Source organism: Capsicum annuum, chromosome 4 (genome assembly GCF_002878395.1).
Source record: "Capsicum annuum cultivar UCD-10X-F1 chromosome 4, UCD10Xv1.1, whole genome shotgun sequence".
Taxonomy (NCBI): domain Eukaryota; kingdom Viridiplantae; phylum Streptophyta; class Magnoliopsida; order Solanales; family Solanaceae; genus Capsicum; species Capsicum annuum.
Window position 1 is genome coordinate 59,899,344 of NC_061114.1, and position 72,089 is coordinate 59,971,432.

The 72,089-nt window shown below is 35.6% G+C and overlaps 1 protein-coding gene across 6 annotated transcripts; it reads left to right on the forward strand.

Annotated features, from left to right (window-relative positions):
- The first annotated feature begins 35,582 nt into the window (after positions 1–35,582).
- On the forward strand, positions 35,583–60,414 carry LOC107868063 (small glutamine-rich tetratricopeptide repeat-containing protein alpha). 6 transcript variants are annotated; one of them, XM_016714627.2, is made up of 10 exons: positions 35,583–35,743; positions 45,314–45,561; positions 46,608–46,641; positions 48,031–48,167; positions 54,569–54,635; positions 56,323–56,422; positions 56,890–57,053; positions 59,037–59,083; positions 59,171–59,221; positions 59,858–60,414. In XM_016714627.2, exons 1-10 carry the CDS (start codon positions 35,671–35,673, stop codon positions 60,233–60,235), a joined length of 1,299 nt encoding a protein of 432 aa, XP_016570113.2. In that variant the 5' UTR covers positions 35,583–35,670; the 3' UTR covers positions 60,236–60,414. The 6 variants fall into 6 exon arrangements, with proteins under 6 accessions (XP_016570113.2, XP_016570114.2, XP_047267784.1 ...); XM_016714628.2 differs by having other exon boundaries at positions 35,588–35,743; positions 45,314–45,531; XM_047411828.1 differs by having other exon boundaries at positions 35,673–35,962; positions 45,314–45,531.
- The last annotated feature ends 11,675 nt before the right edge of the window (positions 60,415–72,089 follow it).

Below are 72,089 nucleotides of genomic sequence, written 5' to 3' on the forward strand. Positions count from 1 at the left end.
ATCACCAATCTCGAACTCAAGATCCTTCCTGCGCACACCTGCGTAAGACTTATGTTGGCTCTGAGTAGCCCAAAGTCTTTCTCTAATCAACTAAACTTTTTCTAAGGCATCGAATATTAAGTCAGGCCCTATAACTGAGGCCTTACTAACTTTGAACCAACCGACTGGAGATCTGCATCTCCTACCATAGAGTGCTTCGAATGGAGCCATCTTAATACTGGAATGATAGTTACTGTTATATGCAAACTCAATCAAAGGCAAGTGGTCATCCCAACTACCCTTGAAATCAATTGAACACACTCGCATCATATCTTCTAAAGTCTAAATGGTCCTTTCTGCTTGACTATCTGTCTGAGGATGAAAAGCAATACTGAGATGAACTTGGGTACCAAGACCCTTTTGGAATGCTTTTCAAAAATGAGAGGTGAACTGGGTACCTCTATCTGAGATAATAGATAATGGAACACCGTGGAATCTGACCAACTCTCTGATGTAGAGTTTGGCGTAATCCTCGACTAAATAAGAGGTATGGACTGGAAGTAAATGAGTTAATTTGGTCATCCTGTCTATAATGACCTTAACTGAAACATGCTAATGACGAGTACGAGGAAAACCCATCATGAAGTCCATGTTCACTTCTTCCCTCTTTCAAGTAGGAATATTGAACTCTTGCATGAACCCACTAGGCTTCTGATGTTCTATCTTAACCTGCTGACATGTAGAGAACTTAACCACAAACTCTGCCACATCTCTCTTCATCCCACTCCACCAATAGATCTCCTACAAGTCGTGGTACATCTTTGTGGCCCCTAGATGAATAGAGTAGGCGCATTATGCGCTTCTGCAAGAATTTGCTGCCTCAAGTCATCTATGCCAGGAACACACAGAAGACCCTGACAACGCAATACACTATCTCCCCCTTGGGAGAAAACCTTAACCTTCTAATCCTTGACTGACTTTTTCAACTTGACTAGACGGGGATCTCTATCTTACTTTTCTTTCACCTCAGAAACTAGAGATGATTCTGAACTACTCTGAACTCATACATCACCCTCCTCTGTATCGACTAAGCGAACACCTAGTCTGGTAAGCTGATGAACTTCCAAAGCCAACTTATTCTTACTGTCCTCAACATGAGCAACATTACCCATAGATAGTCTACTGAGAGCGTTGGCCACTATGTTGGCCTTGACCGGATGATAAAGGACACTCATGTCATAATCTTTCAAGATCTCTAACAACCTTCTCTGACGAAGATTTAGATCTTTCTGAGAAAAGACATACTGAAGGCTCTTATGATCTGTGAACACATCTACATGAACTCCATACAAGTAATGCCTCCAAATATTTAAGGTAAATACTACAGCTGCTAACTCAAAATCATGAGTCGGATAATTCTTCTCATGGGGTTTAAGCTGTCTAGAGGCGTAGGCTATGACCTTACCATGCTGTATGAGGACACAACCCAAACCTACTCTGGATGCATCATAATACACTATGAAACCATTTGAACTATCTAGAAGAGCCAAAACTGGAGCTGAGGTGAGTCGAGTCCAACTCCTGAAAACTCTTCTCTCAAAGATTTGACCAATAAAACTTGACTTTCTTTTGGGTCAATCTAGACATAGGGGATGAAATAGAAGAAAATCCCTCAACAAAATGTCTGTAATAGCCAGTCAAACCTAAGAAACTCCTGACATCTAATGGAGAGGCAGGTTTGGGTCAGTTTTTTACTGCTTCGGTCTTTTGAGGATCTACTTTAACGCCATCACTGGAAATGATATGACCAAGAAATGCTACTGACCTTAGCCAAAATTCACACTTACTAAATTTGGCTAACAACTGATGGGATCTGAGAGTCTGAAGTACAATTCTAAGATGTACTGCATGATCACGCTCACTGTGGGAATAGACAAAAATATCATCTATGAATACTATGATGAACATGTCCAAGTACTGCTTGAACACACGGTTCATCAAGTCCAAGAAAGCTGCAGGGGCATTGGTAAGATTAAAGGACATGACTAGGATTTTGAAGTGACTATACCAAGTTTGAAAAGCTATTTTGGGAATGTCAAATTCTCTAACTTTGAGCTAATAATAGCCTGATCTGAAGTCTATCTTACAGAAATAGCTTGCACCCTAAATTTGGTCAAACAAGTCATCAATTCTGGGAAGTGGATACTTGTTCTTGACCGTGACTTTATTAAGCTGACGGTAATCAATGCACATTCTGAGAGAACCATCTTTCTTGCGCACGAATAAGACTGGTGCACCCCACGGGGACACACTGGGTCTGATGAATCCCTTATCTAAGAGATCCTTCAACTGATCTTTTAGTTCTTTGAGTTTTGTTGATGTCATTCTGTATGGCGGAATAGATATAAGCTGAGTATCTGGAAGAAGATCAATGCTGAAGTCTATTTCCCTTTCAAGAGAAATTTCTGGAAGATCTTCGGGAAAGACATCTTAATATTCACTCATGACTGGTACTGATTCAAGATTGGGAGTCTCAGAACTAAAATTCTTAACATGAATAAGATGATAGACACATCCCTTAGATATCATTTTCCGTGCCCGAAGGTAGAAAACAAGTTGACTTCTGAAAGCTGAAGTACTACCCCTCCACTCTAGGACAGGTTTATTTGGAAACTGGATTTGTACTATTTTGTTTTTGCAGTCGACTGTGGCACTGCAGGAATAAAGCCAATCAATGCCGAGAATGACATCAAAATCAGTTATCTCTAATTTGACTAAGTCTGCTGAGGTGATTTTCTAAAATATCATAATCAAGAAGTTCCTGTATACCCATCGGGCTATGATGGTTTTACCCACTGGGGTAGATACTGAGAAGGGCTCTGCTAGAATTTCGGGACTGACTCTGAAATCAACTGCTATATAAGGAGTAACAAAAGAAAAAATAAGCTCCTAGATATAGCAAAGCGTAAACATGCAAGTGAAAGATCTATAACATACCAGTAACTACATCAGGATAATTTTTCTGATCTTTCCGAGACTGGAGAGCATAAATTCTATTTGGGCGTTGCCTACTAGTAGCACTGGAAGTGGCACCTTGCTATTTGGGCAACCGGACTAGGCTGAGGAATGGTTTTGCTGACCCTGATAACCTAACTGGGGACAATCTCTGACTCTGTAGCCTGGCTTGCCATATCCGTAAGAGATATCACTGCCAGCTCTACAAGTACCCTTGTGGTTCTTACCACAAGTCTGACAGAGGGGATTAGTTCTGGCACTGCTGACACTGCCTTAAGACTTAGATCCTAGTTCCCTATCTCTATTACCATCCCTGAACTTAGAAGATGGGACACTATCTAAAGAAGGAGATGGAATGAATGACTTAGGATAAAACTAAGAACGGTTCCCTCTATCAAACTTAGGCTGAGCAAAGTTGAAACTACCTATCCCTGCTCTCTTATTCTGCCTCTCTTTCATCTTAATCTTTTGCTCATTTATCTATTGAGCATGTGTCATAAGCCTGGATAAGTTCATGTCACTATTCAACATTGCCGACCTGCACTTATTGACCATACTATTATTCACCCTAGAAATAAACTTACTCATCTTGGCCCTGCTATCCGCAGCCACATAAGGAGAATATCTGGATAAGTGAGTAAACTTAAGAGAATACTCTTTCACGTCATGTTGCCCTGCCTGAGGTTGATAAATTCTAACACCTTAACTTCCCTCAGCTCTTGGAGAAAGAATCTATCTAAGAATACAGTGACAAATTCCTCCTACTCAATAGGCCCTGCATCAACTGACCTCTCTGACTTCTATTGTTTGAACCAAGTTTGAGCAACATCCTGCAACTGATATGCAGCTAGCTCAACACTCTCACTAGAAGTAACCCCCATGATATCCGTAACCTTCTGAACTTTGTCTAGGAACTCCTGAGGATCCTCTTCTGACTTAGACCCAAAAAAGGATGGAGGATTCATTTAGGTAAAGTCTCGAATCCTTTTTGCAACTAAATTGGCCACTGGGTTGGCCAGTACAACAGCTGGTCATTTATTCTGAGCAGCAACTGAATTAGCAAAAGTGGTGAATGCAGCCTTGAACTCTGCATGAGAAACGTGTTCGTCTAAGGGATCTGCTTGGACGGGCTGAGGAACTGACTGATTTCCATTTCTTCTTTTGGGAGGCATGTTCTATAGAAGAAAGGGAGAAACATATTAGACTAAGAGTTAAATTTAAGCTCACACTCACTGGCATGACATGAATACTGAAAGAAGGGAAACTATTCCTAAAACATCTCATAGCCTCTTACACATAACTGTGGCGTGCAACATACCCATGTACAAGACTCTAGTAGATGCGTATTTCAGACTTCCTAGGACTCTATTTAACCTTAGGCTCTGATACCAAGTTTGTAACGCCCCGAATCTGGTACTCGAAATGCTACACGGTGCTCATGACCCCGAAGGACCATAAGCTAACCCATGACTGATATTTGTACCTAAAAACTGCATAATATACTGTATAAATTTAGAAATAGTAGGATTAAACATGCCATAAGGTTCAAAACTAATAAACATCTGATAAAACCATATTTGAATAATGTGGTACGATAATACCAAAACTAAAACAATGTCTGAAAATATCTATTCTAAAAACACGTAGTCTAAAAGCCTCTAAACTGTTTGAATAAAGAGTTGATGGGACATGTCCCCAACTAACTCCAATTACTAAAATAAACTAAGTAATGAAGAAATAAAGTAATGATAATGGCCTCGAAGGATGAAGACTTACTGCTAACTCTGGCTGCTGAAACTAGAATGCTACTGATGCTCTGGAGCTCGTGCTTCATAACCTATGTTATAAAACACCATAGCGCAAATGCGTCTGTACATTTAAATGTACTAGTATTCAAGTAAGGTAGGCTGAATACAAAGGGTCCAAATGCATAAACAATACTAACTGGCTGAATAATATGAACGTGAGAATACATGCATGAATAGGTAATTGTGACTGAATTCGTGATAGTACTGACTACTGAGTCTGATTACTGATAGCATGAGTCACTGATAACTGATATAATTGATACTGAGTCTGATTACTGATAGCATGAGTCACTGATAACTAACATAATTGATACTGAGTGACTGTATCTGATAGTCTAGGTTCTAATGGAACTAACTGAGTTCTGTACTATTCTGAGTTGACTGTATCTGAAATTTCTAAAATTTTGAAAAACTATCTGAGTTTTATTACTGAGACTGTGTCTGAAACTATAACTATGGGAAGTAGTCATCTAATTGACATACCCCCTAATAATCTATTATAGTTGAGTTGGGGTCCAATTGTAACCCCAATTGGAAAGGTGTCAATACCGCACCACTAGTAAGGACAAGCTGTGAGTGACCTTCATCTGGCATTGTCCCCAAAAAAGAACGGTGGAACCCTCATCTGAAAGTGTTTATCCACCTCATAAAACCTCATCTGTCAGTGTTGATGTCTCAACCTATGTTGGCTACATAGTTCTAGAATGCAAGGATTTCTTCTAAGGATCACACCCTCAACTGTCAGTGTGTGTGTCCTCATCCTTGTGTTCACTCGATGCTAAATCCTACTCCCATCTGAATAGACACTGAACATGATTAAATGAACTTAACTGGACTGAGTTCATTGATTTCCATTGTCTGACGGAATACTTCTGAGATTACTGAAGTACTGAGCTTTTTGAGATTACAAGGATTACTGAGTTTACTGAGTTTTCCTGAGTCACATGACTGACTGAATTCTACTAACATGGATTGATTGAGGATATCAGGAAAACATGATGTTGGCTCTAGGCATACAGCTAAATTATCGAGTATTAGGTACCTCCAGGACTCGATAGCATAATATGTCAATCATGACACAAGCCTAAAAGCCCAACAATGGCAATATACTCACAATTTATTCATTAAAACATTTCAACAAACACTTGGGGTGTATCACTTGTACATGAATGGGGAAAACATAATTGCATACTATATCATGGCATTAATCCATTCTCATGGACAATTTATCAAATACTTGCACATAAACTAACTATGGCATGGTTTCTTCTCTTATTAGTTCACATAGGCAATTCATCAAGCACATAATGAACATAGTATATATAGACAATATTGCACAACAAGTAAACATCATGATTCAATTCTAATTTCACAATTCAAGGGATTAATCATGGGCTCACATGAATCTACTCATATAATAGCTAATTCCACTCAAAATTCATCACCAAACATGGATTAGAGTTCAATTGGTCATTATCAACATGAACAAAAGCAAACCCAACATGGGATTCATAAAAATCCATATACTTGAACTTTGAAAAAGAGATTCTTGATCTTCATGGCTAAAGGGACCCATGAATCAACACTTGACATACCTTGATTATAAGTTTCTTGAGGTTCTTGGAGAGATTCTCAGTATTGGCTTTGATTTGTTGAAAGCTAGGGTTTTGTTTCTTGAATGTTCTTAATTTGGGAAAAAAGTGAGTAAATAATGATTTGAAATATCTTTAGGGATTAAATCCCGTACTTGGACGAGTTAAAACCTTGGTAAAAGACCAATTTATCCCTGGAAGAAATATTTATTTTTCGTCAAAATCTCCCAATTTTGCAAGCTGGCGAGACGCAGTGCTATCACATCGTGTCTCTGGAATTTGAAAACTAAGAAATTGGGAGATGGCGCGATGCGGATCTATCGCATTGCCACTTTTTTTTCAACCTAGAAGTTTGGCGCAACGCGGAGTCATCACAGGGATTCACTTAAAAAAGGACAATTAGGATTTAGGAGCCCTCCGCGACGCGGTGTAATTGTGGAGTCTTACTGGAAACTAACAAACATTATTTTGTCTTATGGTGCGATGCGCCACTGGCAAAAATGATGGTGTTTTATGACTGAAACTTTAAATCGCCATAACTTCTTACCCGGTTATCGGATTTAAGTGAATTTGGTACAATGGAAAGCTTATTCAATTTCCCACACAACAAAAAGTCAAAATTTTGAAAATTCCACATATATAAAAGTGTATTCATCTTTAAAGCATGTATTTGACATCTTCAGGATGAATTTAAGATTGGTAGAAGTACGGGGTATTACAGACTCACTACTAGTCTGGCTGTTGAACGTCTGATCTACTAAGGATGCTCGGTAGCTCATATTTCTAAACCGATGGTATTTGGTATAAAATACCATAGCGCAAATGCATCAGTACGATTAAATGTACTGGTATGCAAGTGAGGTAGGTTGAATGCAAGGGTTCATATGCATGAACAATAATAACTGACTGATGACATGAACATGAACACTGAGAAATATATGCATGAATACATAAACTGGGACTGGGGTCGTGACAATACTAAATACTGATGTACTGACATCTGAGTTTACTACTACTGGGATGCTGAATAACTAAGTCTATTGATGATATGAATTACAGATTTTATAGGTAACCGATATATGAGGATACTGGTACTATATTACTGATAACTGATAACTGAGTATACTAATAGTAAAAAACTATCTTAGTTCTTTACTGGACAGGGTGATTGTATATGACAGTCTTGAATCTGAAGAACTATTTCAGTTGTAGACTGGGATGGATGACTGTATCTGATAGACCTAATTTTGATGAAACTAACTGAGTTCCATACTGAGCTGAGTGACTGTATCCGATAGTCCTGATATCTATAGAACCAAACTGAGTTCTATTACTGAGACTGAATTTGAAACTGAGATTATGGGAGGTAATCATCTAACCGATATGCCTCGAAATTGAACTGGTAGGGTCCAACCTATAACCCCAGTGGGAAGGGTATTAGTACCATGCCACGAGTAAAGACAAGCTGTGACTAAACCCTCTCTAATTGAAAGTGCTTCTATCAACCCCTCCTATAAGGAAAACTCAAAAGAGATGTATAGTCCTTTGACTCGTAGGGGTATATCTTGACCTACGCTGGCTACGTAGTTTTGGAATAGAAGGATTGCTTCTAAGGATCACACCCTCTACTAAGTGGCAGGTAAGCCCTCATCCTTGGGTTCACTCGGTATTGAATCCTACTCCCAGCTGAAAAGACACTAAACTGATTTAACTGAACTGAACTGTTATTGATCGTATTGTATAACTGATTTGAACTGGGTTCACTAAATTCCGTTAACTGAAGAAATACTACTGAGATATGATAACTTACTGGGATTGCTGAGATTATAAAGATTATAAAGATTACTGATATTACTGAGATCACTGAGGTTACTGAGATTACTAAGGTTACTAAGTAGGACTAGACTGATACTGAATTCACTGAATTTTTCCTGAGTCATGAGACTGACTGAATTCTAATGATCATGGTTTGACTGAGAGTATCATGAAAACTAACACTGGCTAGGCACACAGCTAAATTGTCGGGTACAAGTACCCCCAGGACTCAATAGCATGAAACTGACAAGACTTGACACTTCTTGAACACATGACCAATATCAACAATTCATCATACAATAAGTTGGAGATTTCATGAAGCACATGGTCATCATAATGTTGTATGTAGATATGAATGCATATAATTATGTTATAATTTCATACTCTAACATCATGAGCATTCCAACAAACATCTATAATACACATCAATAGCATGCAAGTCATTTGAATATAAGGGTAAAACATGTATTTATTGTTTGGGTCACAATAAAGCTATAATGCATAATTTCTATTCTCTTAGTCATTTTATAAAATACCTTACATGCACCACTTAGGCCATAGGCATAATCATCAAATTAACACACCATAACCAACTAAGTTCATAGTTTTCGACTTGCATGCTAACATAGTTTCATAAAACAAATAAAGATTCCAACTTGAGAATCGTAAAACAAAAACCACATAAAAATAATCAATCCATAACATGAGTATCAGAATTCATAGTTTAAAACTTAATTCTTGGGATTCATGGATAAAAGGAATCGATGAATGAACACTATGCATACCTTAGTTCTTAATTATACAAAGATTGACGGAGAGATTCTTAAATTTGAGTATTGAATTTGAATCCTTAATTGAAAATCCTAACTCGTTCTTGAGAGAAACATGAGAGAAACACTATATTTTGGTTGAATTGGGGCTAAATACCATTTTTTAGACTTATATAGGGGTGGGAAATTGACCCTATTGCCCTTAAAAAATACGGACATTTGATGACTGAAACTGGGTATCGACGCTACTATCGATTCGGCGCATCGATGACATCGATAAGATAGTCGATGCATCGCGCCATCATCGTGTTGAGTCTTAGTACTTTGACCCTAGCAACCTACGATAATATCAACCAACGCAATTGGCGACGCGGCGCGCCAAGATCGCATTGGTCCACTATTTTGGGCTTCCGAACGTGGTCTAAACGAGTTTTAAAAAATTCAAAACTTGTCTGGGAACACCTATTGACCTTACTGGTCATGAATAAGCAAGAATACGGACCATTAAAGGACATTAAAGTCACAAAATGAGATTGTAAACTTTCGAAGGCTAAAATAAACTAAGTCTGGAAACTTAGCTAGAACCTTCTAAGAATGGGACCCCCTTAACAAGCATAAATGGACTGAATTAAGCTTAGGATTTTATGGGGTCTTACAGTTACACAAGAGATAGGGGAGATAAAACTTTTATTAGAGAGGGAAATAAAGAAAATAAAATTTTTCTTCTGACCTTCCCTAATAAATGAATGTCTTATATATAGAAAAGAAAAAGCAAAAAGAATCTATGCACAGTAATAATGGGTCCCACATTCGGGTCCCTATGCACAGTGGATCTACTATGTAAATATTAAAAATGATCCAACATCCAGGTCCCATACATCATGAAAGTTTTTTTAGGTAGACTTCTTTCCAAACATCTTTTCTTCTTTCTTCTTTAGTTCGCGGAGAAATTCCTTCGTTCTGGATATGGCTTCCTCATTCAGGGTATCTCCTAAATCAATTGGCTGGGAGTCGTGAACATCTTCCATAATATCTTCCGCAATATCATTGCCGTTATAATAGTGATTATCATTTTCAGAGAGAAAATGAGTGTAAAAGTTTATTTTTCACTTAAGTATTCTCTGGACAAAAAATCAGGCAGAGAATTATCAATTCCCTTTTTATACTGAATTTCAAAATTAAAAGGGGCTAATAGAGCTTGCCACCTTGCAAATATTAATTTTGAAGCATCATGTCTAAAACCTTTGCCAAACATATACTTCACCGATTGAGCATCAGTTTTAATCAAAGAAAAATGATTATATAAATAGTCCTGAAACTTAAGAACGCACTTAACAATGGTTAACATTCCATGTGCAACCGTTGCATACTTTTTTGACTATCAGTCCATTTTCCAAAATGAAATCGTAACAATTCTTCAATATTATTATGGGGATTCACTTGTTTAAGTATTCCTCCATAACCAACAATAAAGGCATCAGTTTCAATAATATTTAGCCAAGCAGGGTTAGCTAAAGTTAAGCAAGGCAAAGATTTTACACGTTGCTTAATGCATTTTACAAGATTTATATGGCTATCAGTCCAGGGACCTTGAAATCTCTTTTTTAATCTATCATATACGGGAGCTAAATCTGTTGACAAATTCTTATAAAATGGTGATATATAATTCAAACTCCCTAAGAATCTTTACAATTGGGTTTAATCAATGATAACATGAGGAAATTTATTAGCAAAATCAATAGAACGCTGAATAGGAACTATCTTCCCTTGACAAATATTGTGACCTAAAAATCTAATACTTGTCTGGAACAAACCCAATTTTGGTTTAGATATCACTAAACCATTTTGTATCACAATATTTTTAAACATATCAAGATGTTTAAAGTGTAATTCTAATGTTTTTGAAAACACCAGAATATCATCAATATAAACAATAATGAAATCTATATGTGGATTGAAAATGTCATTCATTATTTTCTGGAATTCAGAAAGAGCATTTTTCAATCCAAAAGGCATCACATTCCGTTCAAATTGACTGAATGGGACATTGAAAGCAGTTGTATAAGTGTGCTCTCTAAATATCTAAAATTTCCAATAACCAGATTTTAGATCAAATTCAGAAAATATATTGGCATCAAATAATCTGGACAATAAATCTTTTTTATTTGGAATAGAGTATATAATCCATTTCAAACATTTATTAAAAGGTTTATAATTAATTACTAACCTCGGCATACCACGTTGTTTTTCAGCCGTATTATTCACATAAAACGCAGTACAAGACCATGGTGATTTAGAATATTTTAATAGACTCTTTTGTAAGAGATTATCAGTCTCTTTTTTTGCAGAATTCGGCTAACTCTAAATTCATTTGGTAGGGTCTTCATTTCATTGGGACTTGTCCTTGCAGAAATCATCTTCATATGGAAGAGTTACAATATGCTTTTTATAATTCCAAAAAGCATTGGGGTGATCAGCACATATATCAGCAATCACTTGTTCAGAGATTATTTGTATTTTCTCTTGTATCTTATCAAATTTGATGGTATCACCAATATTCATGCTAAACATTTCAAGCTGTAAAAAGTTCACATGTTTTTGCTTCATATCAATTAAAGCATTTATATCCCTAGTTATTGGATCTGTAACAAAGGGATAAGATATTTCCTTATTTTTATAAGTAGCAGTAAATCCTTTAGCTTCAATATGAGTATAAAGATAAATTACATTTATAAAAGGGGTGCCAAGTATAATTGGGGGATATAATTGATTTTGTACCAAAAATAAGAAATGCGGAATGCAAACCTTATTTCGGCAAATGTATGCATTAGGAAGTTTATAATTAATATCAAGAGAATGACCAAATACAGACTTAACAATATGTGTAGTCTTTTGAAAATATCTGGTTTGAATCAAACCTTCTTGAATGCAACTAACATCAGCAACACTATCAATTATGGCAACATTAGTTACAGAGAAATCATTTTCAATTAATATAGTGCAATTTATATGCCATTTATGAGCTGTAACAATTTGCATCATGCCCAAAAAATAATTATTTTTTGCATCAAAATTTTTTACAATATCATCGTCTTCTTCTATATTGCACATTTTTTCCTTCCCTTAGAAGAAACATCATTGTGAAAATATCTTTCTCAATTTTTATAATCCTGTGATCATAAATCATTTGATTTTTCTTCAGAGATATAATCTTTTTTTTTTTCAGATTTTCAACCTCAATTTTTAAATCATTGGAAGGTGTATCTTTGCTAGGTAATTGACTTATAGCAAGGCATATATTAACCTCAGTAAAAGAATAAGGCATGTAATAATCATTATCAGTACTCCAAGAAGTATGAGTGCTATTAGCAATTTTAAAAGTACTAGGGGCGCTATCAGCAGATTTTTTAGTAGCAATAGTAATGATTTTTTCATGAAGTTTTTCATCAGAAACTTCTTTTAATAACTCAAGAATGCTATCAGCGGTGAGGGTTTGAACATTCAAATCTAAATCTTCAAACTGTGATTTCAATTTATAAAAGGTTTCTCCACAAACACAATTATAACCATTGCAATTAGCACAAATATTAGCATGATCACTATCGGATATATTAGGCAATTCAACATCATTTTCAGATTCAGAATCACAATCATAATCGGACTCAGAACCAGAAGTGTATAACAAATCAAAAACTTGATCATGAATATCATCAGCAAGACCTAAAGACTTAAGCTTTTGGAGCTTGCAGTTAAGAGCAATATGCCCAAAGTTAGCACATCTGTAACACTTAATTTTGGCGAGATCGCGCTTAGACCTATTTTTTGTAAATCTAGTGGACTTACATTAGGCTTTTAAAATGTCACGATCTTCTTTAGATCTATGCCTAGATCTATTCTTCTTATAAGGTTTATTAGACTTAGAACATCTTTGACCCTTTTCCTGAGAAGTAAAGCCGGTTTATCCATACCAAATTGCTCAAAAAAATTTCCTAACTGGGATCTTTCTTTAATCTTATCAAGCTTAATTAGTCTAGCCAATTTTAACTCATTGCACAAAGCTAAACCTTGATGAGTACAGGTTGTTATCAGCTGACCATAGGTAAAATTTTCATAGGATATTTCACCATAGGAACCCGAGCCCAAAACTCCTTTCTAACCTTTTTAGCAAATAGAGGAGGAAGACCATCTATGAACTTTGACTTCTAATGTGTATACTTACTTCCGGGTAAATCCATGACCCTGCTTAGAAAGGTATCTTTATACCATCTAAATTCTCCTAAGGTCCTACATCTAAGACAATTTAAAAGTGTTCAAGTATTCTCATATTGATTGGTAAATCTACCACCAAAATGCTCAATAATAGTAAGCATAAGAGTATAAACAACATCTTCTCAATTAGTAGGTATTGCTCTTCCTAGGTTATCAACACCTTCGGTTGAATTCCTAGCTTTGAATATAGCATTTCTTTTATCATTATCCAAGAAATTATCCCACCAGCAACGAAGTTGGCCAGTAAAACCAGCAACAATCATTTTATAAATAGTTGCATCTATACGTCTTTGACGATTCTCGGTAGATGCAGTAGCTTTTGCTATAGTAGAATATATTAACATTCGATGAACAAGGATAGATAATTGTCTTTCAAATAAGCTATCCAAGTTCTATTCATAAATTTAATCTCCATTATACGACGTATTAGTCTAATTCCAATCTTTTTCCTCTATCAGAACATCTTGAGGAGTTGGACACAGATAATAGTTAGAAGTCATGCAGGGTATCTCAGCATATTTTTTCCCTGGTTGCTTCCTAACCATACCTCTGAGCTTATTAAGTTCAGAGTAGATTTTATTTCCCGTATCTGGAGTAGATTCTATGCTATCAACAAAGGCATTAGACAAATCAATGTGTTTGATATTTAAACCGAAAATTTTTTTATTAAGTAATTTTTCTACTTCTTCTATAGGAGATAATTTTTCAAATCCCTCAATATCTAGAGGTCTCTGAAATGAGGCCTAGTTGTCAAGTCTTCCTTCTTACTTTCCGAAGTGGAAGCAATATCAGATGACTTTAGACTAACTCTAAGCTTTTTTACCATCTTAATCAATTCATCAAGTTTTTCATCAAGACAAGAAATATGTTCTCCCCAAACTTTCACATAAAGACTCAAATAATTGTTCTAAGCAATTAGATCATTTATTTCTGCAACAGTTACTTTACCAATTTAATTATCAATGAATTTTTGGAATACAGAAAAAGTAACACAGTATTATTAGGCAATACAAAAGGCGATTGAGAGGGTAAATTGTTTGAAGAATATTACCACTTATATCTTGATAAAATCTTTCCAACACCATAACATATAATGGAAAATATGTGGTTATAAACCACGGCACAAAGCACACAATCTGATTATGCAATGCACACTTCTCATAAAATTCTTGAAAAATATTATTTAGTTTGTCTAGATTATAAGTCTCAAAGAACCAAATTCTAAATCGATTTCATTTTTTATTAAAAAATTCTTTTTTAATATAACTCCTTGCCTGGGAACCAGGACTAAAATCAATTTGGTGTGGAACCATATTAAATATTGTTAACATCAAACTCCATTTCAGAAGGAGTAGGGTTATCCCTATCAGAGGTATTATCACTATCTTGAACAATATTTATTTTAGGCTTGATTTTAATCTTTTCTACAAGGCGTGTAGATACAGGTATAGATGCAGAATCAATAGTATGTATAGATGTTGCATGATTCCTAGCTGGACCATAAACTGGTTCAATAGGAGATATATGATGCATAACAGGTAATAATTTTGGCATAGAAAATGAATGTCGGGTACAAACCGTGGATTTGCTGTCAAATTAAAGACAAATCCTTCCATCTGTATATTGAGTTACATAGGATAACTCAAGAGTTTATCACATCATCCATGACTTGATTCATAGATATAACCAAATTTAAGATCCATGTTTCAAGAAATTCAATTTTATCCATCTTATAGGTCTTCTCGAGGTGACCTTGGATCTTGCAAAGTTTGTTTCGACCAATAAGGTCTGATTTGATGCATCATCTATTAGTTTGCATCTTGGGTTCAGAGTAGACAATAATATGTAATAAATTCTATAAGAAATACAAATTAACTCAGAACCAGGGGCTTAATTATATCCATGAGTTTTTATATTTAAAGTCAAGGCATCAAGAATATTCACATCATTCAAAGATAATTGCAAATTTGGATGTGTGTTAAAATATAGTGGACCATAGGCTACAGTGGATTCAATTGAACCCATAAGAGACTGCCTGAAATTTAAATTTCTAGCATCCCGAAGTGCAGCTAGAAATGTCTCTGGTAAACCTTTAAGAGTTAAACATTTAAATGCAATTTGCACCATTTCTATATGCATAAAATTATAATGACATTTTGAATGGTTTGTTATATACTTCTAGTTCTGAGTCCGATTATAATTATGATTTTGAATCTGAAAATAATGTTGAATTGCCTAATTCATCTGATAGTGATCATGCTAATAATTGTGCTGACTACAATGGTGATAATTATGTTTGTGATGAAACTTTTTATAAATTTCAATCACAGCTTGAAGATTTAGATTTGAATGTTCAAACCCTCACTACTGATAGTGTTCTTGAGTTATTAAAAAAAGTTTCCAATGAAAAACTTTATGAAAAAATTATTACTATTGCTACTAAAAAATCTGATGATAGCGCTCCTAGTACTTCTAAAATTGCTGATAACACTCACACTACTCGGATTACTGATAATGATTATTACATACCTTATTCTTTACCTGAGCTTAATAGATGCCTTGCTATAAGTCAATTACCCGACAAAGATATATCTTTCAATAATTTAAAAATCGAGGTTGAAAACCTGAAAAAAGAGATTATATTTCTGAAGCAAAATCAAATGATTTGTGATCACAGGATTACAAAAATTGAGAAAGATATTTCTCACAATGATATTTCTTCTAAAGAAAAGGAAAAAATATCCAATATAGAAGAAGAAGGTGATATTGGCAAAAAATTTGATTTAAAAAATAATTATTTTTTGGGCATGATGCAAATTTTTACAGCTCATAAATGGTATATAAATTGCACTATATTAATTGATAATGATTTCTCTATAACTAATGTTGCCATGATTGATAGTGGTACTAATGTTAGTTGTATTCAAGAAGGTTTGATTCCAACCACATATTTTCAAAAGACTACACATATTGTTAAGTCTGCATCTGGTCATTCTCTTGATATTAATTATAAACTTTCTAATGCATATATTTGCCGAAATAAGGTTTGCATTACGAATTTCTTCTTTTTAGTAAAAAAATCAATGATATACCTCAATTATACTTGGCACCCCTTTTATAATTGCAATTCATCGTTATACTCACTGATGCTAAAGGATTTACTGCTACTTATAAAATTAAAGAAATATCTTACCCTTTTGTTATTGATCCCAGTAACTAGGGATATAAATGCTTTAATTGATATGAAGCAAAAACATATGGACTTTTTACAGCTTGAAATGTTTAGCATGAATATTGGTGATACCATGAAATCTTCTAAGATACAGGAGAAAATAAAAATGATCTCCGAACAAATGATTGATATATAGGTGGATCTTTCCCCAGAAGAGGAGTATCTTCCTTTGCCTCTACCTTTTTCTTTGCCCATTTACCAAGGTGGATCTATAGTCATGTTGCACACAATAGATTAGTCAAATAAATCAATATCAATCCAATCAATTTCATCTCTAATTTCTTCATAATTAAAGACAGCAAATTCAACTTCAATTATTGAATGTATGATTTTTTCAAGAATAAGCATATGCATATCTGCGTTCATAGGGATTACCTTTATAATAGTGATTATCATTTTTCAGAGAGGAAATGAGCGTAAAAATTTATTTTTCACTTAATTATTCTTTGGATAAGAAATCAGGTAGAGAATTATCAATTCTCTTTTTATACTGAATTTCAAAATCAAAAGGGGATAATTTAGCTTGCCACCTTGCAAATATTAATTTTGAAGCATCATGTTTAAAATCTTTGTCAAACATATACTTCACCGATTGAGCATCAGTTTTAATCAAAAAAAATTTATTACATAAGTCGTCCTGAAACTTAAGAACGCATTTAACAATGGTTAACATTTCATATGCAACCATTGCGTACTTCTTTTGACTATCAGTCCATTTCTCGAAATGAAATCGTATCAATTCTTTAATATTATTATAGGGATTCACTTATTTAAGTATTCCTCCATAACCAACATTTAAGTCATCAGTTTTAATAATTTTTATCCAAGAAGGGTTAGCTAAAGTTAAGCAAGGCAAAAATTTTACACGTTGCTTAATAAGGTAAAAGAATATTTCCATACAGTCATTAAGCTATTTGAAATTCTTTTATATCTAGGTTGGTGCCTCGGTTGGCTTTTCGATAAGGCTCTCCGATATTAGTTAATAGGTATGGTTGGCATGGCGGATTACCGCCCGCCTATCTGATCCTGTTAAATGGTATCAGAGCCTAGGAACTTTCATAGTAATTATGTAATAAGATCTGAAGTCTTTGGCATATATATGAACTTTTTCAATATGGATATGGGGGAAGTTAGTACTAAAAGTGTAAAATTTGAAGATGTAGCTATACATCTAAATCTTGATTTATTAAATAAATGGACTATCCCCAAGGTGGATATAAAAACCATTTATGAATATGATTTTTTTATAAGGTGCTTTATAAGCAAATTATTAAAACTACTGAACTGTCTTTAGCATTAAATGTGGATGAGCATACTATTAGATTATTAAATAAATATGATATTGAGATGTATAAACGTCATTATAATTTTATGCATATAGAAATGGTTCAAATTGCATTTAAACGTTTGACTCTTAAAGGGTTACCAGAGACATTTCTAGCTGCACTTCGGGATGCTAGAAATTTAAATTCCAGACAGTCTCTTATGGGTTCAATTGAATCCACTATAGCCTATGGTCCAGTATATTTTAACACACATCCAAATTTACAATTATCTTTGACTGATGTGAATATTCTTGATGCCTTGACTTTAAATATAAAAACTCATGGATATAATTATTCCCTTGGTTTTGAGTTAATTTGTCTTTCTTATAGAATTTATTACAAATTATTGTCTACTCTGAACCCAAGATGCAAACTGATAAATGATGCATCAAATCAGACCTTGTTGGTCAAAACAAACTTCGAGAGATCCAATGTCACCACGAGAAGACCTATAAGATGGAATGAAATTGAATTTCCCAAAACATGGATCTTAAATTTGGTTAATTCTCTAAATCAAGTCACGGATGATGTGACAAACTCTGAGTTACCCCATGTAACTAAGAATCCAGATGGAAGGATTTGTCTTCAATTTGACAACAAATCCACGATTTATTATCGATATTCTTTTTCTAAGCCAAAATTATTGCCTGCTATGCATCATATATCTCCTATTGAACCAGTTTGTGATCCGTCTAGGAATCGTGCAGCATCTTTATATACTATTGATTCTGAATCTATACCTGCATCTACACGCCTTGTAGAAAAGATTAAAATCAATCCTTGAATAAATATTGTTCAAGATAGTGATTAAATCTCTGATAGGGATAACCCTACTCCTCTGAAATTGAGTTTGATGTTAATAGTGTTTAATATAATTCCACACCAAATTGATTTTAGTCTTGGTTCCTAAACAAGTAGTTATATTAAAAAAGAATTTTTTTATAAGAAAATGAAATTGATCTAGAATTATTTGTTCTTTGAGACTTATAGTCCAGACGAACTAAATAATATTTCTCAAGAATTGAGGTTGAGGTTGATAGATGCCTTGATATAAGTCAATTACCCGGCAAAGATACATTTTTCAATGATTTAAAAATTGAGGTTGAAAACCTGAAAAAAAAATTATATCTCTAAAGCAAAACCAAATGATTTGTGATCACAAGATTACAAAAATTGAGAAAGATATTTCTCATAATGATGTTTCTTCCAAAGGGAAGGAAAAAATGTGCAATATAGAAGAAGACAAGGATATTGTAAAAAATTTCGATGTAAAAAATGATTATTTTTTGGGCATGATGCAAATTGTTACAACTCATAAATGGTATATAAATTGCACTATATTAATTGATAATGATTTCTCTGTAACTAATGTTGCCATGATTGATAGTGGTGTTGATGTTAGTTGCATTCAAGAAGGTTTGATTCCAACCAGATATTTTTAAAAGACTACAAATATTGTTAAGTCTGCATCTGGTCATTCTCTTGATATTAATTATAAACTTCCTAATGCATATATTTGCCGAAATGAGGTTTGCATTACGTATTTTTTATTTTTGGTAAAAAAATCTATTATATCCCCCAATTATACTTGGCACCCCTTTTATAAATGCAATTTATCCTTATACTCATATTGAAGCTAAAGGATTTACTGCTACTTATAAAAATAAGGAAATATCTTACCCTTTTATTATAGATCTAGTAACTAGGGATATAAATTCTTTAATTGATATGAAGCAAAAACATGTGAACTTTTTAAAGCTTGAAATGTTTAGCATGAATATTGAAGATACCATGAAATCTGCTAAGATATAGGAGAAAATAAAAATGATCTCCAAACAAATGATTGTTGATATATGTGCTGATCACTTCAATGCTTTTTGGAATCGTAAACAACATATTGCAACTCTTCTATATGAAGACGATTTTTGCGAGGACAAGATCCCAATGAAATCAAGACCTTGCCCAATAAATGTTGAGTTAGTCGAATTCTACAAAAAAAAGATTGATAATCTCTTACAAAAGGGTCTAATAAAATATTCTAAATCACCATGGTCTTGTACTGCGTTTTATGTGAATAATGCAGCTGAAAAAGAACATGGTATGCCGAGGTTAGTAATTAATTATAAACCTCTTAATAAATGTTTGAAATAGATTAGATACCCTATTCCAAATAAAAAAGATTTATTGTCCAGATTATTTGATTCCAATATATTTTCTAAATTTGATTTAAAATCTGGTTATTGGCAAATTTAGATATTTAAAAAGCACACTTATAGAACTGCTTTCAATGTCCCATTCGGTCAATTTGAATGGACTGTGATGCCTTTTGGATTGAAAAATGCTCCTTCTGAATTCCAGAAAATAATGAATGACATTTTCAATCCACATATGGATTTTATTATTGTTTATATTGATGATATTTTGGTGTTTTCAAAAACATTAGAATTACACTTTAAACATCTTGATATGTTTAAAAATATTGTGATACAAAATGGTTTGGTAATATCTAAACCAAAATTGAGTTTGTTCCAGACAAGTATTAGATTTTTAGGTCACAATATTTGTCGAGGAAAGATAGTTCCTATTCAGCGTTCTATTGATTTTGCTGATAAATTTCCTGATGTTATCACTAATAAAACTCAATTTTAAAGATTCTTAAGGAGTTTGAATTATATATCCCCATTTTATAAGAATTTGTCAACAGATTTAGCTCTCTTATATAATAGATTAAAAAAGGGCTTTCAAGGTCCCTGGACTAATAGCCATACAAACCTTGTAAAATGCATTAAACGTGTAAAATCTTAAGCAACGATTGCACATGAAATGTTAACCATTGTTAAATGTGTTCTTAAGTTTCAGGACGATTTATATAATCAAAGTTTTTTTATTAAAACTGATGTTCAATCGGTGAAGTATATGTTTGACAAAGATTTTAAACATGATGCTTCAAAATTAATATTTGCAAAGTGGCAAGCTCAATTAGCCCCCATTTGATTTTGAAATTCAGTATAAAAAGGGAATTGATAATTCTCTGCCTGATTTCTTATCCAGAGAATACTTAAGTAAAAAATGAATTTTTACACTCATTTCCTCTCTAAAAAAATTATAATCATTATTATAAAGGCAATCCCTTTAAACGCAGATATGCATATGCTTATTCTTGAAAAAATCATACATTAAATAATTGAATATGAATTCATTGTCTTTAATTATGAAGAAATTAGAGAAGAAATTGATTGGATTGATATTGATTTATCTGACTAATATATTATGTGCAGCATGACAAAAGATCCATCCTGGCAAATGGCCTGAGGAAAAAGTAGAAGCAGAGGAAGATACTCCTTTTCTGGGAAAAGATTCACCCCTCATCATCACAGCCGCAGGAATCATATACTTCATCATCAAATACCCCAGTGATACAAAGGGAAAATATAAGTTTGATAAATTTCAAGATTCCGCAGATAGGTGAATCTTTTTCACAATCGATCCATCTAGAAGATATTCCGGAGGATCATTCATTATATTGTAATACCCCGTACTATTTCCTAGATAATTTCATCTTAAGAATGTCTAAAATTAGCTTCTAAATTTAATGATGATTATTCCATCAGGAATTTTCAAAATTTTCCGTTTTTGTCATGTGAAAAATTCAATAAGCTTTCCATCTATATAAAATTCGTCCAAACTGATAACCGGGTCACAAGTTACGACTATTTCAAGTTCCCATCATAAAACGGTGCCATATTAATCAGTGGCGCGCCGCTCCACAAGAGGAAATGACATTTCGCAAATTCTAGTTGGGGTTTGCGATTATGGCGCATCGTGCCAGAGCCTAAATTAAAAATTGTCCTTTTCCAGTGTCCTAGCGTGATTTCCTCCGCGTCGCGCTAAAGTTCCAGGTCAAAAAAGAAGGTGCAATGTGATGTCTCTATGTCGCGCCATCCCTCAGTTTCTCAATTGTTAAATTCCAGAGACACGGCACGATAGCGCCGCGTCGCTCCAGGGGTTCAGTTCAGGAAAATTTCAGTAAAATTAAAAGACGCGTCCAAGGTTAAAAGGGTCAACTTCCCACCCCTATTTAAGCCCTTTCACATGTGATTTAACCACTTTTCATCCAAAATATCCTCTCTTCTCTGAAAAACCTCTCAAGAACAAGATAGGTTTTTCATAGAAAATCCAATTCCAAGAAAGTTTCACTGTCAATCTTCACAAAATCACGAACTAAGGTATGCATAGTATTCATTCATGGACACCTTTCGTCCATGAAGTTCAAGAATCGTTTTTCCAACTTTAAGTTATGGGTTTTCTTTATGATTTCATGATTGGGTTGTTTTTGTTTATGTTGATAAATGAGAAATTGAATTCTACTCCATGTTGGGTGATAATTTCTATGTGGGTTTAATTATTATAGATATAGATTCATGCAAACCTATGACTAAACCCTTGAATGATGAAATTAGAATGCGACCATGATGTTTAATTGTTGTACAATGATATTTACATGTACCATGCCTACAATATGTTTGATTTAATGCCTAAATGAAGGAAAAATGCCTAACTAGCATATTGTCATGAAATCCCCATGTATGTACAAACTTATGCCTATCACATGTTTGATGAAATGCTTCAGTAAATGCATTATGGTGATTATTATGTATTCAAGCAAGTCAAGATTTGTCAGTTACCTTCTATCGAGTCCTAGGGATACTTGTAGCCAAAACATTGGTTGTGTGCCTAGAGTCATGTCATGTTTTCACGATACTCTCAGTCCAACTATGATCCTTAGACTTCAGTCAGTCTTATGACTTAGGAAATATCCATGATCTCATAAAGTCAGTCAGTTGCCAGATATCAGTAGTATTCCGTCAGTCAACGGAATTCAGTAACTCAATCCATGTTCAATTCAGTAAATCATGTTCAGTTTCTATTCAGATGGGAGTAGAAATTCGCACCGAGTGAACGCAAGGATGGGAACTCACCTGTTATATGAGGGTGTGATTCTTAGAAGCAATTCTTGCATTCCAATACTAGGAAGACAGCATAGGTTGAGACATCATATCCTACTATATGAGGTGGCTTAGCCTGCTATATAAAGGTTACCACCGTTCTCACCAGAGTTACCTGTTATATTAGGGTCACTCACATGTTGTCCTTACTAGTGGCATAGATTGGACCCCAATTCAGCTAAAATGCATTATTTGGGGTATGTCGGTTAGATGACTACCTCCCACAGTCTCAGTATCAGTCTCTGTAAAAGAACTCAATAGTTCTTTAGATTTCAGGACAGTCAGATATAGTCAACTCAGATAAAGTACGAAACTCAGATAGTTCCATCAGATTCAGGACTGTCAGATACAATCACTCATGTTATTAGTTATATTCAGATTCAGTAATCATGTTATCACAGTATTAGTGTCAGTTGTTATGTCTCATGCATGCATTCTCACGCTCATGATAGTTAGTCAGTTATTATTATTGTTCATGTATATGAACCCCATGCATTCAGCCTACCTCACATGCATACCAGTACATTCAAAGTACTGACGCATTTGTGCTATAGTGTCTTATATCATAGGTTCAGAGATATAAGCTCCAGAGCAACAGTAGATTCCAGATATCTGTAGACAGAGTTAGAAGTAAGTCCTCATCTTTTGAGGACATGATTATTTTCCCTATTATCTCATTAATCAGTTTATTAGTTGGAGTTAGTTGGGAACATGTTCCATCAACTCCTTACTCAAACAGTTCAGTCAATTAGAGGCTTTCTAGACTATCATGTTTCAAACTTCAGTATGTTCAGTTTTATTTTGGACATTCTATTACCCCACACAGATATTATATCATTCAGATCATGTTCAGCATTGAACCTTATGGCTTTTTAGTGCATGTTTCTGCATTATTATGTCATATTATGTAGTATACAGGTACAAATATCAGTCATTTGTTAGCTTGTGGTCCTTCGGGGTCATGAGTACCATGTAGCATTCTAAGTATCAAATTTGGCGTGTTATAAACTTGGTATCAGAACCTAAGGTTCACTAGAGTCCTAGAAAGTCTGAAAGTCGCATCTAGTAGTCTTGTACATGGGTGTGTTGCACGCCACATTTATGTACAGGAGGCTATAAGATATTTTTGGAACAGTTTCCCCTCTTTCAGTATTTATGTCGTGCTAGTGAGCATAATCTTTAGTCAATCTCTCAGTCTAATCCATTTCTCCTTTTCTTCTACAGAAAATATGCCTCCTAAAAGAAGAAATAGAAATCAGTCAGCCCCTAGCCTGAAGATCCTTTGGGCGATCATGTTTCTCATACAGAGTTCAGGGCCACATTCTCTACTCTTGTTCAGTCAGTTGCCGCTCAAAATAAATGGTCAGCAGTCATTTCGGCCAACCCAGTGGCCAACTCAGCCACAGCTAGGATTTGAGACTTCAATCGAATGAATCCTCTATTCTTTTTTGGGTCTAAGACAGATGAGGACCCTTAGGAATTCCTAGATCAGGTGCAGAAGGTGACAGACATCATGGGGGTGACTACTGTTGAAAGTGCTGAGCTAGCTATATATCAGTTGTAGGATGTTGCTCATACTCGGTTTAAGCAGTGGAAGTTATATAAGGTAAATAATGCAGAGCCAGTTGAGTGGGAGGAGTTTGTGTCTGCTTCCCTTGATAGATTCTTTCCCCTAGATCTTAGGGAAGCTAAGGTATTAGAATTCATCAACCTTAGGTAGAACAATATGACAGTGAAAGAGTATTCTCTTATGTTTACTCAATTAGCCAAATATGCCCCTCATGTGGTTGCAGATAGCAGGGCAAGGATGAGTAAGTACGTTTTAGGGGTAAATAAAAGTGTGGTTAATAAGTGTAGATCCGCCATGCTGAATAGTGACATGACTTTACCCAGGCTTATGACTCATGCTCAGCAGATTGATGAGCAAAAGATTAAGATGAGGGAGAACCAGAATAAGAGGGTGAAGACAGGTAATTTCAACTTCACTCAGCCTAAGTCAGAACGAGAAAACCGTTCTCAGTTTCATCCTAAGTCATCAGTTCCAGCTCATTCTACAGCCAATGCTCTAGTTCTTAAGTTCAGAGAGGGTAACAAAGACAGAACGCTAAGCTCTAAGACCCAGGGCAGTATTAGCAGTGCCCGCACCTATCCTCTTTGCCAAACTTGTGGCAAGCACCATCAGGGTATTTGTAGAGCTGGCAGTGGTATTTGTTTCAGATATGGAAAGCTACGCCACGGAGTCAGAGACTATCCTTAGCCAGGTTCTCAGGGTCAACAGAATCGCTCCTCAGCTCAGTCCAATCGCCCAACTCAGCAGGGTGCCACCTCCAGTGCTACTAGTGGGCAACGCCCAAATCATTTCTATGCTCTTCAGTCCTGACAAGATTAGGAAAATGCTCCTGATATGGTTACCGATACGTTACAGATCTTTTATGTGCATGTTTATGCTTTGCTAGATCCAGAAGCTTCTTTGTCTTTTGTCACTCCTTATATAGCAGTCAATTTTGGAGTCACTCTCAAAATTCTAACAGAGCCCTTTTTAGTCTCTTCTCTAGTGGGTAAAACTATCATAGCCCGGCGTGTATACAGGAACTACCTGGTTATGATATTGTAGAAAGTCACTTCAGCAGACTTAGTCAAATTAGAGAAGACTGATTTTGACGTTATTCTTGGCATGGAATGGCTTCATTCCTGCTATGCCACAATCAACTGCAGAAATAAAATAGTCCAGTTTCAGTTCCCAAATGAACCTGTCCTTGAGTGGAAGGGTATTGTATCCGCTTTTAGAGGTCAGCTTGTTTCCTACCTTCGGGCAAGGAAAATAAAATCTAAAGGATGTGTCTATCATCTTGTTGGAGTTAAAGACACTAGTTCCAAAATTCCTAGCCTTGAATCAGTTCCAGTTGTAGGTGAATATTCAGATGTCTTTCCCAAAGATCTTTCAAGAATTTTTCCTGAAAGGGAAATAAACTTCAGTATTGATCTTTTTTTAGATACTCAACCTATCTTTATTTCACCATACAGAATGGCACTAGCAGAACTCAGAGAACTGAAAGAACAATTAAAAGATCTCTTAGATAAGGGATTCATCAGGCCTAACATTTCCTCGTGGGGTACTCCAGCATTATTTGCGCGCAAGAAAGATGGTTCTCTTAGGATGTGTGTAGACTACCGTCAACTTAATAAGGTCACGGTCAAGAACAAGTATCATCTTCCCAGAATCAATGACTTATTTGACCAACTTAAGGGTGCCAATTATTTCTCTAAGATAGACCTCCGATCCGGCTATCATCAGCTCAAAGTTAAAGAATGTAACATTCTAAAAATAGCTTTCCATACCCGGTATGGTCACTTCGAATTCTTAGTTATGTTATTTGGTCTTAATAATGCCCCAGCCGCTTTCATGGACTTGATGAACCATGTGTTCAAGTAGTACTTGGACATGTTCATTATAGTCTTCATAGATGATATTCTGGTCTATTCTCGCAGTGAGCGTATTCATGAAGATCATCTCAGAACAGTACTTCAGACTCTCAAAGATCATCAGCTATTTGCCAAATTTAGTAAGTGCGAATTTTTGCTAAGGTCAGTAGTATTCCTTGGTCATATCATTTCTAGAAATAGTATTAGAGTTGATCCTCAAAAGACCGAAGCAGTAAGAAACTGGTCTAAACCTGTCTCTCCATCAGATATCAGGAATTTTTTGGGTTTGGATGGCTATTACCGATGGTTTTTTGAGGGATTTTCTTCTATTGCATCCCCTATGTCTAGATTGAATTAGAAGAAAGTCAAGTTTCAGTGGTCATATCCTTGTGAGAAGAGTTTTCAGGAGTTGAAGACTCAACTCACCTCAGCTCCAGTCTTAGCTCTCCCAGATGATTTAGATGGGTTCATAGTGTATTGTGATGTATCCAGAGTAGGTTTGGGTTATGTCCTCATGCAGCATGGTAAGGTCATAGCCTACGCCTCCAAACAGCTTAAGCCCCATGAGAGGAATTATCCTACTCATGATCTTGAGTTAGCAGTCATAGTCTTTGCCTTGAAGATTTGGAGGCATTATCTATACGGTGTTCATGTAGATGTGTTCACTGATCATAAAAGTCTTCAATATATCTTTTCTAAAAAAAATCTCAATATTCATCATAAAAGGTGGTTAGAGCTCTTGAAAGATTATGACATGAGTGTCCTTTAACATCTGGGCAAAGCCAACGTAGTGGTTGATGCTCTCAGTAGACTATCTATGGGTAGTGTTGCTCATGTGGATGACAGTAAGAAGAAGTTATCTCAGGAAGTTCATCAGCTTGCCATACTAGGCGTTTACTTAGTCGATATAGATGAGGGTGATTTATGGGTTCAGAGTAGTTCATAATTATCTCTAGTTTCCGAGGTGAAAGAAAAGTAAGATAGAGATCCCAGCCTTGTCAAGTTGAAAAAGTTAGTTCAGGATCAGAAAATAGAGGTTTTCTCCCAAGGAGGAGATAGTGTTCTTCGTTGCCAGGGTCGTCTTTGTGTTCTAGGTGTAGATGACTTAAGCAGCGAATTCTTGTAGAAGCGCATGGTGCGCGCAACTCTATTCATTCAGGGGACACAAAGATGTACCGCAACTTACGAGAAATCTATTGGTGGAGTGGGATAAAGAGAGATATTGTAGAGTTTGTGGCTAAGTGCTCTACATATCAACAGGTTAAGATAGAGCATCAAAAGCCTAGTGGTCCTATGCAGGAGTTCATTATTCCTACTTAAAAGTAGGAAGAAGTGAACATGGACTTTGTGACGAGTTTGCCTCGAACTCGTCATCAGCATGATTCAGTCTGGGTCATTATAGACAGAATGACCAAATCGACCCATTTTTTCTAGTCCATACCTCTTATTCAGCCAAGGATTACGCCAAACTCTACATCAGGGAGTTGATCAGGTTGCACGGTGTTCCGCTATCTATTATCTTAGATAGAGGTACCCAGTTCACCTCTCATTTCTGAAAAGTATTTCAAAAGAGTCTTGGTACCCAAGTTCATCTTAGTACAACCTTTCATCCTCAGACAGATGGTCAAGAAGAAAGGACCATTCAGACATTAGAAGATATGCTAAGGGCGTGTGCAATAGATTTCAAGGGAATTTGGGATAACCACTTACCTTTGTTTGAGTTTGCATACAACAACAGCTAATATTCCAGTATTCAAATGGCTCCATTCGAAGCTCTCTACGGTAGGAGATGTAGATCTCTAATTGGTTGGTTCAAAGTTAGTGAGGCCTCAATTATAGGGCCTGACTTAGTATTCGATGCCTTAGAAAAATTCTAGTTGATTAGAGAAAGACTCCAGGCTGCTCAGAGCTGATAGAAATCTTAGTAGATATTCATAGAAAAGATCTCGAGTTTTAGATTGGTAACTATGTCTATCTAAATATCTCTCCCATGAAGGGAGTGAAGTGGTTCGGCAAGAAAAAGAAACTCAGTCCCCGATATGTCGGTCCCTTCAAGATTCTCTGTCGATTTGGCAAGGTAGCTTATGAGCTCAAATTGCCTTCAGATCTAGCCTCAGTTATCCAGTCTATTATGTCTCTTTGCTCAAGAAGTACATAGGTGACCCATCAGTTGTAATCCATATTCAGAGCATTGATGTTCAGAACACTCTTTCTTATGAAGAGATTTCAGTAGAAATCTTAGACTATCAGACTCATAGATTGAGGAATAGAGAAGTCCCTCTAGTTAAGGTTCTTTGGCTAAATCAGTCCGTCGAGGGAGCTACTTGGGAAGTAGATGCAGACATGCGTACCAAGTATCCTCACCTCTTCTTCGCCAACTCAGATCAAGCTCAAGGTAATAGTTCTCCTTAAGCTTACTCAATTTTATGTTCGGTGTTTATCACAAACTTGGTATGCAGCTTCATGCTCATGTTCCCATTAGAAACTTGGTATCAAGTACCATTGCATATTCAGTCATGCATGCATGTATCAATTCAGTTATGTAATTATGCATCAGACATGTATTCTCATTGTAAGAAACTTAGTTCTTCAGAACACTCAGTCATGCATTCATAAATCACTTACACATACATCAGATATGCATGTTCAATATTATATGGTCAGCTTGTCAGTCATGTCTGTCATAAGATCATGTTTTAGTGTTCATGTTTAGTATGTATGTCGGTTATCTTCTCCCCTCATCGCCAGTCTCATTCGAGGATGAATGCTCTTAAGGGGGAGATATTGTAATACCCCATACTTTTTCCTAGCTAATTTAATCTCAAGAATGTCTAGAATTATCTTCTAAATTGAATGATGGTTATTCCATGAGGATTTTTTAAGATTTTCCTTTATTGTCATGTGGGAAATTCAATAAGCTTTCCATCGATATAAGATTCATCCTCATTTGATAATCGGGTTAGAAGTTACGACTATTTCAAGTTCCCATCGTAAAACAGCTCCATATTAGTCAGTGGCGCGCCGCGCCATAAGAGGAAATCACATTTGGCAAATTCTAGTAGGGGTCCGCGATTATGGCGCGTCACTCCAGGGACTAAATTCAGAATTTTTCTTTTCCAGTGTCTTAGCGCAATTTCCTCCGCATCGCGCCAAAGTTCCAGGTCACAAAAGAAGGGGCAATGCAATGGCTTTGCGCCGCGCCATCCTTCAATTTCCCAGTTGTCAAATTTCAGTGACATGGCACAATAGCGCCGCATCGCGTCGCGTTGCGCCTGGAGTTCAGTTCGGGAAAATTTCACTGAAATTAAATGATGCGTCCAAGGTTAAAAGGGTCAACTTCCCACACCTATTTATGCCCACTAACACGTGATTCAACAACTTTTCACCCAAAATACGCTCTCTTCTCTCAAAAACCTCTCAAGAACAAGCTAGGGTTTTCATAGAAGATCCAATTCCAAGAAAGTTTCACCGTCAATCTTCACGAAATCACGAACTAATGTATGCATAGTGTTCATTTACGGACTCCTTTCGTCCATAAAGTCCAAGAATCTCTTTTCCAACTTTAAGTTATGGATTTTCTTTATGATTTCATGATTGGGTTGTTCTTATTCATGTTGATAAATGAGAAATTGAATTCTACTCCATGTTGGGTGATAATTTCTATGTGGGTTTAATTATTATAGATATAGATTCATGCAAACCTATGACTAAACCCTTGAATGATGAAATTAGAATGTGATCATGATGTTTAATTATTGTACAATGATGTTTACATGTACCATTCCTACAATATGTTTGATTTAATGCCTAAATAAAGGAAAAATGCCTAACTAGCATGTTGTCATGAAATCCCTATGTATGTACAAGCTTATGCCTATCACATGTTTGATGAAATGCTTCAGTAAATGCATTATGGTGATTATTATGTATTCAAGTAAGTCATGCTTTGTCAGTTTCTTTCTATCGAGTCCTGGGGGTACTTGTACCCAAAACATTAATTGTGTGCCTAGAGTCATGTCATGTTTTCATGATACTCTCAGTCTAGCTATGATCCTTAGACTTCAGTTAGTCTTATGACTTAGGAAATATCCATGATCTCATAAAGTCAGTCAGTTGCCAGATATCAGTAGTATTTCGTCAGTCAATGGAATTCAGTAACTCAATCTATGTTTAGTTCAGTAAATCATGTTCAGTTTCTATTCAGATGGAAGTAGAAATTAGGACCTAGCAAACCCAAGGATAGGAACTCACCTATTATATGAGGGCGTGATTCTTAGAAGCAATCCTTGCATTCCAAAACTATATAGCCAGCATAGGTTGAGACATCATAGCCTGCTATACGAGGGTAGATGAGGTGGCTTAGCTTACTATATGAGGGTTCCTACCATTCTCACTAGAGTTACCTGTTATATTAGGGTCACTTACATGTTGTCCTTACCAGTAGCGCGGTATTGACACCCTTCCAATCAGGGCATAGATTGAACCCTAATTCAGCTATAATACATCATTTGGGGCATGTCAGTTAGATGACTACCTTCTACAGTCTTAGTATCAGTCTCAGTATAAGAACTCAGATAATTCTTCAGATTTCAGGACTGTCAGATACAGTCAACTCAGATAAAGTACAGAACTCAGATAGTTCCATTAGATTCAGGACTGTCAGATACAATTACTCATGTTATCAGTAATATTCAGATTCAGTAATCATGTTATCACAATATTAGTGTTAATTGTTATGTCTCATGCATGTATTCTCACGCTCATGATAGTTAGTCAATTATTATTATTGTTCATGCATATAAACCCCATGCATTCAGCCTACCTCACATGCATACCAGTACATTCAAAGTACTGACGCATTTGCGCTATAGTGTCTTATACCATAGGTTCAGAGACACGAGCTCTAAAGCAACAGTAGATTCCAGATATCTGCAGACAGAGTTAGAAGTGAGTCCTCATCTTTCGAGGACATAATTATTTTCCCTATTATCTCATTATTCAGTTTATTAGTTGGAGTTAGTTGGGGACATGTCCCATCAACTCCTTACTCAGACAGTTCAGTCAGTTAGAGGCTTTCTAGACTATCATGTTTCAAACTTCAGAATGTTCAGTTTTGTTTTAGGTATTCTATTACCCCACACACATGTTATATTATTCAGATCATGTTCAGTATTAAACCTTATGGCCTTTCAGTGCATGTTTCTATCTTATTATGTCATATTATGCAGTGTACAAGTACAGATTTCAGTCATGGGTTAGCTTGTGGTCCTTCGGGGTCATGAGCACCGTGTAGCATTCCGAGTATCAGATTTGGGGCGTTACATATATGGATAATTTTAACCGCAAAGCAAGCAGATACGTTTGTTAACATTGCAAAAGAAAATGCTGATAGCAAACCGTATGAACAACTTGATAATAGAGAGTTGATAGTTCTTGTTGAAAACTTTGAAATTCAGAGACAAAATGATCCGTGGAAGATACTCCACAAATATTTAATTACTAACCTCTATTTTGCAGGAGAGTATTATAAGACTCGAACATATTATGAAATAATTCTATTATCCACAGAAAGTGCAGATATTGAATATTTCCAGGCTCATGATGGAGAACCAAATGTGCATGGGTTCTAAAAATGTGTTATAAAAAAGATCATTACCCTTGGAGATTGGGGTACAACCTCTACGGCAAAAATGCAAATATTACTGAAAGGTTCCAAAATCAATTTTACATATTGAGAAATATTCAGGCCTTCTCCGACATATTATATTCAATAATTATAAGCATAAAAATGCATGGTTCATAAAGATTTGTGCGAAGATATTCGATGAACCAATCTCTAACTGGTTCATTAATTGATGGGCATATCATGGCCTAACTGTTCAGATATTACCGGATATATTTCTAAAACTCTACAAAAGATGGACAAATGTGTCCCCATTTCTGACTGAGTTATACCACTCAGATCATGTATGCAATTTAGACAAGATTGACCAGATGTACTTCTATATTGAATTCTCCATTCCATGGATTCACAAATGGAATGTTGAATTTGGATTTACTAAAGAACAAATACCTTGTATATATAGGGTATTTTATAATAACTTCTGTGATAAGCTGATGCGCAAACATCTCACAACTAAGAAATTAAATGGTCAAGAACTCTTGGATACTATAGACAATAAAATTCAAGATTATATTAATGCTCCTCAGAAAAATATTGTTGAGGATAAAATTTTAAAACATATCTCCAGAAGGATCGTTGTTTATGATGGAGATAGAATAAAGATGATAGAACAATATCTGAAAGAATTTTGAAAAAATTTGATGAAAACTGTCGAACAACATTCAGATACTTCTATGAAGAGTATCACCGGTGATGATATTGCGGAAGATGTTCATAACTCCCAGCCAATTGATTCATGAGATACCATGAATAAGGAAGCTATAGCCAGAACAGAGGAATTTCTCCGCAAACTAAAGATGAAAAAAACAAGATGTTTGGAAAGAAGTCTGCCTGAAAAAACTTTCATGATGTATGGGACCTAGATGTGGGACCCTTTTTACTATTTACACAGTAGATCCACTGTGCATAGGGACCCGGATGTGGGACCCATAAGTACTGTGCATAGATTCCTTTTTCTTTTTCTTTTCTATATATAGGACCTTCATTTGTTAGGGAAGGTCAGAAGAAAAATTTTATTTTCTTTATTTCTCTCTCTAAGAAAAGTTTGCTCTCCCCTCTCTCTTGTATAACATAGTTCAAGGTTTGAATAAAAGGACTGACAACCGCTGTTATTTACTATTCCGGCCTTGCATCCGGCCAGTCTTAAGGTATTTACTTCTTTAATTTTAACATACTTTAATACTTTCTTCCCCTCTCCAGTCGTGACTATGTCCGGCTAAAAACTTTTTATATTTATGCCAGAGATCTAACTTCTCTTACTTAGTAACTATGAAAGATCCAGACTCTATCAAAATATGAAGGAATTTTTCTATAGTTTCTTGACTTGGTTCCGAAATAGTTGGTACAGTCAAAATTAGTACTGCTTATGGTGGCTTTGTCTTAGTGACTTCGTCTGGCAAGCTGTGACTTTTAAGTCTGTGATAATGAAGAAAAAGGCGTCTCTCTTCACGGTTAGAGTCGCTAGACACATGGGTTCATCCTAAGTAGATATTAATCTTCTGACAGACCCTTTGTTCGGGTAAGAGAATTTTCCATACAGTCATTAAGCTATTTGAAATTCTTTTATATTTCGGTTGGTGCCTCGGTTGATTTTTCGACTAGGCTTCCCGATATTAGTTAATAGGTCTAGGTGGCATGGTAGATTACCGCCCGCCTGTCCGATCCTATTACACGTATAAATATATATTAGATTTTTGTTTTTTAATAAAATTAATTTTTACTATTTTGCTCATTTATTTCATTATAGTTTGTCATTTAAATTATATACTCAATTAATATTTTTCACTTTTATTTTTTATCCTAAAAATATTTTTTAACTTTTATAATATGTTATATAGATTAACAAAATTATCAAAAAGTTTTTTTTTAAAAAAATAAAATACAAATATTGATATAAATATCAGGGTAAAATATATATTTTAAAAAATTAAATAAAAAAAGGAGGGAGAATGATTATATATATATTACTACTATTAATAAGAGTGAAAAAGCAGGCAGCTCTTCGTCAACATGCCTGCTTCTTCACCTGCTTTAGCTGCTTCATAATTTTACTATATTATCTTTAATTAATTATTTTAAGTTATTTATATATAAGAAAATTAATAATACTTAATTAATAAAAAGTAAAATAAACATTTATGACATGTCTATTTCAGCTGCTTCAATCGTAGTTTTATTATATCATCTCAAATTAATTATTATAAGTCATCTAGATATTAAAAAATTAATAATATTTAATAAATAATAAAATAGATATAAATGATAAATCAATTCTTAATGTTTTAAATTAATAGGACATCTTATATGAGACTTATTTAAAAAAAAATCACAAGTATGTTTGCTCCATGATTTTACTATATTACCCCTAATTGTAAGACATTTTACATATAAGAAAATTAATAATATTTAATAAAAAAGGTAAAATAGACATTTATGATATGTCTACTTTAGCTGCTTCAATCGTAATTTTACTATATCACCCCTAATTAATTATTATAAGTCATTTAGATATTAAAAATTTAATAATATTTAATAAAAATAAAATTGACATAAAATGATAAATTAATTCTTGATGTTTTAAATTAACATGACATCTTATATGAGACTCATTTAATTTTTTTTTACAAATATTTTCTCATAGTAATTTTGCTATATCACTTCTAATTAGGTATTATAAGTCATTTAAGACATATCTGCTTCGTTGCTTCAATCATAAAATTTGCTTGACTCTCGAATTTATTTCAGTGCTACTTAAATTGGAATAGAAGAAAAAGTATTGTAAATCATAATAATTAAAAACTTAAATTATTTTAAGAATATAATTGAATATCAATGCCACAAAAATTTGGATAAAGAGAGTAACATGTATTATTTTAAAATTACATAAACAATATTATAAATTACAATAGCTAACAATTTAAAATATTTAAAAACATATTACGAATCTGATTGATTATCTAAATTGTATTTGTGTAACGTAAATTCGGGATAGTTTTGGCATTTATATTTTTCATGTTTTATTGTTTTAATTTAGTAATTTGTTGATCCAAATAATGTTTTCGAATTTAACATGTTTTAAAAATTTAGTAAAAAATTTATTTTTATAAAATATTATATATTTAAAAATTATACAAAAAATAATTATAAGTCATAACTATTAACATCTTAAAATATTTTAAAAATATATAGTAAAAAATATGATTGACTTTTGAAATTCTAATAGTGTCACATAAGTTGAGATAAAACAAGTAATATAAATTATTTGAAATTACATTAAAAGATACTAAAATCACAAAGATTAACAACTTAAAATATTTAAAAAATATATTAGTAAAAAAATTTGATTGACTTACTAAATTCTAAAATTGGGACAAAGCGAATAACATAAATTACTAAATTACATAAAAGATACTATAAATCACAATGATTAACAACTTAAATTATTTAAAAATTTATATTAATAAAAATTTGAATGACACTCCAAATGCTATTTGTGCTACATAAATTGAGATAACGTAAATAATATATGTTGAGCCCGAGCTGGCACGAACTACGGTATCTAATATATATATATATATATTATATATGTAAAAGAGAAAAAGAAAATATATATACATACACGCTTATATATACGCTACTAAAGAGAAAAAGAAAATATATATACATACCCGCTTATATATATATATATACGCTACTAATAAACGAAAGAGACCAGACCAGATTGATAAAAGCCACGCGGTGGTGTCTCCGTCAATGGCGAAGCTGAAGACAGATTCTCCTCTCTCTCGTCGCATAGTCCTCGCTTTTTTGCGCTTTCTCGATTCCGGTAACTTCTCCCCTTTCCCAACCTACCTATAAAAATATTCGTCTTCACATCTGCTTTTTATAATTGTCTCCCTCGTCGCTTAGATCAGTCTCTAGTAGTATTTATAAATTAGAGCTGGGTACTGATTAAACATAAATTAAGCTTCACAGAGTGTGCTATTCAGCAGTCCAGACAGATGTTGCTAAGCTAAATCAGCTATGAACAGTTCATTTTGTAAAAGTAAGTCAAGTTATCGGCTTACTGTCGATAAAGTGGATCTACTAGCTAATTCTGGACAGAGTTGATGAATTATTCTAGTGCACTGCATAAATATAGCCTCCGCCCTGATTAATTTTCCTTTTTATGGCATCAGGATTAGAACCTTGGATTGTACGAAGGGAAGCTAAAGCTTCATAGGTAATTGTGACCTTAAAGGGGGGAGAGAGGAGGTTAGGATCAGAATTTTATATTAATTCTGGTGCAAGTTGATCTTCTCAGCATATTCTGTTTAGACCTGAAACTCATCAGCGAAGCATTATTTTCTTGTGTATGTAATTGACTGGTTCTGGGCCTGCTTACCATCTTTTATTTTCCAGTAGATCTGAAGGGAGTGGAGCATGAGAATTTAAAGTGACTGAAGGGAAACTATTGTTCTAAAAGTACGTTAGGAGTGTTTACCACGGACACACATGGGCAACATTAGGGTCTTGCCGCTTGCATATGACAGTTGATGTGGTTCTAGCACGAGTGCTTAGGATGCATTGTTTTATTGATATTCAAGAGTTACAATTTCTTTAGAGAATGAGTAACCCGCCAAGGATTGAAGAGAACTACAAATGGGAACTTCCGGCTGTCTATCTTTTGCATTTAGAGCGCTGCATAAATTCCTAGGAGAGTTGTTAGGCAAGTAAAACACATTCCAATTCTCAGTGCTTGAGCAAAATTACAATTTTGACTTTATCCTTATGTTGTGGAGTTGGTGTTGTAGGTGATTCTTACAGACAACAGTAACTGAATTCTGATATCTGGTTGCATGTTCTAACAAGGACTAAAAAGTGGGGAAAAGAAGATTGTAGGCTAAGCGGATAAGCCAAAATGAAGATGCTAATTACTAACTGATTTGAAAGAACAAACCAAACTAAGAAGGAATCATTGAAAAAGCAAGGATAAGAAAAAACATGAAGTGGAAAAAGAAGACGCCCTAACTAGTCATGTTCCACAACCATCAAGTTGCTGCCTCTCATCCCTCACTCTAAATCTGATCAGCCATACCACCATGTTTTCCATTCAGCTTTTCCACTGGGCCACCCACTTCCTCCGACCACCATCATTTACCATTTACAACCACCATACCTATCTCCAACCTTACCGCTACACCTCCCTGCGTTGTTAATATATTCGATTCCAAGTTTGAAATCCTATCACTGAACCTCCTTTACTAATTATATTGATCCATCATTCAAATTTGAGACTTTAGCTAAATAAGTAAACTTTAAATTCAGTGAATTCGGAATGCGGCCCAAAAAAAAGAGATCCATCATATTCAACCTGCCATCTTTCTCTCTAGTTCAAATCCTCGTATTCCTTTCTCTTCTATAGCTCCTTCACAAACCAGCAAACCATCTCCTCACTTCCCAGTTGTTAAAAATATAACTAAGGATATAAAAGTGTGGTCTCTCTTAACAATTTATTCTTTTAGCTGAGATAGTCACACACATCAACCTGCTATCGGAGTTGGGCCCACCCAGTTCTTGTTTCACCCAATATTTTGATGAAGTAAAGGATCCCATTTCTGGCATCAAAAGGATGCAAAGTAGTTACAAAAGAGTAGAAGCAAAAGTAACTAAGTAGCTCCATTACAATCTTCAAGCTAAAGTCAGGGAGCTAACAAAGTTTAAAGGTATCTGGGAGTCTATTGGAGACAAATAAATTCAACTATACAGGTACATAAGACATCTATCTTTTAAAGTCGGGAAGGTAGTTGATATCCCATCGAAGCATCTTCTGTTCCTCTCCTTCCAAACACTCCAAAATATAGCTGCTGGTATCACCTTCAATCTTATCTTGGTGGAGCTATCAACTCTCCAATTACTCCAATTTTCAAAAGCATCCTTGATGTTCTATGGCATGACCCATCTGAACCCAAAAAGTGGTATAAACATGCTCCATAGATCCAATGCACTGCACTGGGCATTGTAAAAAAAGATGACTATGTGATTCAGAATCCTTCAAGCACATGTAGCACCTTTGCAATATGAGATTTTTTTGGTGTCAAGTTGTCTTGTGTCAGACGTGCTTCGTGAGGCAGTCCAATTGAAGCATCTAATCGTGAGGGTAATTTGATTTTACAAATGAGCTTCCAGGGCAAGTTCTTTATGATTGTATTTTGGGGTCCTAGCATTTTGTATGCTACTTTCACTGAGAATTCCTTGATATTTGTGTCCCCCATCGAAATTGGTTAGGAGCTAGGTTGTTGATGCTAGTGTTCAAAAGTTTTGCTAGTAGTCTGACCATCTCTTGTATGCCCCAATCTTGTAAGTTTCTTCCAAGGATTATGTTTCATGCATTCCCTTCCTTGCTCTACTGGACCCATCTTATACTGTCCACGCTTCAAATGTCTAATCTTGGGTGTGCAGGGGTGTTCAGTCCCATATCGGGTGGGTGGGAGGCAAATTTATCTCCTTATATGGTCTTGAGCAATTCTGTACTCTTGAACTAGCTTTTGGGGTTGAGTTAACTCCAACGTCTATTACTTTAAAATGGTATTAGTGTGGGCAGAGGTCCTTTAGTATTTGTTGCTAATGCTTCTCTTCCAATGAAATCGTTGTGATTTTGCAAGTATCTATCTCAAAGAGATCGATCAAAAGGGAAAAGAGAGGTAGCTCAAGTGGAAAACACCTTATGCCTCCAACTTTGAGGTTGGGGGTTCGAGTCACCAAGCTGCTTTTGTTCGGCTTGTGCGTGTCCCTGTTTTTGAACATTTAGACAGTTTTTTTGAACATTTAGACAGTTTTTCCAGATCATTTTCTCTTACTCTTATGAAAGATAACCAGATTGCTCTATACATATGAAAATTCTGTTTTGAGAAAGATATAAACAAAATTGGGATATAAGAGTGAGAGATCGTACAACTCAGTAGTAGTAACAAGGGACCAGTGTTGGCTACTTTTATGCAAACCAATTTATTTGCTTTAATAGGTGAGGGATCCAAACAGAAGTACTAGATGAGCACTAATGTGGGCCTTTAGTGATTCCTGAACATTAATTTGTGCCCATAGGGATTCCAAGTACATTTATCGAAGCAAAACTCAGTTAGCAGGTTAGACTGGAAATGATTATAACCCTTACAAGTCCCAATACTGGTTGACTGTGCAGCAGAATTGGGAAATATCAAGTTTTTTTGGAACCTTAATGCTTTGTTCAATATTACATTAATTGGTGCATGTTGCTTTCCTGATTCTCTTAATCATGTCTGTTGTTCTGCTGTTTGTTTTGTCAGTTGGAAGTCTCCTCAAGTCTTAGTATTTTCAGACCTCTTAATAATAGCCACCTACTATGACAACATTTCAATATAACAATCAAGCTTTTGTAGAACCGATCTTTTATGTTATATTTTATCTCATAATAGATTTTTTCCCAGAACAACAATATCCATCAACATAACAATACACTCTATGAAGGGGAGCCTTAGAGAAAGAGGTAAAGTTGGGTTCAAGCAGTGGAAACCTCTGGCAAAAATGTAAGATAAGGCTGTGTACAATAGACCCTTGTGGTCTGGCCTTTCCCCGGACCCCGCGAATAGAGGAAGCTTTAGTGGACCTAGCTGCCCTTTTATAACAATACATTCTTTGTAAAATTACCCCTCTATAACAACCTTACGTAACTATTAAATGATTTTTACTTTTTTTCCTTGCTCAACTATTAAATGATTCTACTTTTTCCTCGTCTGTTGCTAGTCATTTATTTTCAGAATAAGAAAAGCACTTGTACTGCTTTGTTGTCATAAAGCCACATATAAAAATCAATCTCTAAGATAACTGTGAAATTGAAAAAGAAGAGAAGAGATATTGGGAATTGTATTGATTGATTATTTGCTCAAGTTGATGGGATTAAATAGTTGTTATAGGTAATGTGAATAAGGAAAAAAAAATGAAAAAATATTACACAATCTCCTGAGGTGATTGCCTGATACTAGGGATTAGAGAATATTCTCATATCTATACCGATTATACAGAATATTCTCATATCTACACTAGTTATACCATATCTAACAATAACTAATAACTACTATTATTTTGACCACATATTTGAATCTTTAATACATCACTTTTGACAAAAACTATAACATCGATACATACTTAGATAATTATAGATTTTTGAATCGAAAGATATGCATGTATTCTAAGTTGCGCAGTCTCTTCGTTTTTGTTGCCGAACCCATCTCGACACAACACAGGTGCGGGTCAGATTTGGTCAATCCAGTCTAGATACGTTGACCAGGGTCAAGAACAAATTTGTGGACAAAATTGAGAAATTGATTTCTCAAAATAAAAGATAAAGAAAATTTAAGACATGGGAAATAACATACCTTCAATATTATTCCAACTTTCGGTAGACCGTAACAGCAACAGGTAGACCTTGAATGGTTTTCTTTTTCTTATTTGAGAGTAAGAACCAGGGAGCTTGAAAGACTCATTCCGGGAAGACGACCCATAACTCAGAAGACAAAGAGTTATCTTGGTGAAAGCGAGAATTGCATAGCTCAGAAGACAGAGTTGTCTTGGGGAACAGAGAGAATTGCAATTCTTAAGGAACTGTAATTGTAAATTGTACCTAATAAATAACCCCTTTATTCCCCTACTTCTGGCAAGTAAGTGAAAGGAAACAAAATAACAACAACAACAACAAACCCAGTATATTCCCACATAGTAGGGTCTGGGGAGGGTAAGATGTACGCAGTCTATACCACTACCTTCGAAGAAGTATTTTATACATTACAAATAAGTTTATGCTCTAAATAAATATATTTTATTCAGTATCTAGATTATGCTATTTATAAATATTTTTCTAATAGAAAAGAGGGATATTTAGTAAATTACTTATTAGCATTTTGATTTTTTTTATAATTAATTTATATTTTATACAAATTTATGGATGATAAAATTAACGTGTTTGCCAAATCCCCACACTCATATCCATATCTGGATTTGCACCCCCAAATCTTAAAATTTAGATCTTGCCGAGTTCGACCTTCAGATGTGCACTCGTGTAGGATACTCGCACCCGAGTCCGAGTAACTTAGCACATATTATTATTTGTTGAAAATATGTCTCAGAAATAAAGTAGATAACTATTAGCAGTTTTAAATTATTAGAGTTCTGTGTGGCTTAAATTTAAGAATTAGTTATCGCTTTGCTATTTGAATTTAAATTTGAATTCAAGTTTAGTTGCTTATTTTTATATTTTCTAGTTAGAAATTTAGCTTTAAATGTCTTTGAGTTATTAATAAAACAATTTTCTGTGATAATATAATTGTTGTATTTTTTCTCTCCAAGTCTTTCTCTGTTATTTCCTTACTTTCAAAGCTAAAAACCAACAATCGGTATCTAGAGCCATTTTATTGTGGGATTTGTGAGTGAGATGAATTCTAAAAACAACTTTTCCTAAATAGCTTCTCCTGTCTTTGATAGTGAGAATTACCAACTTTGGACAGTAAAAATGGAGACTTATCTTGAGGCTGTAGATCTTTGGAAGGCTGTAGAGAAGGGTTATGTTGTTCTTCCGCTGCCCAATAATCTCAAGGCAGCCCAGATCAAAAGCCATAAGGAAAAGAAAATCATAAAATCAAAGGCAAAAACAACTTTGCTAGTGTGTGTCCCAACAATTTTCACGAAAACTATGACCTTTAAATCAACAAAAGAAATTTGGAATTATCTAAAGGAACAATGTATAGGAGATGAAAGAATACGAGGTATGAAGGTGTTGAATCTAATAAGGGATTCAAATTGCAAAAGATGAAGAATCTGAGACCGTCAAAGAGTACTTAGACCGACTTCTTGACATTGTTAATAAGGTACGATTGCTTGGCACAAAATTTAAAGATTCAAGAATTGTTGAAAAAATTCTTGCCTGAAGGATACGAAGTATCAATAACTACCTTGGAAAACATAAAAGACTTGTCCAAAGATTACCTTGGTTGATAATAAAATCAACCCACAACACGGAAACAAGATACAAAACACGAGAGAAACCGAGGACCCAAGGATACCAAGTCTCGGTCAATCAACAATAACACAAGAGTGACGAAAGAACAAGGTGTATTTCACACCAAAACAACAACAACAAGAGATGAGCAACAAGATGACAAGGAACAACAACAACAAAACGGAAACAAACCAACAGATTCACTAAACAAAAAACAAACACTTCAAACGATTACAAGGAGATAAAGATAGGTAGTGAGACATAAACTCCTACAAGAACTAAGAACCTAAGTGTATCTCAAACACTAAGACCCTTAACTAATGTAAAAGCAACACCAACACTATTACATGACACAAAAGGGCGTCCACCACTCAAGCACCAACGTTTCTAGCTAAGTTTTGCATCTCAAGTGATTCCGCACGTGAATTATCCCTCATTTCAGTTTTGACTTTTCCAAGCCCTACAACGAAGGTGTTACACTCTCTCAAAAAGAGAAGGATGTTTCAAGTTTTTCTTTCTACAACATTCAACAACTAAAGCTAAAATGACTTAACAATAGTCTATTTATAGACTTATTACAAAACAAAGTGAAAGGTCCAAAAAGCCCTTAATGAAGGGGCAAAAGGGCGCCCTTGGAGTGCATGTAGGGGCGGCTTTGGAGTGTTCTGAAGCCCTTTTCACACTTCAACTTGTACACTCCCTCGACCTGATTTAATGCATACTCATGTACGTCCATCTTCATGATCGTGCCCGTATCATTGACAGAATTGTTAAATACATTGTAGGCACAAGAGCAAAAGAGGTGTTAGAATATGAGTAGGAATAGGAATAGCATATAAAATCCTATTAGGAAAAAGATTGTAACGTAGTATCCTATTAGGAAAGGGATTGTAACGTAGTATCCTATTAGGAAAAAGATTGGAATGTAGTGTCTATAAATAGGGCCTCAATGTAATAATGTAGTTACAACAATTCAATAATATTTTTCTCTTATATTTCTCACCTGGTATCAGAGCTTCCACGATCTTAGTAAAGAATCAAAGAGTTTCCGCCGTCGGCGGGCGGCTATAATCCATATATGCCGCCTATCTGGCCAATGATTATGTTAGCAAAAGTTGGGTCACTGACTCACTGTGTATCTTTCTAGTGACTATTTTCTCATATCTTTGCGTAGCACCATGCTTCTGTCCGGTGACTACTTTTTCATATCTATTTTTCTTAGCACCGTACTTCTTTTTGGTGACTATTTTCTCATATCTGATTTGCGTAGCACCGTGCATCTTTCCGGACTACTGTCTCATATTTGAGTTGCATAGCACCATGCATCTTTCTGGTGACTCCTCAGATTTAATTTACATAGTTTCGTACGTTTTTCCGGTGACTCCTCGGATTTTTTTCAATAAGGTCGTGCCATCATTCCGACCCTGTTCATATAATTTATCTTTTTCAGTAGGATCGTGCCGTTATTCTGACCCTACTCATATAATTTCTATTTCTCAATAGAGTCGTGCCATCATTACGACCCTACACATATTTCTCTTTTTCAGTAGGGTCGTGTCATCATTCCGACCCTCCTCATATACTTTTTTTTTCCTCAGATTGTAGTCACTTTTCAGCCATCAAGTTTAATTATTCGACCTGTGAGCATGTTTCGGCTAAGTTTCCGGTGACTTTTATGTTCAAGATCTCTTTGTCTCTTGATTTTGAGATGACCCGTATATTTTATACCAGTTTTCGGCAATTTTCCAGCGACACATCGACTTTACGGCAATATTTACTACTTTTCGGATCATTTTTTCAGTTTGTTCCGTTTCAATTGAGGTCTCCCAGACGTCCAAAGCAGTCCTTATCAATTTTCTTGCAGATATCTTCACTAAGTCCCTCACCGATTCTCATATTAGTTACATCCATAACAAGCTTGGTACATATGTCTTCTATGCACCAGCTTGAGGGAGAGTGTTAGAATATGGGTAGGAATAGGAATAGCATATAGAACCCTATTAGGAAAAAATGTTGTATCCTATTAGGAAAAGGATTGTAACGTAGTATCCTGTTAGGAAAAGGATTGGAATGTAGTGTCATAAATAGGGCCTCAATATAATAATGTAGTTACAACAATTCAATAGTCTTTTTCTCTTATATTTCTCACGGGAGGCTCATGAGGCAGGATGATATGGTTGAAGAAGCTTTGGCAGCCAACCACTAGACTCAAAGCAAAGGTAATAATTCCAGAATAAATTACCCACCTTACCAGCACTGTGGCAAAATAGGTCATCCTCTATTTAAATGTTGGGAGAGACCAGATGTACAATGCAAGATCTGCAATCAACTTGGTCATGAAGTTGTGATTTGCAAAAGCAAATTGCAGAAATATGAAGTAGATGCCCAAGTCACCAAAGAAGAAAAAGAAGATTACTTATTTGTGGCAATATATGTTTCAACCTAGAAATTTGATTTTTGGATGATTGACACATTGGTTGTACAAACCACATGACATATGAAAAAACTCTCTTTAAAGAGTTTCTGCCTTTGGAAAATAAGAAAGTCAGAATCGGAAATGGTGACTGTTACTGCAGAAGGTAAAAGGAATGTTGCAATCAAAGCAATTTCAGGTACAAAAATAATTTCAAATGTCCTTTATGTGCCCGATATTGATAAAAGTTTGTTAAGTGTTGGCCAACTAATGAAAGAAGGATTTAAATTATTATTTGGAGACAAATATTGTCGAATTTTTTATTGCACTAATCATGAGATTTTACAAATTGAAATGAGAGGCAAAGGTTTCTTATTTAATCCAGTGGAAGATGCACACAAGCCTTGCAAGACCAACATAAATTGGCAGATTTATTCAAGAGGTCAATTCAGCCAAGACTACAATCTACAATTTCTGATCGAAGGAGCAGTGTTGAAAATATGTGTCAGAAATAAAATAGATAACTATTAGCAGTTTTAAATTATTAGAGTTCTGTGTGGCTTATCTCTTTGTTATTTGAATTTAAATTTGAATTTAAGTTTAGTTGCTTATTTTTATATTTTCTAGTTAGAAATTTAGCTATAAATATATGTTTTTGAGTTATTAATAAAACAATTTCCTTTGACAATACAATTGCAGAATTTTTTCTCCAAGTCTTTCTCAGTTATTTCTTTAATTTCAAAGCTAAAAAATAATTTTCTTATCCTTTATTATATTAAAAATGAAGAAAGTTACTTTTTAGGTAATTTTTGTTTATAACAGCCAAATAAGATTTACATGTTAAATGATGTTATAGGTGTATAACAACCAATTGCTATAAGCCAAAAAAAGGTCTACACAAACGGGGTTGTTATAGAGAGGGTTGACTGAATATAAATTTTGCATTTACTGACAGTGTCTCTCTTGTTTCATAGTGGAACCTGCTCCAGGAGCTGATGATGAAGGACTTGAGGTTGCTAAGCAGTGTCTATCAGAGGCTTTTAAGATTGGTCCTTCATCTTATGCCTCAAGTTCAGATTCATTAGTGGACATATTCAGTTCACGAGAAGCAATTGACCAAAGCCAAATAAATGTAGATCGTACTCATGATATATCTCTGCCAGATGCTCCTTGTACATCTTCAGGACAAAAGGTTGTAGATGCTAAAGATGCACATTTGCTGGTTCCTCCTCCCATTCTACCCCTTTTTTCTTGATGTTTTCTTAATTTTGCCTTTTAATTTTCTCTGCTTGATTCTTTTTGATAGTTTCATGTATTTTAGGTCCATTTTCTATTCCTTATATCAACATGTTTGCTTTCTCTTTTCTATATGGGGGCCTATCAGTAATAAATCTGTGGGTTTATATCCACTATGTTGTCTACATCTACATTCGCTCTTATTTTTCAACTACTAGACACACGATAATAATTTTTCCTTCATGTTTGGGAAAATTGTGATACTAAGGGCATGACCATGATCATTTAGTCACATTCTTATTTAATAGGTAGTAAATTTTGGCATGCACCTTTTTGTTTAAATAGTACTCATATCCCTAAATCACCCTGTGGAAATAAAGAGGTCCACAACAAACCGCACTTTCGAACACATTTTGCTACTAGAGTAAAGTGCTTTACTTGGTCTACTAAAATAAAGAGGTCCACAAGATTGTCCTCTGTGGATATCGTGTTCGGGGTGTCTCAACTCTTATACTTGTGCTTGACCGTGGTGCTTATGACTTGCGTATCAAATTGCAGCCCAAAAAGTAGGAACTTTATAAATTTGTCATTATGTTACTGTGATATTATTGAAAAATAATGATGCAAGGAAGTTCTATTGATTGGAAATTATGTGCTTGATGGTGCAGAATTGTATGGATAAATTCAAAATTCTGGATAGGAATGGTTTATGCCAAATTTTGTCACTAGACAATCCTTGCTTGAAAGAACTTTCATTTTCAATTATGGATGGTACAAATTAGCTTGAAATGATTGTCAAATGCTTTCATCTGCCGTACTGTGTGCTTGACAGTACAGCCACGACAGAGGACTTATTGGAGCATTTTTTGTTGCCTTAGACATTTCTTGTGATTAATTTAGATCAAACATTAGCTGCCGTTAATCTCTATTTTTTCCTACCAAACGGTAAATGAACTATTGGTATGTGGAAGCCTTTTACTTTCTACATTTTGTGCAGTATATAGCTTTATCTTGTTCTGTTTCTTTTATCAGGCCGCAGATGGGACAAAAGAAGCTCAGACGTTTGGTAAGGCTAAAGCTCTTTACCATCTTGCTTTTAATGCATGATGTTTTTTGTCCATATGTTTGTGCTGTCATCTTCATTTCATAGTATCATTAATGGTCGCTTGAAACGCACTTAAACCTCTGATGTTATGTGCACCCAAGCCTCTCTACCTTGCTTAGGTGGCGCTTTACTGCAAGCACCAAGGCACTTCGTATATTTTGCCTAGTTCTAAGTTCTTCAATTTGTATATATTAACTGATTATTTGTTGTGTGTTACAATAATCTTTCTTTTGTGTGTGTGTATATAACCCCCTTCGCCCCCGACACACGCACACACACAGTCACTTGTATTACACTTGTATTAGGTCTAACATTTGTCAGGAGTCCTTTTTGTTTGGGTAGTGAAATGCTAGAGGCTTAAGTTAATATATATAGGGATAAGAATGATCATATAAAGAACCCATAAATTTGGAGCCGCCACTTTTTTTTATCAGCGAAAAGTGCCACAAGAAAAACAAGGTTCATGGGGCTTGGAGTGAAGAGCAAGAAGTTAACCAGCACTTGCGCAACTAAAACGTATCACACATCTTTATACGTAGTACAATAAAAATTAAGCTGCAATTCAAAATAACTAACTTCAGCATCCTAAATTCAATAATGCTTATCATTCTCAAAAGATAACGCCTATGCAAATAGATAACGCAAGAATTCTGATATCAATGCAACTCTCCAAAGTTGAGATTCAAAGAAATGGTGTTTTCTCGTTGGAATCACTTTGTTTAGATTGTTTGAGTGCGAACTTCTTCAAAGCACATGGCTTCACCCATGAAGCGATAATCTCTAGCTTTGCATCGGTTCATCGCATCAAGTGACAGAGCTATGACTTTTAATAACATTAGTTCGGAGAATCCCTAATTTGCCACATAGACTATTTTCTTCGTATCGAAATGAAATGGATAGAGTAAAGAGGAATATTTGTAGAAGATACGTATAGACTGTTCTCTGCTTGTTTAAGATTGAAGTTAAGTTTATTAGATAACAAAATCATTCTTCTAGGGTATACGTCTTTATATTTCAAGGCTATCTTTGGAATGTGGAAGTGGGGCCTTCAGTTCAAATGACATACATGTAGATTGCTGACATGGTTGCAAAGAATAGCAAGTATGGGTTACTTGCTTTCCTTGGAGTCTTTTGTTCGATTAGTGCTACTTTTCTAGATGCATGCTCTTGTGCTTTTTTCTTTGTTGTACCAAATATGTCATCCAAATGTTTTTAACGTTGTTTTGCATTCGATATGTTTCCCCTGACAACATATGTTTGTCACAGTGGCAGGTAGAACTGCCTCTTTACTGTTTGTCCTAATCGCGCGCTTTATGCTAATCAACTCTTGTTGTTTATCATGCTTTGCAGGTATATCCAAAGATGAGCTCTTTGGGCAATTTTTTGACGCTCTTGAAAAAGCTCACTATTTCGGAAGCTTGCCAGATGGAAAAGACGATCAGGCTCAGCTGGATAGAGCATCAAGAATATTTCACACTGCTTTGGAGGTATATACTGATACATAAAGTTATTTCTTTCATGGTTCTGCAGTTGTGATGCATGAGTATTCCGAACTTGATGGAATTGCTGATAAAACACAGTATTTGATATTCCTCCTGTTGTTTTCTTGTTTTCCTGCTCAACCATGTGGTGTAATTGTCAACTTTCTTGAGACTCAGGCTTCATATACCTCTCTGAATGCAAATAATGTTAAAAGCATGTATTATATATCTGGAGTACCCGCATGTAATTTTTTGGTGCATATGGCTTGAACGAAACTTCTTCTGTTCCTTTCCATACTTAATTTTGAGATACTTTACTTGAGCCGAGGATCTATCGGAAACAGCCGCTCTACCTTAACAAGGTAGGGGTACGACTGTGTACACACCACCTTCCCCGGAACCAACTTGTGGGATAACACTTTATATGTAGTTGTTGTCGTCGTCTTTGTAATGGCTTGAAAGAAACCACAAATGTTTTGATGGTATTTCAACTCCTATTCGTACCATCAAAGGCAAATGTTTAGCTAGCCTTTTTAGTAGGGTAACCTTTCCCATGTAAATAGTCTCGACTTATTTTGCGAATATGTCAACTCTTTGGTCTTATTGTTAGAATATGAGTAGGAATTGGAATAGCATATAAAATTCTACCTGGAAAAGGATTGTAATGTAGTGTCCTATTAGGAAAAAGATTGGAATGTATTGTCTATAAATAGGGCCTCAATGTAATAATGTAGTTACAACAATTCAATAATATTTTTCTCTTATATTTCTCACACTTATAATAGCTTTTTGTTGGCATCTAAGGATGTGGCGCAGTGGCTAATGAAGTGGGTTGAGAATCATGAGGCCTCAGGTTCAAATCCCAGCAAAGACAAAAGCACTAGTGATTTCTTCCCATCTGTCCTTGCCTTAATGAACAAAGTTACTTGGTACCAAAAATACCATAATGAAAGGAACATAAGAGTTTGTCGCTAGGTATTTGATCAAATAGGATCGTCTAGTTCCTATAGAACCTATAACTGGAAAATCTTACTCATAAGAGTGCAAAACGTGGTTGGTTCCTTACCAAATGTCATCACGAGCCACTCGAACGCTCCATACCTTCTTAAGTACGTGGTCTTAGGCTCAGCTCCTTCGGCTTGAAAAGGCTTTTAAGCCTGAGGGGCGGTGAGCGAGGTAGGATAAAATAGTATTTGAACCAGGGCGGGTGGCCCTATATAGTCTGTCTTTTCATGGGTGGTAGGTAGAGAAAAAAGCCATTCATTAAACCTTTTGGAACCGAAGACAGAGAGTCGTTTAGAGACCTTTTCAAAAATCACTTTGTAGAGGGTGGGTATCATGCTCAATAGAATCGGACTGTCATATGTCAATAGTCAGTAGGAGAGAGAAAGAAAGAAAACAACATGAGGAGGCCTTTTCTTTATCAAATCAAGTCTTCGCTCTTCAGATCAGTCCATTCATAGTGGAGGAATTCTGTTTAATTTTCCTACATACGACCTTCCCCATAAAGAGAGTTTCTTGTTCCTTTTCTAACATTCATAAGTAGCTTGGTCCATTCCATTTTATATATGCTTGAGGATCTGCATAGCCCTCGATTTATGTGTTATTTATCCATTCCTACTTTTTTTATGCCAATGTTGGTGAGTAGAGATAAACTCTCCTCAATTATTCCTGTGATGGGAGGGAGTAGGTCTTGCTTCATATTTGTTAATTCATTTCTAGTTTACACGACTTCCGGCAGATAAAGCAGGTTTTGGGATTGTGGGTTGTTTTACTTTGAACCTTGTTCTTTCCATGACCCCTCTTAATTGCGATGAGAGAGGAGATCCAATGCTTGAATAAAGTACAAATCACGTTGATTCAATCATACATCTTGGAATCAGTTTGAGTATTTTTTTTTTCGACTATTGGTATGTTTAGTCAGGCGGTGGCCGAATCTGATAGACTGGTCTATAAAAGCTTTTGGAACTAGAACAAGGAATGTAGGAGCTAGTCTTCAAAGTTATTTGGCATATGGGAAGCCATGCTCATTGGCCTGTGGCCGGGGATAATAATAATGATCGTCGTGCTGTGCATGTTGGATCTTCTACAATTCTATGTTTTTCTCGATAGTGTGCTAATCCCTATGTTATGCGGAGCTGAGTATCTTCAATAAGTAGTCAGCTGCATAAGTAGTCAGTTGCGGGCGTAGTCAGACTTAACATTGATTGAAGCAGAGGGAAAAGGTACCAGTCAGACCTGCAAGCACTAAGCACCGGGTAGTATGCAACGATAGTTTTGAGACCTAGCCTCTCTCCTTTGGTTCGTAACCTTGGGTGATACACTTTTCCTTAAGGCAGAGGTTTTGTCTACTTCAAAAACATGTACTTCGTCGAAGGCAAAGAGATTTTCAACAACCCTAGAGCTAGTTGAACTTGAAGACTCCCTTTTTCTATACACGGAATTCCCCAAAATGAAATGGAATTCAAATTGGTCGAGAAAAAGAACCGCGCTAGTCGGAATTTGGGGAAAGATAGAGAGCTCTCTAGACTCTCCTGATAAAGCATGCTTTATCGGTGGAAGGTGTCGAATGATGGCCGGCTTGTCTTTTCTATTGATTGGCTTATGGATAAAAGGTTTGGACAAGAATTCCTAGGCCGAGTGTTGGGCTTTCGAGATCAAAGAATCTTAAGAATTGCCCTTTTTAGTGGTCGACTTCCACCTTTCCGCTTTGGATTCTCTGTTCCCCCGAAAGAAATCTCGATTGTCCTTACCATTTCAGTTCCCACCCTCAACTGAGAAGGATATTCAGTTGCTATTGATATGCTGGATCAATCAAGGGGTACTACGAGTTCTCTGCCCTATGCATTTAACCAGCTCGTGTGATTCACCGGTTTCACCGACTAGACTAAAGGAGTGATTTAGTCGATACAGAGGTGTGCTTGAAGTAGGGTGTGTGCTGTCCCTATTGAGCTGGGCCCTTCCTCATAAGGCCCCACTGTCGGGGTATAAGCGCCCTGTTGCTACCCGAGAATTGAAGTGGTTCATTTTCTTTCTATACACAATTCAAGATTTCGTTTGTGTTCATGTTGGCGATTTCTGATGTGAATTCGGCGGTTCGTTCCCCCTTCCTACGGGTTCCCCCAACGACCCAGTGACGCACCAACCACGCCCCTTCTCTTTCTCCGATCATAAAGCCCCTGTTCCCTTTATCTCCTTCTAAGGAAGTTTGAGCTCCTTGTCATGCTAAGAGCCTTTCTAAACTCTTGAACTTAAGAGAGGCTTCTTTTCAAGCTGGTGAGTAGAAATTGAGTATAAAGAAATGTCAAACACGGAGCTCATATAGCTATGACGCTAAGAGTTCCTTCAGGGAGTAGGGATCAAAAAGTGACTCATTGGTCTTAGGGAGTTAACTTCCTATAGCTGTGATTGCGTTGCAAGAGTTCCTACGGCTTTGTCTAACTATACTTGCTTTGTCATCCGCCTATGGACCTTGGTTCATGCTCTACGTATTTTATTCTTTCAAGCCCTCAACATTCCCCTTTTATAGAGAGGTTGCCCCTTTCACTTTCGGGTAGTTCACTCGCTCCTAGTGCCTACCATTTCTATTGATTATTAATTCTACTCTAGGGACTCCTAGTAGCAAACTAGTATTAAAAAAGGGCCCCCAAAGAAAGCAAAGTCTTAGATCTATGTAGTTCTTAAACCCTTTTTATACAGTTCCGGATAGGTTCTTTTGTGGTTCTTTACTCCAGCCCTGAAGTACTCAGTGATCCAATCCCCTTTTATAGAGAGGCTGCCCCTTTCACTTCCGGGTAGTTCACTCACTCCTAGTGCCTACCATTTCTATTGATTATTAATTCTACTCTAGGGACTCCTAGCAGCAAACTAGTATTAAAAAAGGTCCCCCCAAGAAAGGAAAGTCTTAGATCTATGTAGTTCTCAACCCCTTTTTATACAGTTCCGGATAGGTTCTTTTGCGGTTCTTTACTCCAGCCCTGAAGTACTCTGTGATGCAATCTGTTTAACATGGAGCCTCCGTTATGTCTGTTCTTGATCAGAAAATGGCTGTTTGCTTGTCGTTGGGGATCACAATCTGACTTGCTCGTGTTTTATTAATGTTGGGGTTGTTTTTATTTACCTTTCTGTCTATGAAAGAAATGAGGAGAAAAGGAAATTCTCTGCTCAAATAAGCTTTCCAGAAATGATGAAAGTCAAGAAGAAGCTCCGTCCCCGTCCTTCTGTCCAAGACTCTTGAATTAGTCTCGTCTCACACCCTGTTCCTTTAGTCTTTTCAAGGGTACTTTTTTCTAAAGGCGCGGTCATCTCTTGCGCCCCCCCTCCTTCCCCCCCCTCCCCCCAAAAAAAATGTGACTCATGTTTTCCCCGAATTTCATCAGTTCCAGGTTCAAGTGTCTGTTCATCCATCTTCATTCCAAACAAAGGTGAACATCGCGGTTAATACGTTGTAATTGGATAAGTTTTTAGGAATATGATGGAACGAAAGACCAAGGAAAGAAAGAAGAATACACCAAAATGCAAGTGTTGCACCAAACACGGGTGGTTGTTTCTTGTTGTAAGTGAATACTTTTCCACATTGCACTTTTTCCTTTTCTGGCTCTGATTTTGTATAACCCCAATTATGAACATTTTGAATTTGAAAAAAGAAAGATATATCTCATTCAAATTTCACCTTGAGCTTTTGATGTATAGCCAAAGGCCGCTCCTAAAATCATCCCAAGTGCTGCTAATGTGGTTCCTAAGCTTTCTTTGGGAAGCTCCTACTCAGATGAGAAATTCCCTGATAAAGCTGCCAGTACCTGGTGAACTCATATTGGCCAAAGTGCAAGAGAAAAAAATGGTAGGGAGCTTCGGCGTGGTGCTCACTGAACCTCTGTAATAGTTCCCCCGCTAGGGGACATGCTCTATGTCCACTATTTTTTTGTACATACTTCGTTCTGAATTGATTCAGATAGCGAGTGGCGAAAACCCACGGAAAAATGCACCTTATTCGTGTTCCGCACAACAACTTGCCCGGTTAAGATTATATGTCTATGCCAAACTTGGTGATCTATTTTTGTTGGCCCCTTTAAGCGTATGTGATATAATCATTCCCGATTGCTTGAATGCCGGGCAATCTACTTGCGAAATCACCCCGGTTCGAATCCTCTCAGCTCCTTCCAAAAGAAGTGAATTGTTGATCAATCAACAGAGCGAAAGTCATAGGGTTGGGATATCCCTGCCCTCTGAACTGGACGTGAGGGTCCCCCCTTATCCGGATCTCCACTCACTGCTAGACTTGAATTGTTGATCGATCAATAGAACAAAAGTCATAGGGTCGGGATAACCCTGCCCTCCTAACCGAACATGAAGGTCTCCCCTCGTCCGACTCTCTGCAGGGAATCTCCACTCACTTCTTCCCTGAACATCCTCCCTTTACCACATCATGGGGGTTTGCAGGAGATCCCAGAGGCTCGCTCGGAAAGACGGCTATACCATACCTTTTGACTTATCTCAAATATGAACTGGTACCATAGCACTTTGATGGCGAAATAGACGAAAGAAGTAACCCGTAGAAAGATTTGGCGCTGCTCACTAAATTCTGTGTTTAATGAGATTTGTATATCGGTTGTTCCTGTTTGGAGTCTTCAACGGAATAACTTATAGCATAAAACCAGATCCAAGTATAAAGGAACAACTGATATGCCACCTTGATCTATGAAAGAAGAGTGGAATTCCCCGGAAGAAGATTCACCGAACGGACAATAAGCTGTAAATCTTAGTTCTCGAAAGCAAGTGAATCAGTCTTCCTTAATCCTTATAGCTCTTTCCTCCCTTTGCTCAAAGTTCTTCTATTAGTATTAGTGAAAGCTCAATCCCAACTCTCTCACTAAGACCGGATCTTGCAAACAGTCTTCTTCCTAAAAAGCTAGAGCGGATACCTTTCTATTGCGACTAGTTTTCTAGCCACTCCTCCACAATCCACTCCCATAAGGCATATTGACATCTTTAGGCACACACACCCCCCCCCCCCCCCCCAAAAAAAACCACCTCACCCACCCTTTTTCCTTTATGTACTATCACCCCTCTCCTAAATGTAGATTAAACCTTCTCTCTTTTACATTTTCTATAATATAATCTGATAGAATAGCGAAGGGAGAAGATATTCTAGTAAGCACCTTGGTCTCTCCACAAAATTCTCACACTTTTTAGCTCATTGTCCCGATTGTTAAACTCTTTCAACAAACCACATTTCAATTGATTAATTTAATTTTATATAGATTTATAAATAGGCACTGGCACCGAGTCTGTCGCATTTGCTTGTGTACATCTACTGACTAGTGTTGTTTCTGTCGTGATTCATCATAATTATTGCAGTTATTTGCTCCTCTAATATCCTCCTTCCACCTTTCTTTTCGCGTTTTTAGGAGATGCAAAAATCTGGATGTGCTATGTTCGACCGAAACAACCTTGCTGAGATCTTAAAATCTCAAGGTATGTTGTAATTACATATTTTGTTTTCTTGAAAATGATATGTATTTTAGTGGTAAAACAGCGAAGTGGTGAGATTTCCAATATTGTATACTATATCTTGATTAACTATGTAACAAGTAAATGAAATGTAAGAAAGTATCAAATAATTTACATTTTGTATTTTCAGCAAAGTAGATAGATATTGTAAAGATGTATGTCTTCTAGATGTATGACCCTCATTCACTCTTCCCTTCAAAATATCTTCTATTTCTCTCTCTCCATACATGCAAGAAGGCACTGTAGTCAGATCCTTTGCATTGTCTTCCTTAGTTTCTGTCTTTTAAAACATCCTACAGCTTGTTTCACAATGTTTGGCATCATCCATAGCACACCAAATAGATTTATAAATAAACATCAGCATTTCCAGCAAACAGGGAAATCCAACAGTAGTCTTTTGCTGTTTCCACTATTTCTTCACACAAGTAATAGCTGCTATGTTCTCATTGTTAGGCAGGTTTCTTTTGCGGCAATGTAATCAATGTTTAACAGGGCTTTGATTTTCAGATTGCATTCGAGAGCCATATTCTTCTTTTATTAGCAGAACTATCAGTACCTCATAGCTATATTTCACCTTAAATTTACTATCCTTCCTGCTCTCCAAGTCGAAGAATCAGTTTCAAAGCTTCTTCTAGCTAGCCTAAGAACTGGAATATGATTTTGCATTTGCCAGTCTTGGAATACCTCGATGTTCCATTCATTTCCAATTATACAATCTTCATTTTAGGCCTCCTTGTCTAGTGCCCAACTGTATAGTTCACAAAAGGTTTGTCTCAGTATATTTTTCTGTAGGCGGCGATCGACTCGACTTTCCCTCCATATCTAACTTTCAGTTTTACAAGATTGTTGAAAACTTGAAATGTCCATAGTCCCCTTATGTTCTAAATGGACACTTTGTTATGTTGAATCATCAATATTCCACCCAAGATGATGTCTAAGCAGTCTATGGAGTTGGAATAAAGACCTTAAGTAAGGAAGAAAAAAAAAGAAATTAGGTGACTCTCCTTATCTACTTAAGCCTTGGTGGATTGTGCTACCCCGTACATGTGCTGATCCCGTACATGTGCTGATGGGAGGATGCAGGTACACAGTTGAATGGTTGAGGTGCACATAAACTGGTAGAGTAGCACTGTTATCAGAAGATGGATCTTCAATATTCATTTTGCCAGTTTGAACCCATTTCGTACCAAGGCTCCCCTAGTTTCCAGTATATTTTGGAAAAGCGAACTAGTTGAATCACGATTTGCACGTGAAACTATCATTTTTTCGTATTCCTACAGGATTGAGACTTGCGAAACATGTTGAGTTGAATACAGGCTAAGCTAGTCTTTTATGTTCACAGTAACCTGAGTTTCTCTCAAGCCTTAAATTCAGCACATTCTCCATTTTGATCCTCATACGCAGTTGAATCCTAATTTTAGTGTGTCAGGGGATTGAGCTTTGAGCTACCTCAATCATTGGGAAGAGTAATATTTTGAAGAGAATTACTTTCTAATTCTAAAGCAACCCAGGGGCCTTAACTTGAATATTCTCACAAATGTGTGCTTGAGGTTGGCGTCTTCTTGTGGAGAGGTTTTGTTTAGTATAATTCACTTTCTATTTCAAAACATTTTTACTCGAACACTCTCTTTTCTTTGTGATTTTCTAATAGGTAATAAAGCAATGCAGTCAAAACTTTACCCTGATGCTATTGAGCTGTATTCTTTTGCAACTGCACTTTGTGAAGATAATGCGGTTTACTATTGCAACAGGTGTGTCATTATCACATTGATGGAAGAAAGTGATTATTGCTTTTTGCATGCAAAAAATATTACTCCCTCTATCTCAATTTATGTGATGCACTTTCCTTTTTAGTCAGTCCCAAAGGCATACCTTTCTATATTTAGTGATAATTTAACTGTAAACTTCTCATTTTATCCTTGCTGAGATAATTTTTAGTCACACAAATATATATGACTTATTTTAGACCACAAGCATCAAAAGTCTTCCTTTCATTCTTAAAATCCTTGCCCAATGAAAGACCATCACATAAATTGGGATGGAGTCTTCCTTTCATTCTTAAACTCCTTGCCCAATGAAAGACCATCACATAAATTGGGATGGAGAGATTATCTATTTTGCCTACTTTTTGAAAATTCTAAGAGCAATGAGTTGAATCTTTCTGATCTGTAAATATTTGTGAAGGCCTATTTTAAGATGAAATTTTGTGATGTATCAGGGCAGCTGCTTTAACCCAGATCCACCATTATGAAGCAGCAGTTCAAGACTGCCTAAAATCTATTGCAGTAAACCCCAATTATAGCAAGGCTTATAGTAGATTGGGATTTGCCTATTATGCTCAAGGAAAGTACCGTGATGCGATAGATAAGGGATTCACAAAAGGTTGGTTCAAGGATGTCTCTTCTCTTTATTAGTAATTCAGTTAGTTTGGCTTTAAAATTTTGGAAAGCTTCTTGGTATTTTTGAGTACACTATAGTTTTGAATTTATTGAGACCGAACATCTTTATGCTCCAACTCTCACATAGTGAACTGATGAAATTAAGTGAAACAAAATATAGAACATGAGGACAGAGTTAATTTCATCAGTTAAAATATAGAACTAGAAACCATATGATACATAGCAGTTGCAGAAAATGCATTACCTTAATTTTTTTTTTTTTATATTATTGGTCTAAGATGAGTTTAGATGGAGTAACATGATCAATGAGGATATATTTAGCAACCCCAACTAGTTTGCGACGGAGGTGTAGACATATAGTTATATCTAATCTTGGGAATTGTTTTTTGGCAGTGAAAGCATTTTTTTTTAGCAAGGGTAACTTATTTGGCAATGGAAGCATTAGGCATGGAATTCTTTCAGGAAAATCGTATTCGAGTCTTTCATTTTCCTTTTCATTCATTTTTATGTCCTACAATATTTAGGATTTATTGGCTAAATTTTTTTTGAGTGTATTAAATACTGCACATCTAGATTGCTCGGACTCTTCATTTCCAGTGCCGCACCCGTGTTGACATGACATGGGCGTGGGATCCTTACCTGATCTGGGCAACAATTTTGGATACTTTGACCAAAATCGACGGAGAAGTTTTGGGCTGGTTCAATGTTTTTTGTAATCAAGACAAAAAGTAAAAAACTAATGCGAAATTAAAGAAAATGGAATACATTGTATATAGAAATTTTCACATCACTCCTTTCTTTTCTTCTTCTTCCGGGAAAGAAGACCTCTTGATCAATATTTTCTCCTCAGTTTACCACATACTATCTCATAATTTAGGTTTTATAATTCTATTTTTAGATATTTGAATTATTTTTTGCCAAATTCCTGCCCCAGTATCCATATCTGGATCCGTATCCGCATCCACGGCTCTTAAAATTTAGAGTATGAAGGATCGGGCCTCTAGATCCGCACCCGTATCGGACACCTGTACCCGAGTCTGAGCAACTCAGTTGTACCTTGCCTGAATTATTGTTGTCCGAATAACAAAATATGAGATGAAGTAATAATTAGGATGTAAGAATTTGTATTATTTAAAGCATGTCGATTATTACCTTGTAATAATGTGAACAAGAACAATGTGGTAAATATCTAACTTATTATGAAATATGGAAGTGTAGATTTGCAGGATGATTTCACAAACCTCAGCTAATATTACTGCAAATATCTAAAATCTTGCTTTGGTATTTGTACAGTATGCCAGATTTCACGTTTTCTTAGGTTAAAGTCCTGCACTTGAAGAGGAAAAGGGAATGTTGGCCACAATGTCAAAAGACAGCTGGATGTCTATGACAAAAAATAAATCCTCCTACATCCATAATGGAAAGTTTAAGATCATTTTACTGTCATGATTATGCATGTGTACCCACTTAAGCGTAACTACAAAAATCTAATTGAAGCAATTTAAAGAATTGAAAGGAAAAGACAAGTGGAAGAAGCCACTATGTGCCTTTAGTGCCCATCACCCTCCTTTCTTTCTTCCTCCTTATCTTTTCCCTCATCAAGAGATAATGAATGAAGTTCTTAATCCCCAACCAATAAATGGATTAAAGCAGAATTTCAGTCAGAATCTGGGTTTGAAGCGATGGAATCCATCTTGCACATGCAAACTGGGGCATGGACTGATATCTGCGTCTATGAGGGATTAGTTTGGGGTGAAAGTAACTGTGAATTGTTATATGTTGTATCATGGTGCTTAGTAATGCATCTGTCGCTATTCGGTCTTGTGAAGTGTAGAGGTTTGCACTTTCTGTCAACCATGTTAGAAATTTAGATAATCAGTGCCAGGATACAAATATTTTCATTTTCTTGTCTAGTTAATCTGCAGAAAAATATATCTATTTCTGACATAAAGCCTTGTTGATGAAGCATTGCTGTTGGATCCTAATAGTGATTCTGTCAAGGAAAATATACGGGTTAGTTCTATTGTTCATTGTGGTTTCTAAGGCTAGTAGCTGGAAATCGGTGTTTGCAGTACTATGAGTCGTATCTTGAACTTGCAGGTAGCAGAACAAAAGTTGAAAGAAGAGCAACAGAAGAGGGAGAATGATCAGGTAACTGACAGTTGTGGCATTACAGAAGAGCTTTACTAGATTTATTAAGTTGATAATTACTAGTTATGTATTTTACAACCAAATCAAGTGCTGAGCTCAATAGTCAGTACCGGTAACCGGTAATTAGAGGCGGAGTCGGGATTTCAACTGAGGGGGTTCAATATTCAAAGAAAACTCAGTCGAAGGGGGTTCAACACCTACTATAACCACATAAAAAATAATTTTAATCATGTATAAATAATATTTTTCCGTCGAAGGGGGTTCAGCCGAACCCCCTAAAGGAGGCTAGCTCCGCCTCTGCCGGTAATAATCTGTCTATCTGTCTGTGGTAGCACCATTAATGCAGCATTTTCGAGTGAGAAACTACAAATAATAATATATTATGTGCATACGTAATCTTTCTGTTCAAAAGAAAGAATAGATTCCAACATTTGTATTTTAAAAAAAAAGGTAAAAGAATGGAGCATGTATCTGTAGTTCTGTCATCTGACAAAATAGTAATAAAATCGAATGATTTAAAAATTCATTTCCTTTTCCCATTTATCCATCCTCAATGGTCTGTATCAATCTAATTTAACAAGAGTAAGCATTTAACCAAAAATAAATCCCATTTTCCTTTCCTTGGGTCTTTTGCAGAGCTCAGCCTCTTCAAGTCATGGACAAGCCTCAAATCACCAGCCTGCTGGGGCACCTAGAACTCATGCCATGCCTCCGCCATTTGCATCAATGTCATTTGATGGCAATGGTATTCCTGATTTGTCTAACGAGCTTATGAACATGACAAGAGATGCATTCCAAGGGCAGCATGGTTCAAATGGGCCAGATGGAAGCAGCAACGCTGACTCAAACGACGAGCCCGTTATAAGGATAAGCAGGAGCGTAAATCTCGGTTTTGGTGACCAGATGCCTGAGGAATTGACTGGGACCTTGAGGTCTGTTATGGAGATGTTTTCAGGAGCACAACCTCCTGGGAATCCTCAGGATAACATGAATGGAAGGTCAACACCGAATTGAGGCATTTATGTTGGAGAGCCTCATTCTTGAGTTGATCAACATCTCCATCCTTTTACATATACCTTTTCAGTGAACTGTACTCTTGCATTTGAATTGATTATTTTCCCTTCAACTAGATTTGTAAATTGAAGATCTAAAACTAAGGTTTGCAGTGTGATCTTAGGTGCTTCGCTGATGCTTCTCCTGGGCCCCCGTAAGGCCATAATTGGCTCTTTATATTGATTTTTCATTTTATCTTGTTCTGATCCGAAATGGAGACCACAATTGATATTCTGCTAAAATTAAAGGAAAAAAAGATCAGTGGATCCTCGAAGAAACAGTTGATCCCTTCCTCTTTCATTTGTTTGGTACTCAAAATTCTTTATGTGCCAATAAAATGTGTGAACCAAAATTTATCACTCTGTAGGTGGAAAGTAAAAATTAAACATGTTAAATGAATTGAGTCAACGATATAAATTTTTACTGACCATATTAATTAAATGAATCGAGCTGCCTTTTTATTTTCATTTTAACTTGTATCAAGCCTATATTATACAAAACAAAAAGTAAGAATGAGTAAAAAAGTTTACTATATTTTCCACTGAGGTTAAAATATATATTCAATTAATTGATTACCACTAATATAAATATTTGGGAAAAGGGTCAAATTTACCCGTTATTTTGAAAATTTGGTTGAATATATATTCTATCGTACTTTAAGGTTATTGCTATGTGCTCGGGGTCATGGGTTCAAGTCTTAAAAACAGCTTCTGATAGAAATGCATGTTAAGGCTACGTACAATACACCCTTGTGGTGGGGTCTTTCTTCGGACATCCTGCATAATGATAGCTTTAGTGTATTGAGCTGCCCATTTTTTTTTAATCTTTTTACTTTAAGGTCAAATTTACTCTCAGTGTTAAGAAATTTTTCGCATGTATCCTTCTGATAATGAAAAAGGCCAAATCAACGTTAAATGCTTTATTTTTTAAAAATAAAAAACACTCTAATCTAAACTGTTTCAACTAACCCATCCCCACCCCCTCATAAAAAAACAAATATACCCTTCTTCGGTTCTGTTGGTTGAATTTTTTTAACAAGATTAAGCCACTAAATATTTATCAATGTATAACTCATAAAAAATAAATCTGCATCTGTGAGACATAAACAAATATAACTCTCTATTAGTTCATGTATCTGCATCAGTGCAGAGCTCATAAAAAATGACACTTAGCATGCAAATGAAACAAATTAGACCCACTGGACTGGATGATTGAGTTAAGAGGTCTCTTTATGTGTCAATCTCTTTATGTGTCAATCATAACGTATCTTCATTCTTATGTCTCTATATATAATTTGGATCTATACAAATATTTTTCATGGCATTTGCTTAAAAAACTTATCCATTGATTCTACTATCTAGATACACATACAATTACATACCAAATTTTGAAATTTGAACGTAACTAAAACAGAAGCAGAGTTTGTACTAGATATTTTCTCTAATTCCATGTTTCTGCGTTATCGCATTCTCTTTTACTTTTTATTACTTTGTAAACAATCTGCTAGTGCTGTACGTTGAAAGAGAAGTATATTTGTTTGTTGAAAAAATTTGACCAACAGAACTCAAGGAGATATATATTTGATTATGTCTTTTTTGTGGGGCGGGTTGAGTGATGCTAGTTAGATTAGGGTGTGTCTTAGTTTTAAGAAATGAGATATTTGACATTGATTTGAGCTTTTCTGTTATAGAAAGGGTACATGTAAAATGTTTTTTAATAATGAGAATAAATTTGACCATGAAATATTAACTTTGACCTCAAAGTATGACTATGATAATATACTTAGTCAACTATCCAAAGTACAAAGATAAATTTAACCCTTCTCCCTAAATATTGTCTACTGTGTCCTTTTATAAATATTGTCTACTATGTCCTTTTATTTTTCACTAAAGTTGCATTCCAGTAGATTAGCGGTCTTTCAATATAATTTCATGTGATTCTAAGTAAGTTTATCCGGTGGCGGAGCCACCTCTGCTTTGGGTTCATCCGAACCCCTTCGACGAAAAATTATATTGTTCTTATATTATTTTTATATGGTTAAAAAATATTTTTTATGAATATATAGTAGATATTGAATCCAGTTCAATTAGTTCGTATATATACTTCTGAACCCCCTCAATAAAAATCCTGACTCCGTCGGTGAGTTTATCTCGTCCACCTTTCATATCTTCACTCACTAAATTTCACACCCATGTACTGGAATATCTGGAGGTTGAGGTAGACGTATTAAATCATCTCAAGTGATCAAATCATCTTCAATTTTACATCAATATATTTTACTGACACTTTTTATATCATTTTTTATCTTATTTAATTTTGTACAACCACACACGCATTTTAATATACATCTTTGTGACATTCATTTTATGGATGTATTGGACAGTTCAACTTTCACTCCAATTATATTAGTGATGATCTTATAACTATTCAATATAGTTTTACTTTACTTTAACAAGCATCCTCTTTTTACATAGCACCTTGGTAGCACTTCTTTCATTTTAATAATTTATGGCATTTTTTAAACGGAAAAGGGTCAGAAATACCCTTCAAGTATTGAAATTGGGTCAGAAATACCCTTCGTTAACCTATTAGGCCAGAAATACCCTTCAAGTATTGAAAATGGTTCAAAAATACCCCTTCATCCACCTTTATGGCTCAAAAATACCCTTGCAACTAACAGTTTTTAAAAATCATAATTAAAAATTCGAAAAAGGGTTAGAAAAACACCTTTTAAGTATTGAAATTGGTTAAAAAATACCCTCCATGCAACTAACGATTGGGTAACTTGAGTTGGGGCCAGATTGGATATAACATTTTAATTAATTTAGTTTCAACCAAGTGAAAGTTGCCACGTATTTTAAAAAAATTTATTTATGATTTAAGAAAATCGTTAGTTGCAAGGGTATTATAAATATGGATGGAGGGTATTTTTGAACCAATTTCAATACTTAAAGGGTATTTCTGACCCTTTTTCAAATTTTTAACTATGATTTTTAAAAACCGTTAGTTCAAGGGTATTTATGAGCCATAAAGGTGGATGGAGGGTATTTTTGAACCATTTTCAATACTTGAAGGGTATTTCTGGCCCAATAGGTTAATGAAGGATATTTCTAACCCAATTTCAATACTTGAAGGATATTTCTGACCCTTTTTCGTTTTTTAAAATAAAGATTTCACTTTTTCAAAATAACTAGCCTTATATATTTAAATGGGAAAAGGTACGAATATATCTCTGAACTTTGATAAATAGTACAGATGTGTATCCTCCGCTATACTTTAGATACAAATATACCCTTATCGTTAATGAAAAGGTAGATATATACCCCTGAACTTTGATAAATGGTATAGATATAACATCCATCATACTTTAGGCACAAATAAACTCTTGCCGTTAATGAAAAGGTATGCATATACCCTTCTTACTAACGACAGGACACGTGTCACAATCTTGTTCATGTGTGCTTTTTAATTTATGCTTACCTACCCGAAAATAATTTTAATTTAACCCACAAATCCATTCAAGTAATAACTCAAATCCGTTCTGGTCTAATAGAACATTCAAGGCGCATCTCTATTCATACATATTCGTTTTCTCTTTCTCTTTCATTAGACTGGTCGGGTTTGGGTTATTATTTGGATCGGGTTATGGGTTAAATTAGAATTATTTTGGGGTGGGGTTGGGATAAATTAAATTAAAAAAGGCCAAATGAACATAATTGTGACACGCATCCTGCCGTTAGTGAGAAAGGTATATATGTACCTTTTCATTAATCAAGGGCATATTTGTACCTAAAGTATGTTGGAGGGAAAATCTGTACCATTTATCAAGTTCAGGGGTATATATGTACCTTTTCATTAACGATAAGAGTATATTTGTACCTAAAGTATGACGAAAGATATATCTGTACGATTTATCAAAGTTCAGGGGTATATTAGTACCTTTTTTGTATTTAAATTATGTGCAGTTAGACGTTACAATACTAGGTCTAAAATTATTTTGGGCTTAAAAAAATAATAAGCCTATTTTATTCCTTATCAAGGTCCATTACAGTTTGGAGCCCAGACTCATGCCACGTGTCAGTGTGACTTGGCGTCCCTGTCAAATCCAAGACCAACAAGACAACGCCACATGTACAAATGATGTGAAAAATCTCATTCAAATTTGAGAACCAGTCAAAAGTCGCCAAGTGTCAAAGTGACATATATTGGCCAATCACAAGCGACCAGGCCTGCTCCCTACAACTATAAATAGGGGGTAACATAACATTCTAAGGACATTCTGAAAGAGGACTTTGATAAGCATTGTCAACATCGGCATCGACTATTAAGCTCTTACAAGGAACAATCAACGAAGTTCTTCCCAGAGATTATTCCAAAGCGGCAAAATATTTTTTGATATTTTCGGCGATTGAAATACATATCTTGGAGTTCAAACCATCCAACGATTCAATAAACACGCTACTGAAGGCCCTCGGATCATTTCTAAGTATAGGAGAGAAGAGTCAAGAGAGTTATGGAATTGTACTCACAAGATTCATCAGTAAAAAATACTCTTTTTTCTTTTATTTATCTTTAGTTACAATTAATTTTTGAAGTTTTAAAAATTTATTGGAACAAATTTTGGTACACCCGGTGGGACCATTTCTGCTCTTCATCTCTTCCTCTCACAAATCAGGAGCTACAAATTCAACTATTGCAATGGACTTTGAAAAAATAAGCAATGTTACATGCAAGGCATCTAATGTCGTATCTGCTGATCTCAGTCATGTTGGACCGATTACTTGATGAAAATTCAAGGCTAGTGGCTTGGTTGAATTTGAATACTTTACCTCTTTGGAGGTGGTAAAAAACAACAACTCTCATATAGCGGTTGCTGGGGAAAATCTTGCATTCATGTTCTTTGGCGAACTTTCTCTAATCAGATCAAACTTTGGTAAACCTCAAGATTCAATGAATTCTCCAAATTCAATGAAGGTCAATTCCTTAATGGCCGACTCAACTAATATGGATAAGAATATTAAAGCCCTAATGAAGTCGGTTGACGAAAAAAAATCTTCATATCGCTCAACTCATGAACAAACCGGAGGTTGGAAAACTAGGAGAGTCGAGTCGCATCCCTACTTATCCACCAGGTTTCCCTCCACAAAACAAGGATGTTGAGGAATTACCTGCTAAGTCTAAATTTCAGAAGGAGAAATAATTATTCCAGTTGGAACTTTATCTGTCCAACAGTTGCAAGACATGATAACAAACACCATCAGGGCTCAATATAGTGGAGCACCAGAGAGTTCGTTGTCTTACTCCAAGCCTTACACAAGACGAATTGATTGTCTACCCATGCAACTAGCTATTAACCACCAAAATTTCAGCAATTTGATGGCAAGGGAAACCTGAGGCAGCACATTGCCTATTTTGTCGAAACATATAGCAATGCTGGAACATATGGCGATTGATGATACCCAAAATACACCTCCAATTGAAGGATAAAATGGTTGTTGTCAAATATAGTATCCCAACAAGGTTGGGGTTGAATCCCAAGGAAGTACGTCGCAAATATATCTCTAATTTATTGAAATCATGAGGCAATGTGTAAAAAGTAAAAGGGGGGATTTGTTGAAATAGAAAAAAAAAAATAAAAGAATCGGTTTCTTTTGGTTGTAAATAATATAAGACGAACACTAGGCTTATGTCCCCCCTGGCTTCTCAACTTTGTCAATTTCTCGCGATAAACCTAACTATTCTGTTGTTCTGCATGCAAAGTCTACAAGATAGGTATTATCAGCCGCCTTGTGTCCACGAAGATAAATCTCACCCTTTACCAATTAAGTCTCAGGGCGTCGCCTAGTTGTTCCTTGCTACGACCGCAATTCACTATCACCTTTTAGGATCAAGTGATTAGATGAGATGGAAGGTACTAAAAGGTGGAGGTGAATCCCAAATCATTGTCCAAATCTTCTTTTCCCAATCACAAACTCCCTTGTGGGGATGGATGTGAATACAGGCTATCTCAAGCTACTCCAACTACTTAAGATTTAATTATCGTGAAGAAAATTGAGATACATGCAACCCTAGAAGAGATGAATATCACACTTTCTCTACGTAGCTAATCCGCTAGGGTTTTCATAACTTTAGCTAAGAAAATTAGCCGCTCATATTTATGAGATCAATTATGAAATCCACAGACAAAATTACAAAATCAATCTCCAAATAATGAGGAATAAATCCCAAAGTCTTAAATTTAATAACAAACTAAGAATAGATGAATGAGAATTAATATATGAATTTATTGGTGAATAGTTGAATGAATAACTAAACAAAGCCTAAGGGGTATTTATAGATTACAAAAACTAAATTCTAATTAAAATAGGAAAACCCTGGAAATCATCTCCTAAATAAAATAGGAAAACACTAGAAATCAAATCCTAAATAAAATAGAAAAACTTAATTACCCATACATAATAGGACCTAAAAACATAATAGGAGTTTAATTGAGATGTATGAAAACCCAAGGAAACAAATCCTAACTAAAATGGGATTGGAAAAGTAAGTTGGCCAAACTTCTGACTCATATCTTGATCTTCAACTAAGCATAACTTTTTGTGTACTTAGTATTTTTTATCTCAAAACCCACCAACGGATAGACAGTTGAATTATCTATCCAATGATACCTATTTCTCCTTAATCCAATATCGAGGTAAAAAGTTATGGCCAAAATACTGAAGCACTGTCGAAGCTGAGTCGAATCTGTCCGAGATACGACTGTAAGGTTTGTCCAACATACGACTCGTAAAGTCTCCTTATGGTTTGTTAGGAGGAAGTCGTACCTTGGGAATTAAAGGCTAAAAATGGGTTTCTGACTATGGGTTAAGCCATCTTTCATAGTTCTTCTTGAATTTAGCATCCCAAACCTAATTTCCTACAAAACACTCCCCAAAACACATCAAATCTAACAACATAGCCTTAAGTACATACTTATTCTCATAGTTTAAGTATCATAAGTGTTATATTCCTATAACACATCAAGACCCTTAACTTAAAACGCTATATGTTCTTGGCAATAAAACATAACAAAACAATATAGAGATACTTAACCAAGAAAAATGTAAGATACCTATGGCAGTCAATCATCAATTTTAGCTCAAAACATATTACCCTCTCCAAGTTCAATCTCTTTAAAACCAACTGTGTGTATTAATGAAGCACAAAAATGTGACACAAAGGAATTAAGCTATGTCATTGTATTAGCAACAAACTACCATGCATAAATACAAGTTACACTATCCAAGCAAGTAAGCAGCTAGCAATACAACCCATGTGCCCTCACAACAAATAATTTCCTCCTCACTCATATATAAAATCAAGAATGTCAATATGGGGACGACCAAGAGACAGTCACTCTCACAAAAGAAGTTCCAATCAATGCATGTCAAATACCATAGGCTTGCCCTTATTTTCATTACCTAAGCTTTCGGATAGTTAAATTAGGATCACTATAGAACTTTTATTTGGCTTGTAACGTAGGCTTGGGGATGATATGGTATGTAAGGATATTTAAAGTGACTTAGCCTCCTTGGCACTACACTAACTTTTTGGGGTCTCACTTGTTAACCCTTTTTTTTCTTTATTTATTTCCATCCTTATTTCTCTCTTTCTTTATTAAAGCATATTCAGGTTGGGTGTGGTCTTTTAGTCTTTCTTTTTTTTTTTTTCACAAATTTTCTTTTCTTTTTCTTTTTCTACCACACCCAGCCTTACTTTCTTTTCTCTTATTTTACCCTTCTTCATACCTATTTTACATCACACACTCCTATGATAGCCACCCCCAACTTAGAAAACTCAACTGAGTTGAAGTGCACAATGTCCAAGAAAGACCAGGGCCAAAACACATTCGTTGTAATACAAATGGGAAGGTGATAGGTGTACCAAGAAAAATAAGCTATAAGGCTCAAAACAAGGATCAAAGGATACATTTTAAACATGGAAGGTCATTTAGGCTAAAAGTGGACTAAAATAAAAATAACCTATGATCCTTTCCTAACCAACTATCCTACATATTAGGCAAGAATAATTGGGCAAGTTCTGGATTTAACACACAAAGGGAACTAAGTAGCATCTCACACACACATGACACAGAGTCAATATTGCAAGCTGCCACCTATCTGATTCATGCACAAGTTCAAAATGATTATCATGTCCCTAATACTAATGCCATAAAGAGATTCACAATAGTCGCATATATATACTTATCACACAGTTAAAAAATAGACTATTGGAGAATTATTTATCATTTATCTCAAAAATCAACAAAAATATGTCAACTGCCCTAGATACTAATTTTTCACCCAGTTAACCATAAAACATCATAAAAAAAGCACAATGCGCCTAAATATACTGGCTCTACTAGGAACAAGACTTTGGGAAAAAGAGGCACAACAACAAAAACCCCAAGAGGACATCAAGACCCACAAGTAGCCCCATCCTCAACTTAAAATCATGCATTATTCCTAATGCATTAAACTAAAATAAGAGAGTTAGAAACATAGCCGTGGAACCATAGGTGTGGCGATCTGACGTCAATCATACAATATGGATACAAATAATAAAATACTTTGGGTTGCCTCACAAGCGCGCTTGATTTCACGTCGTGGCATAACGGGACTTTGTTGGGTACTCAGACTTCCCCTACAAGTTCATGGGTACCTTGATTACTCAGACTTCATCAAGGTAGCCTAATAGTTGGCCTTCAAATTTCTCTTTCCACTTTGAACTTATGAATTTCATCCCTTATTGCTTTTCTAATTTTTCATTATACTCATAGGGCGGTGGTATAAAAATAAAGGACCCAAGAAATAGATGTGGCATGTTATACTTACTGGTCTTTATATGAGAAATGTAGTTCTTTGATTCTGGCTCAGCAAATTCAAGAATATATACATAAGTTTCCTCCTCCTTGCACTTTTTTTTAGGCTCGAATGGCTCGATCAAGATTTGACTATCCAAACACAATATGGAAAAATGCTTAGAATGAGGTCCAATAGGCCCCAACTCATGATTTGCAGTCTTCTTACATCCCCACATAACTCTAGTATACTCTCTTTAAGAGTGACGATATCCATAAAAGCATGAACAATTTTAGCCTCCTCCAATTTTAGTTTCTCAAGTTGGTTTTTCAAAAGTCTTTCAATCTCCAATACTTTCTACGCCCAGGTTGTAATCTCTAGAAGAGTGAGTCAACAAAAAATAAAAAAATTAAAAATTAAAACCAATAACCTTAACAACTTCAATCAAGAATTTCGAGACTATATTCCCCGACAACGGTGCCAAAATTTGATGACACCCAAAATATACCTCCAATTGAAGGATAAAGCAATCGTTGTCAAATATCGTAATCCAACTAGGTTGGAGTCGAATCCGAAGGGAATACGTTGGAAATCTATCTCGAATTTATTGAAATCACAAGGCAATGCGTAAAAAAATAAAAGGGGGGATTTGTTGAAATAAAAAAAGAAGAAGCTAAGAATCAGTTGCTTTTGGTTGTAAATAATATAAGGTAAACACTAGGCTTGTGTTTCCCTTGTCTTCTTAACTCCATAAATTTCTTGTGATCAATCCAACCATTCTGTTGTTCTACATGTAAAGTCTACAAGATAGGTGTTATCAGCCGCCTTGTGATCGTGAAGATAAATCTCACACTTTACCAATTAAGTCTCAGGGTGTCGCCTTGTTGCTCCTTGATATGACCTCAGTTCACTATCACCTTTTGGGATCAAGTGATTAGATGAGATGGCGGGGTGATGAGTAGTGGTTTTACTACTCATTCACACTCAACATTCGTACATAATACCTTGTTTTGGATGACTAAATCAGACATGATTGTGATTAAATTCACTAATATCCACTCTTTGTAGGCATAGAATTGAAGGGATAGAAAGATGTGGATTGGAGCTCAAAAGGATAAAAAAGAAAGCAAGAAAGTGCAGTTGAAGACCTAGAGAAGAAGGGCCCTAGTTATTGCGGCCGTGGTCCTCAATCCGCGATCGTGGCAGTCAAACAGGGTCAATACATTATGGTCGCATTTACGTATCGCGATCGCCAAAGCATGGCCCAATTGCAGCTTAGCGGAAGAGTTTAATCCAAGGGAAAATGTGGAATTGTACGTGGCTGATTCATTAAATATATTCCATCTTACCCAATAATTTTTAGGTTTTAGATTTTGTAGTTGATAAGCCTTCATTTTTGGAGAAGAAAATATTGTATAATTTTTGGGTGAAGAATATATTGGAGACTTTCTAAGTGGAAGACTAGCTCACTTCCATTGTTGATTTGTGGGAGTGTCAAGTTTGAAGTAACATTAACTTCATCTTCAACAAGTTACTTCAATGGAGATTTTGGGTATATCTATGCTTATTTATCTTACGTGTAGCCAGATCTCCCTCTTGTGGTTATGTGTGAATAGGGGTTAAAGTGTGTGTGGGTTGTTATTGATTAAATTCTACTTAGTATTTTATGTTTATGGGTTTTATTATTGCTAAGCTAATTTGGTTGGGTTTTGATGGGCGAAATACCCAAATACCCACATGGTTTTGATGAGTGAAAGTTCCATGCTCTAGAAAACCCAAAGCCAACTTCGAAAGAAGGGTTTTGGGTAAAGTTTAGGAATCTATATCATCCTTGAAAGAGGGATGTAGAGACCAAAGCAATGATAGATAATTGTGTGTGTATTTTGCTAAATTTTCACTATCTTAGTCATAAGGGTGAATGTGAGGTTGACTACACCATCGGTATCATCCTAGAAATAGGGATGCCTAGAGTGAGGTTGTGGTTACCAATTATTGAACACACCTATTAGGTATTCGAAAGAATCAATAGGTGAAAGTTTGATGTTTGTTGAAAGACTAGCATCAAAATCTATAACTAAACCTGCCCATATTTGGCTACTAAATTGATGTTTATTTCTAACACCCACATATCTCTCCCTTAGTAATGTATAATCCCAAGATCCATGCATAATTTTTAAAACTCTAATTATTCATAGCCCCAAAATTGTACTACAAAAACCTAAAAATAAATAGTAGTATAGATATCTATCTCCCTCAATTTTACCTTCTTATAACATTGGTTTGGATTTAGCTCTAACTATTATATCGAAGTAACTTGATTTTCACTCACATTGTTCCTCATGGATTCGACCCGACTCCAAAGTTGGGTAAATATATTGATGACGACCGCTTTGCACTTAAATTAGCGTGTAAGTTGAGTGTTATGAAAAAATGGCGCCGTTGCCAGGGAACTATTTGGCGTATTACGTTAGTCTGAAATTTTAGCTACTTGCTTGAATTCAAGCTTGTATATATGTGTTTGTGATTTTCTTTGTAGGTAAATTTTATTTTATTTTTCAATTTTCTATATGGCATCCTCCAAAAAATATGATTTTGATAGTTGGAAGTCCTATCTTGACAACCCATTTCATATTGAGACGTACTACACTTCAGGAGAGATTGTAACTATGCTTCCTGGAGAGAGACAAAATCACTATCTCGATCCTGTAGGGAGTATGGTCGGTCATTATGTGGGTAATAATGAGAACATCAGGATGATTGTACAAATGACCCTCCCCCCTATTATACTAACCAACTTGCTAGCTCTTCTTATGAGATCAATAGGTATTATGATGAGAAAAAGGAGGAGAAATCTACCGAATCCAATAGCTTTGAATGGAAACTGCTAGCTATTTTGGATCGGGTAGATACAATGGGGGATAATATAGAAGACATGTACAAATCTCATGTGGCATTAGGATGGGAAATTTTCATGA

Excerpts from the sequence above, each read along its gene's own strand:
- LOC107868063 (XM_016714625.2), top strand. The coding sequence starts at position 44,424 with ATGAAAAAACTCTCTTTAAAGAGTTTCTGCCTTTGGAAAATAAGAAAG. Across the intron at positions 45,562-46,607 it reads CTAAAGATGCACATTTGCTG|GCCGCAGATGGGACAAAAGA; the intron begins GTTCCTCCTCCC and ends TTCTTTTATCAG. Across the intron at positions 59,084-59,170 it reads CTGTCAAGGAAAATATACGG|GTAGCAGAACAAAAGTTGAA; the intron begins GTTAGTTCTATT and ends TTGAACTTGCAG.